The following is a 72,089-nucleotide window of genomic DNA, read 5'->3' as shown; positions in this document are numbered from 1 at the left end:
TGGCCTGAAAATGTGGTTGAAAAAACATCACATGGCAATGACGTCAACGCAGTGAAAAAGCAGTATAAATGTTAGAAGGCAGACAGGGTCGGCGGAATGACAGAGAGAAGGGGTTACAGAAAGAAGACCTAGAATTCATTCCTCAGCCTTTGGTTTTTGCAACGGGTAACTTGTTCGTCTGCAGCTTGTTGCTGTGACTTTTTAGCTTGTAAGAATTAAGATAAGATATCTTTGTTGGTCACATGTACATCAAAACACACAGTGAAATGCATCTTTTTGCATAGAGTGTTCTGGGGGCAGCCTGCAAGTGTCGCCACGCTTCCGTCGCCAACATAGCACGCCCACAACTTCCTAGCCTGTACGTCTTTGGAATGTGGGAGGAAACCGGAGCGCCCGGAGGAAACCCACGCAGACACGGGGAGAACGTACAAAATCCTTACAGACAGCGGCCGGAATTGAACCCAGGTCGCTGGCGCTGTAAAGCGTTACACTAACTGCTGCACTACCGTGCCTGCCTTGTACTTGTGTTTGGAAGTTCTTTGTAAGTTACAAATCTTTGTTAAGAATTACTTATTATAATTAAACATGTCTCACTTAAACTGGAGGAAGAGCAGCTTATATTCTGCCTTGGTAGCCTTTACATTTCCAATGGATTCTTCCATTTCAGGTGACCTGCTCCTCCTCTGACCGTTTTCACTGTCCTTCTGATCTACCTAGTTCCTCCTACATGCACCCCAGCCCCATCACCCTGTTTCTTACCTCTTCTTTCCTCTCCTCTATCCACTCCATCTGCCCATCACCCACACACCCCTCCCACTGGGTCCCCTTCCCCCTCCCACTGTTCGCCTCTGCCCTCCCCACCTCCCTTATCTGGTTCCATGCTCCACCTTCCTCTCCTATCAGATCCCATCCTCTGCGGCCCTTTGTGGCCTCCACCCGTCACCTCCCATCTTCTCTAACTATCTCCACTCTTCCCTCCTCCAACTGCCTATCACCCCCCCCCCCCCCCCCCCACCTGGATCGCTTGCCAATGCTTAAGAGCAATACAGCACAGGTACAGGCCCGTCAGCCCAACAAGTGACTATAATAAACCGATTCCAATCCAATCCCTCCTGAGATCCCCAGCATCATAGAAGCTGATCTTCAGCCAATTCAATTCACTTCATGTGATATCAAGAAATGTCTGAGAGTTTTGGGTTCAACAAAGACTGTGGGATCAGAGAACATCCTGACTATAATAATGGGCACCTGTGCTCCAGAATTAATCAAGGCTTTCCAGTTGTTACAACACTGACATCTACCTGACAACGTGAAAAATTGCCCAGGTATATCCTCTTCACTAAAACCAGATCAAAGTCGAGGGGTCGAGTTTAAGAGCCGCGAGGTAATGATGCAGCTCTATAAAACTCTGGTTAGACCATGCTTAGAGTACTGTGTCCAGTTCTGGTGTCCTCATTATAGGAAGGATGTGGAAACGTTGGAAATGGTGCAGAGGAGATCTACCAAGGTGCTGCCTGGATTGGAGAGTATGCATTATGAGGAGAGACTAAGGGAGCTGGGGCTTTACTCTTTGGAGAGAAGGAGGATGAGAGGAGACATGATAGAGGTGTACAAAATATTAAGAGGAATAGGTAGGGTGGACAGTCAGCACCTCTTTCCCAGGGCACCAATGCTCAATATAAGAGGGCATGGTTTTAAAGTCATGGGTGGGAAGTTCAAGGGAGATATCAGAAGAAGGTTTTTTTACCCAGAGAGTGGTTGGGGCATGGAATGCGCTGCCTGGGGCGGTGGAGGAGGCAGGTACATTGGTCAAATTCAAGAGATTGCTAGATAAGCATATGGAGGAAATTAAAATAGAGGGATATGTGGGAGGAAGGGGTTAGATAGTCTTAGGTGAGGTTTAAAGGTTGGCACAACATTGTGGGCCGAAGGGCCTGTATTGTGCTGTACTGTTCTATGATTCTATGTTCTATGTTCAAATCTGGTTATTTACCACCTAATCAATCTACTCTCAAGGAGCTGGCATTATCAAGCACACTTACTCACTGATAAGCTGCTTATTGATGCCCGATTTAGATTTCACCGGGACTACTTTGCTCCAGACCTCATCATAGCCTTGGTCCAAACAGCAAGCTCCCATGACTGAAAGGCTGTCCAAATGGTGGATATACGCTTCTCCCAGCTTTACAAGTTGCTCTGATAGGATCCCTTCCTTTACCAAGGCAAGTAACATGTTGCAACTATATAAAGCTTTTGTTAGTCCGCACTTGGAATACTGTGTGCAATTCTTGTCATCCCGTTACAGGAAGCATGTGGAGGCTTTGGAGAGGGTGCAGAAGAAGTTTAGTAGGATGCTACCCTCTATGAGCTATATGGAGAGGTTGGACAAACTTGGGTTGTTTTCTCTGGAGCATTGGAGGCTGAGGGGAGACCTGATAGAGGTTTATAAGATCATGAGAGGCATAGACAGAGTAGACAGTCAGAATCTTTTTCCCAGGGTAGAAATGTCAAGTACTAGAGGACATACATTTGAGATGGGGAAAGTTCAAAGGTGATGTGTAAGGCAAATTTTTTACATGGAGTGTGGTAGATGCCCGGAATGGGCTGCTAGGCGTGGTAGTGGAAGCAGATTTGTTTTAAGAGGCTGTTAGATAGACAAGTGAATATGCAGGAGATGGAGGGATATGGATCTTGTGCAGGCAGAAGAGATTTAATTTAATTCAGGATCACGTTTGGCACAGACATTGTGGGCCGAAGGGCCTGTTCTTGTGGTGAAGTTCTATGCTCTGTGTTCTTAACATGCTGGTGTCATCTGACCTGCAGAATGAGTTGGAAATCCCACTGTGATAAGACTATTGAACAGTTCCCTTATATGATAAAATGGATTCTTGACCTCACAATCTGCCTCGTTATGACCTTGCACCTTATTGTCTACCTGCACTGCATTTCCCTGTAGCTGTGACGCTCTACTCTGTAGTCTGTTATTGTTTTTACCCTGTACTACCTCAATTAATTAATCTGTAATCTGTACAAACGGTTTGCAAGACAAGTTTTTCACTGTGCCTCGGTACAAGTGACCATAATAAACCAATACTAATACCAATTTTCTTGGCTGTACTGATTCCATCCTTCAAACTGCTTCAGTGCATTGTCTACCTTAGAAGTCTAATGATAGAATGTGTAGTCTTGTCAGAAGCTGAAATAAATACTTAAGAATCTGGCTGATGCTGCAACAGATCCTGTCAGTTTACCTACAGAAGGTAACAGTGACAGGGAAGAATTCAGTGGCAGCAAAGAAACAATCTGCTGGAGGAGGTCAGCCGAGCAGGATAAAACTGCTAAAGGAACTGCTTATTTCTCCACCCCCCACCCGCCCCCCCCCACCCCCCCACACAGATGCTGCTCGACCCACTGAGATTCTCCAGTAGCTTATTTTTTTTGCTCATGATTCCAGCATCTGCAGTCTCTTTTGTCTCTGTGGAGTTTGTTAAGGGTGCCACACACTTGACTCAACAGCTTGACAAAACCTTCATTCCAAATAGTAAAATAAATCATTCACCTTAATGGAAAACATCAGTTTCTTAAATGTATTCATTTATCAGATGTAGACATCTTTGGCAAAAGCTGTGTTCTTGCTCACCCTTATTTGCCCTTGAGAAGGTGGTGGTGAGCTGCCTACTTGATCCACTGTAAATTGGTAAATTGGTTTATTATCGTCACATGTACCGAGGTACAGTGAAAAGCTTGTTTTGCATGCCATCCATAAAGATCATTTCATTACAACAGTGTATTGAGATAGTACAGGGGAAAACACTAACAGAATGCGGAATAAAGTGTTATGCTGCAGAGAAAGTGCAGTGCAGGCAGACAATAAGGAGCAAGGCCATGAGATAGATTGTGGGGTCAAGAGTCCATCTTATCATATTAGGGAACCATTCAATAGTCTTATAAGAGTGGGATAGAAGCTGTCCTTCAGCCTGGTGGTACGTGCTTTCAGGCTTTTGTATCTTCTGCCCGATGGGAGGGGGGAGAAGATAGAATATCCGGGGAGGGTGGGGTCTTTAATTATGTTGCCTACTTCCAGTGAAAGTGCTCCACAGTTCTCATGGCTTACTCTCACGATTCAGAGTCAATGAGGAAATATAATCGCTGTTCCTCCTTCATCACTGTATCTAAATCTGGGGAAAACTACAGAGGGTGTTCCCATGTGCCTGGTGTCCTTATCCTTCCTGGTGGTGGGAGATCAGGTTTGGGAGGTGCTGTTGGAGTTGGCTTGGTAACAGCAGATTTGTGGATGATACATGATATAGCCACAATGCACTAGTATTCGAGGGGGTGAATGTTTACAGCACCAATCAAGAGGGTGCGTTGTTCTGGACATCAAATGCTGCTGTAATTACCCTCCTCCAGGCAATTGGAAGGTATTCTGTCACCTTCCTAATGTACCTTGTAGATAGGTGGAACGGCTCTGGGGTGTCACGAGGTGAGTTGCTTGCCTCGGCCTCTCATACCTAACGGCTGGTCCAATTAAGTTACTGATCAAAAGGACCCTAAAGCTGATGAAGATAGAGGACTAGGCAATGGTAGTACAGTTGAATGTCAAGGGTAGGTGGTTAAATCTTTTCTTGCACTGTGTGTTTCGATGTACATGTGACTAATAAAGAAATCTTATCTTATCTTAGATGGTCATTTCTTAGCACTGGTGTGGTACATTAAGATAAAATAAGATTTCTTTATTGGCCACATGTACATTGAAGCACACAGTGAAATGCACCTTTTGCGTAGAGTGTTCTGGGGGCAGCCCGCAAGTGTCGCCACGCTTCCGGCACTAGCATAACATGCCCACAACTTCCTAGCCCGTACGTCTTTGGAATGTGGGAGGAAACCGGAGCACCCGGAGGAAACCCACACAGTCACGGGGAGAACGTACAAAGTCCTTACAGACAGCGGCCAGAATTGAACCTGGGTCGCTGGTGCTGTAATAGTGTCACACTAACCACTACACTACCGTGCCTGCTTATTGCCCGGGTATGCTTAACACAGACATTGGCTGCTTCCTTTTCTTCTATGTAGCACTTAATTGATGGCTTCTTGAGTACCCTGAGAGACCCGAGATGTACAAGAATGTGCTTCAGTAATTCAAGTCTGCCTTACCCTATAACGAGCTGGTTACTTAAAGCCAAGAACCTGGCCACGTTATTTCAAAACACAAAACTCGTGCTTCAACAATTTTCACTCCTTGCAATTCTGAAATGTAGCACAGGACGAACTATGATCAGGATCCACTCCTTGACCTCACAGATTTTTATTTGGCCTTTTTGCATGCTGCATTTTGTACATTCCTTCATTTATCTCCCTACATCTCTCCTGCACTGAACTATTAGAGAACACAGGTGAACAAGGTCTCTCCCAGCATTGATTTGTGTCTTTGCTATTGCATTTTCCATATTACAGGCACTGTCCTTCCTATATAGAGCTACCACGGTTTAATATAGGTTTTCCTATGAATAGATGCAATGTTCATTATACAGACTAGTGTTTACTATAAATTCATATAGATAGATGTACAGTACAAAAAGAGACCCTTCAGACCACCATTTCCATGCCAACCATTGTACTCATCTATACTAATCCCATGTACCCACATTTAGTCCGTAGCCTTGATACTACATTTACCACAAATATATTCCTTGTAAATATATAATTCACATACAATAAACAGACTCTATGTTAATACATGATGCTGTTATTGATGATTACACTGTACACTCAGCTACTTCCCCCAAAGTCTAAATGTTCACCCCCTGCACTGGAATGGCAGATAAAGTCAAAGCCAAGTTTATTGTCATATGCACAAGTACATGTGTGCACAGTTACAATGTAAAACTTACTTGCAGCAACATCACAGGAACGTAGCATCAGATAAGCAGCATTCACAAGAAAAAACAAAATTAAACATAAATTATTCACTATTTTTACAAGAAAGAATATAGAGCAAAAAAGAAGTCCATTGTAGTGCAAAATGATCAAAGTGGTCAGGGTGTTGCTATACTGAGGTAGTGATTACATCAAGTTCCCAAATGCCCCTCAAAGAGAGAACAGATCAGGTTTTGTTTTTTTTTCAGTTTATTTTGCAACTGAAATGATTGTCCCTTGATGCTTGACACCTTCAGCTTTTATCACCAAAGGATATTTTCCCAAAATTCTTTCCAATGAGTGAACTGCATTAAGAAGCAGATTCCTTCCACTGTGAGCATCAGGTCTCCCTCATCTCTGAGAAGTACAATAAAGCACTGTTAGCATAGAAAAATGCCCCAAAGATGCACCTCTATTATATTAAAACATGCTCCTCACCCTGTCGATTTTCTTCCACTCTATATCAGCTGGATGGACATTCTGTCTCAACAGTTCAAATCTTTCAGATACCTTCTGTTGTTTGTTCCTTTCAACCATGACTTTTAATCCAGGTTTAGTTTCACCTTGCCTGCCACATTCTGATATTTTAGTTTCAAATCATTTTTCAATCTTGCCAGTTTTATTGTGAATTTCTCAATCAAAAATGCTTGTTATCAGTGGCACGTTGATGTAGCACCGCCTGCTGTAAAGGAAATGAATTGCAGGGCATTTACAGTGCACAAATGGGGCCCCGGCAGAGATATTTGCATCTTCCTTGGACACTGGTGAGGTATCGGAAGGCTGGAGGGTGGTTAATGTTGTGCCTTTATTCAAGAAAGTCTGCAAGGACAAGCCAGGGAATTACAGGCCCGTGAGCCTAACATCAGTGGTGGGAAAGTTACTGGAGGGGATTTTAAGGGACAGGATCTATCTGTATTTGGAACGGCAGGGACTGATTAGGGATAGTCAGCATGGTTTTGTGCGTGGGAAATTGTGTCTCACGAATTTGATTGAGTTTTTTGAAGAGATGACCAAGAGGATTGAAGCAGAAAGGGAGGTTGTCGTGGTCTACATGGACTTTAGCAAGGCTTTTGACAAGCTCCTGCATAGTAGGCTGGTCTGGAAGGTTAGATCACATGGAATCCGGGGTGAGCTAGCCAATTGGGTACAGAATTAGTTTGGTGGAAGGAGTCAGAGGGTGTAGTGGAGGGTTGCTATTCAGATTGTAGACCTGTGATCAGTGGTGTGCCACAGGGATATATACTGGGTCTGTGATGGATATTCAGTTCCAGGCACAAAAAGTTTATTGCTAACCTCAGCTTTTTACCACAGCAGCAGAAACTGTCCAAGGTTCAAGGTTTTTGTTGTTCAGTAAGTTAAACTTCTAACCAGTACACTTTGCTCACCCTCTTGACTTAATCAAGAGAAACAATGGGGTCCACATTGGCCTAGTTAAACTATGACCTAATCACGATAAAGAAGAGGGTCTATGTTGGCCTAGTTAAACACTCCATCCACCTGGCCTGATGAACGAAGCTGAGAAACATCACATACCAATGATGCCAACTAGTGGAAAAACCATATAAATGTTAGGAGGCAGTCAGGAGAGGTTGGAATGACAGAGAGAAGGGGTGATGGAAAGAAGACCTAGAATTCGTTCTTCAGCCTTTGGTTTTTGCGACGGACGACTTGTTCGTCTGCAACTTGTTGGTATGACTTTTTAACCTGTAAGAATTGTACTTGTGTTTGGAAATCCTTTGTAAGTTACAAATCTTTGTTAAGAATTACTTATTAGCATTAAACGTGTCCCACTTAAAATAACATAAACTGTGTTTAAACAGCTTTGTTAGCTGGAAGTATCTCCTGCTTGGTCGGGAGGAGGGATCCACCGCTCAAAATAGTGATTATTGACTGCTAGACCTTTCCATAAGAGACTAAAGTAGTGAAGTAAACTAGTCCTTGAAGTGTAGGTTGATACAGTATAATCTCCCTATAGTGAGGGTACTCGTAGGTACTTATACCAGATAGGGCTTAAAGTCTTGCTTTAAGTTTAGAGCTCTCAGATGGTACACTCAATATCATCACAGGTCCACTGTTGATTATCATCTGTATTAACCATGTGGATGACAATGTTGTTAACAAGGTTAGTAAGTTTGTGGACTACACCAGAATTGGACAGTGACGAGGGTTTATCTAAGTTTACAAGGGGATAACATGCTCACGTGGGAAGTGGGCCAGGGAATGGCAAATGGAACTTAACTCTGATGGGAATCTTGATCAGCACGGACCAGCTGGGCCAAAAGGCCTGTTTCTGTGCTGTATGACTCCAAGTGTAAGGTGTTGCATGTTGGTAAGTTAAACCAGGGCAGGACTTGCACAGCAAATGGTAGGGTCCTGGAAAGTGTTGTAGAAAAGAGAGACCTCGGGGTACAGGTAGTGGATACACAGGGAGACAGGGTGGTGAAGAAGGCATTTGGCACACTGGCCTTCATTGGTCAGGGCACTGAACACGAGAATTGGGATGGTATGTTATAGTTGTACAAGACTGGTGAGAATGCATTTGGAGTATTGTGCGCAGTTCTAGTCAGCTGGGTACAGGAAGGAGGTCATTAAGTTGGAAAGGGTACAGAAAAGGTTCACAAGGATGCTGCCAGGACTGGAGGGCTTGAGTTATAAGGAGAGACTGGATAGGCCGGGACTGTTTCCCCTGTAGCACAGGAGGCTGAGGGGTGACCTTATAGAGCTTTACAAAATCATGAGGGGCATCGATAAGGTGAATGGTCACAGCCTGCTTCCCATGGTAGGGCAGTCTAAAACTAGCGGGCATAAGTTTAAGGTGTGAGGTGAAAGATTTAAAAGGGACCTGAGGGTCAACTTTTTCCACACAAAGGGTGGTGGGTATGTGGAACGAGCTGCCAGAGGAAGTGGCAGAGGTGGGGACAGTTACAATGTTTAAAAGGCATTTGGACAGGTACATGGATAGGAAAGGTTTATAAGGATATGGGCCAAATATGGGGAAATGGGACTAGCTCAAGTAGACAACTTGTTCGGCATGGACCAGTTGGGCTGAAGGGCCTGTTTCTGTGCTGTATAACTCTATGACTCAAAGTGATGACTGTCAGTCCCATTTTGTACCCTCACTGGGGCATTGCCCACCTTACCCAGTTCCCTATCCTACTGACCCCATCCAGGAGGCTCTCCACATTATATCTACTTGGCAGCCCAAACACGACAACACATCCCTATCACCCAACCCCACTGTATCCACGTCAGCCAGCAATCATCCTCTCCATTAGATCACTGGAGACCTCGCGTGCAGAGAAAGAAGCTCGAGGTGGTCTGGCTGTCAGATTGCAAACTGCTAAACTCGATCTGAAATTAAGTAGATTGATAAGAAATGACAAGTGCACACTGACACAGTGGGGATTGAAGACAGGCCTTGCACTAAGCTGTACACCGTCGCAACACATTTTTACAAATAATTTGACGTCTTAATTCAAATTATCTTTTCTTTGCTCCCTCTAGATTTTCACTTATTTCAAATAATTGGGTACTCCAATTCCTAGTGTGAAATGAAACCAACTCTAAATTAACAGGAGTAGATTGCATGTCAATGTGCTGCCTTTAGAGAGCAGAGTCACCAAAACTGAACCAATCAGCAAGTGCGATTTACAATCATCGGTGCTTAAACAGTTTCACTGGGTATGTGTCTCCTCAGGCAAGGGAGGTCCCCACTGCGGAGCCTGACTCCAGTGGTCCGGTGCTGATGCTGTGTCCAGGGCCTTGCGGACTAGAGCGGTTTCTCATACCATACTCTCTCCCTTTGCTCCCTTAATCCAGCGCAGTCAACCACACCGGTCTGCGTCGAAAATTAATTAAGGAGCAATTTTCCTTGGACCTTCCTCCAGACTGTTGCTCACAGAGGTGATAACCCATCCATTTAAACAGGCACCAGCAGTCACTCATTACTCTGTGGGAAAAGCTTAGAGCTGAAGTGGGCCATTTATGAGGCTCATTTACTCGGGGAAAAGCTAATTGTACAGCAAGTTTTTAAGCTCCTTCATTACAGTTCACTTTACACAGTCTGTGTCCCCTCCCCAGTGTAATTAACATCAGGAACAAGCTTTCAATTAGGTGCTCAGTACGTTTCAATGCTGTACTGGACCTGGGGTTGGCTGGACCCATGTTATAATTTGAATACTTAAATGTGTTGTCTCCCACCAGAATGCAATCAGCCACTTCCCTCATGAATGGATTGAGGCTCCATTAGAGATAAGGGTGAAACAATTCGTCAACAGCACACAGGAGTGACAGTGAAGTGCGGTGTTTAAACTGCACATCAAACCTCACTAATGGTAAAGCATCTTTCACAAGCTAATACCCCAGAGCATTTTGCAGGCCAATTAATTACTTTTGAAGCACAGTTGCAGTTGCTTTGTGTTCACTTGCAGGGTCTGGGCAACAAATATTGACAATCCCAAATCACCTTGGAAGGAGGTGGTGTGTCCCCTGGAGATGCTGCTGTCTCGCCGGTGAAGTTTCCGTTTCCACGACTGGGAGAACATCGAACGAGGGGTCACAGTAACAAGATTGGGGGGAGTGGGGCAGTCATTTAATACTGAGGTGTGTGGGAACTTCTTCCTCCCGAGGGTTGTGGAGGCTGGATCATCGGGGGTATTTAAAAGAGGAAATAGATAAGTTGTTGAAAGATGAGGGAATTGAGGGCTGTGGGGAGCTGGCACAGAAGAGGAGATGAGGCCTAGGGCAGATCAGCCATGATTGTATTGAATGGTGGGGTAGGCTTGAGGGGCCGAGTGGCCTTCTGTATTCTTGTGCTGTGATGTCAGTGCTGTTGAGGAGGGGGTTTGTGGATCGATGTAATGCCAGACACACAGCACTTGGTTTGCCTGCTCCCACAAGCAGCAGTGTAGTAATAAGCAGACCATCTGCTTCCCACGACATTAGTTGAGGACTCGCTCACAGCTGGACTGAGGTACTTTGGGCGGCCCACTGATGGGGCTGGTACAGCTGCTGCCTCATCCAGTGACCCGGGTTCAATCCTGACTTCCGGCGCTGTCTGTGTGGAGTTTGCACGCTCTTCCTGTGACCACACAAGTTTCCCAGGGTGCTCCGGTTTCCTCCCACATCTCAAAGACATGAGGACTGGTAGGTTACTTGGCCACTGCAGATCGCCCCTGGTGTGAAGACAAGAGGTAGAACCTAGGGGGAGTTGATGAGAATGTGGGAGAATTAAAAAATTGGATTAATGTAGGACTGGTGCGGATGGATGCCTGAACGTCGGTGGGGACTCAGTGAGTCAAATAGCCTGTGCTGTCTCACTCCGTGGCTTACCGGCACTGGATCTTCTCTCCCCACCTGGGAGAGCAGCAAGACCTTGTCGGTGACATTCAGCAGTGAAGCACACCCACAGCACTGCACTGGAGTTCTGACAGCAGGTCTCCGACCTGAAACGTTTACTCACTCTCCACGGATGCTGCCTGACCTGCTGAGTGTTTCCAGCATTTTCTGGTTTTAGTTTGGATTTCCAGCGTCTGCAGTTTTTTTTAAGTTTGCATTAACTGGAGTCGCAGAAAATTTGCAGTGTCTGGAGTCAGACTTGAATCCACAGCCTATGGACCGAACGCGTGTACTGACCACAGTGCTGCATGTGTGAAGTACGTGTTGAACCCAGTACATCCTCCACACATTCAACCTGCCCGCAGTGAATTATATTTCCCAAAAGTCTCACCATTTTACCTAAAAGCTCACAAACAGCTGCAGAATAATAAAAACTAATTTTTGTTAGAAAAGATTTTCCATCCTGTGGTAAAAGGATGAGGATAACTTTCACCATAGCCGTGAGCAGTGTGTTGGGAAGTCACTCCAACCAGTGGTGCTCACACAGAGAGACGGCGCCCAAGCTGTGGATTCTGGGTCTGGGTTCCCGAAATGTTGGAACAAACCCAGAAAATGGCAGAAACACTCAGCAGGTCAGGCAGCATCTGCGGAGAGAGAAACAGAGTTAACGTTACAGGTCAACGATCTATTGTTAGAACAGGGAACAGCCCATCTGTTGTACGTCCTTCTCAATTCCAGCCTTGCCAAAGTTAACCAAATCTTCACACCAGCACCAAATCTCCAAGTTCCCCCCTCCCACCCCCAATCTTCACCCTTTCACTTCCCAAGGTGCTTCTCAGAAGGTCCTAGGATATAGGAGGCCACTTGGCCCATTGAGTCCATGCAAGCTCTCAGAGTAACTCCATCAGTCCCACTGCCCCACTTCCTTCCCTGTAACCTATTCTCTCTCACATGTCCATGAACTGCCCTCTGTTTTCCTGCCACCCATCTACATCAGAGACAACTTATAACGACCAATGAATCGCCCAGCCCGCATGTCCTTGGGTCGTGGGAGGAAACCGGAGCACCCAGGGGGCACAGGCTCGATCACAGCAAGAACATGCAAGCTCCATGCAGACAGCAGCAGAGGTCAGGTTCGAACATGGGTTGCTGGGACTGTGAGACAGCTGCATTATCTGGTCAGTAGCTGACCTCTCGCTGACACCGAGCCCGACGTCACCTTCCTCAACACCTCTCGCTGACACCGAGCCCGACGTCACCTTCCTCAACACCTCTCGCTGGCACCGAGCCCGACGTCACCTTCCTCAACACCTCTTGCTGGCACCGAGCCCGACGTCACCTTCCTCAACACCTCTCACTGACACCGAGCCCGATGTCACCTTCCTCAACACCTCTCGCTGACACTGAGCCTGACATCACCTTCCTCAACACCTCACCTTCAATCTGGGCCAGTCGCAACCTTCCAGACTCAATATCGAGTTATCCAACTTTAGGTAACTCATTCTGCCTGTCTGTCTGCGTTAGAACCGGCCATTCCTGCCTTTGTCCGTCTGTGACATTGGTTCAGTTTTTCTCTCTCCAGTGGTACAGTCTGACCTGCTGGACATGCCCCATGGTCCTGCTGTTAGTGACACACACCACAGACAACAAAGCCATATCCGATTCTACCTGTCACATTAACGCCTTTGGTCTCACCCTGTCAGAGTTAATTCCTTTTGTTCTACTCATCCTTTCCCCGCCATCTCTGCTATTGAAAATTGCCTTAGGAAAGCAGCCAACACAAAGAACCCCCTGCCACCCCGGACACTCTTTCTCCTCCCACCCCCCCACCCATCAGGCAGAAGATACAAAAGCCTGAAAACACATACCACCAGGCTCAAGGACAGCTTCTATCCCGCTGTTATAAGACTATTGAACGGTCCCCTTGTACTATAAAATGGACTCTTGACCTCACAATTCACCTTGTTATGGCCTTGCACCTTATTATCTGCCTGCACTGCACTTACTCTGTAACTTCATTCTGCATTCTGTTATTATTTTCCCTTGTACTACCTCAGTGCACTGATGTATTAAAATGATCTGTGTGGATGACAGGCAAAACAGTTTTCACTGTACCTCGGTACATGTGACAGTAACAAACCAACTTACCAATTAAACTTGCCTTCACTTTCCCAGTTCTAACGAAGTGTCGCAGCCCCAAAACATTGTCTCTCTCTCCACAGCTGCTGCCTGACCCTCTGAGTACTTCCAGCATTTTCTGGTTTGATTTCAGATTTCCAGCAGCTGCAGTTTTTTCTTTGATTTTCGTCTGTCTCCTGTCTCTGGGGGGGGGGGGGGGGGTAATGGGACGGGGACCAGAGCCTGAGGTCTCCCGCTCCTGTGCCTTTCAGTCAGCCCATTGGGTTATGGTCCTGGGGGAGGGGGGGCTCAGAGGTCACTGGTCCACCCACTTCCCTGACCCCACCTCAGGACAGAGGAGACTATCCTTTGACAGCACCATCTCACCTCAAGGGTCGTCGCTTTGTTACGGCCGGTCGCCGGGTTACCACAGGGTCCCGCCCCTGACAACTGTCCGTAACCCGAACTGTCCGTAAGTCGGAAGCCGACAGCGGCAGTGTGTGCGGGGGTGGGGGGGTGGTCACGGGCACGGCAGTGACAGGGAAGCGAGCAGGCATGGGGGGAGAGCAGCCGCCAGCCAGGCCTCACTGACTCAGTGACTCTGCTCAGCGGTCCTGGCTCTGCTCAGCTCTACCCTGCCCCCCGAGTGTTGCGGCTCGGGGGGGGGGCGCAGAAGGCAGGTGGGAATGTCCCGTTCCCACCCAGCAGAAGATACCTGCAGCTGGCAGCGGCTGGCAAATCCGTCCCCATCCATCCCGCCAGTCTCCTGAACCCTCGATCGTACGTACGGGGTGTCCGTAAGTCGGGTGGTCGTAACCCGGGGAGGACCTGGTGCCTGTACGGTGGAGACATAGCGAAGCCTCTGAGGTCTGCTTTCTTTATTGCTGCCTGTGGTTTTCAACCCTTGTGCCCTCAGCCTGATGTGAGGGGATGTTCTTTACCAGTGTCCCGGGACATTGGAGTGGGAGGGGGCAGGAGGTGTGAGTGAGGGTGAAGGTGGGAACATGACCCGTGGTGAGGGAGAGGAGTCGGGACAGAGGAGGAGCTCAAAGGGTGGAGGGAAGGGGAGGGAGGATTGGCAGGGGGAAGGGAAGGGGGTTTGGCTGATGAGGAAGAGGGGCACTCAGGGTGTGGGGAGAAGATCAGAGGCAGGGGTGGAGGGGGTTGTGCCAGAGGACAGGATTGCAGCTGACACCTTCTGCACAAGTCCTGAAACACACAACCACCCGGGACATTCTCTCTTCTCTCCTCTTCCATCAGGCAGAAGATACAGGAGCCTGAGGGCACGTACCACTGGACTTAAGGACAGCTTCTATCCCACGGTGATAAGACTATTGAACGGTTCCCTTATATGATGAGGTGGACTATGACCTCACGATCTACCTTGTTGTGACCTTGCACCTTATTGCACTGCACTTTCTCTGTCGCTGTGACACTGTACTGTTATTATTTTTTACTTGTACTACCTCAATGCACTCTGTACTAACCCAATGTAACTGCACTGTGTAATGAATTGACCTGTACGATTGGTATGCAAGACAAGTTTTTCACTGTACCTCGGTACAAGTGACAATAATAAACCAATACCAATACCAATACCAGTATCTGCTGTCTGTGCACAACCCTTGTTGTCAGTGCACAGTCCTTCACGGTGGTGTCAGGCAGTACTGCAAGCGGTCTGACTGTGGTTCAATGGTGCAAAGTCTCCTCCGTCAATTGTCTGCAGATCGGTTCTGCATTTGCGGTGCAATTGCGCACCTGGTGAAACACAGCAGCCTTTGTTTCCTCTGCAGGGTCTTTTGCTGAGTGCCCGTTCGGTGCGTCCGCGGATATGGTGTCAGAAACCTGGTCAGCCTGCTAACTTCTGGGTCAAGATCGGGCGTCTCTCCCCAGATCATGGGCTGCAGTTTGTTCCTGCCCACCAGGTGGTGCTCATTCCCAGCTCTACATGTCACAAACACATCACCTGTGAGCTGACTGTTGTTGGATCTTGCTGTGCACACTGTATTTTATGACTAATTCACAGCACATGTATGGTAGGGAAGGAGGCCATTTGGCCCATCATGTCTGTGCTGGTCGTAAAATAGCTCCCCAGCTGAGTCCCACCTTCCAGCTTTAAGTCTGCAGTCCTGCAGATCACAGCTCTTCAAGCACGGTTTAAATGTGATCAGGGCTTCTGCCTCCACCACTCCTTCAGGCAGTGAGTTCCAGGTGTTCTGGGGATAGAGCAACATATCTGGGGCCAACCAGAGAGCAGGCAACACTGGATCTGGTCTTGTGCAATGAGATAAGATTAATTAATGACCTCAGTGTGAAGGTATCCCCGGGGTAGACGTGATCATGACGTGGCTGAAGTCTGCATTCAGTCTGAGGGATAGAAGAATGGATCCAAGGTTAGTATTTGAACTGCAAATCAAAACAAAACTGCAGATGCTGGAAAGCTGAAATAAAAACAGAAAAAGCCCTGAAATACTCAGCAGGTCAGGCAGCATCTGTGAGAAGGTGCAGTTCTGACAAATAGTCTCTGACCTGGAACGTCAACACTGTTTCTCCTTCCACTAGTATTTTAAACTTAAATAAGAGCATCTGTCAGGGAATGAAAGCAAGAGAGATTAAGTGAACCGGCAGGTAGGTTTAAGGGATCTGTCACTCAAGATGCAGTGACAGACGTGTGAGGGAATCTGTCAGAATACTCAGAATAGATGTATTACAATGAGAATGAAAGATTCTAGGGGCAGGACCTGTCAACTGTTTAATAGATTACTAATAAGGAAGGTAGAATACTCAGAATAGATGTATTATAATGAGGACCCACCAACTATTTAATAGGTTAGTATTTAAATTTGGAATTGGTTTATTATTGTCACTTGTACTGAGGTACAGTGAAAAACTTGTCTTGGATACCGTTTGTACGGATCAATTTATTACACAGTGCATTGAGGTAGTACAAGGTAAAACAATGCAGAATATAGAGAAAAGTGTCACAGTTACGGGGAGGGGTGAACTGTGGGAGGGGTAGAGGGTTGCAAGTCTGCCTGCTGTGGGTGGTGGGGGGGGGATGTTGGGAGAGGGACAACTTGCAAAACTCCCTTCACTGCAAAGAGTTACAGTTCTGGGTGCTTTGCAGAAGAGAAAATATAATCTGATTGCATGTGCACTTCCTGAGCACAGTGGGTTAAAGGGTGTGTGGGGTTTGTCTCTGGGTCCTGCAGACTGAAGTAAGTGTGTGTGTGGGGGGGGGGGGGGGTGTGGTTCTGGTGTTGCTTTGCAAAGCTGCCTTCTACTCCATGCTTTCTCTCCCGGCTGTGCAGTCAAGTGTTTGTACAGAAGCGGAGAGAAAAGATGGGCTCCCGGAGCAGTTGTGGTGCATCGCAAGTCAAGTGGAGTTTATTGGAGACACAAGAGACGACAGACGCTGGAATCTGGAGCAATAAAAATCTGCTGAAGGAACTCAGCGGGTCGAGCAGCATCTGTTGGGGGGGAAGGAATCGTCGACACTTCCAGTCGACAGGATTGACAGGACTGAGAGCGGAGAGGGGAGGTGGCCATTGTAAAGAGGGGAAGGGGAGTGGTGAGACTGGAGCCCGAGGTGATTGGTGGACTGAGGAGGGGTGTGAGGTGACAGGCAGGGAAGGGAGGGGAGCCGGGGTGGAGTTGGGAGACAGTGGCAGGTGAATGAGGGATGGAGGCAGACAGAGAGAGAGTGGAAATGGGGGGAGGGGGTGGAACAGTTGGACAAGGTGGGGGTAAGGGAGGGTGAGGGTCAGAGACGGCTACTGGAGGGAGTTAAGCAGGAACCCAAAATGCTCCCAGTGCTGGACTCTGATAAGTAAAGGGGCTGAGAATGGGAACCATTAGGGGAGAGATGTATGGCAGGTGGAACTAGATTTGGGGGTGGGGGGGGTTAGAATCCTGTGTGTGAAGTGAGTGAATGGAACCAGGAGAGGAAGATGGGTGAAGGGGGGCTGGGTGGGTGGGAGAGGGGACAAAAATGGGAGGACTGGAGGCAGATCAGAAGGGGAGGGAAGAGGGGGCTCGGGGAAAAAGAAGTCACGTTTATTGTCGTGAGGTACATGTTCAATGAAAAATTTGCTTGCAGCAGCTTTGCAAGCACGTAAGTACAGACAACACGCAGAATATAAATTATACCTAAATTATACATCAAATTATACCATCCAGTGAAAAAAAGTGCAAAAGCAAGACCTTAGTGCAAAAATAAACAAATACACAATGGAAGACAAATTCATTGCGGCGCAAGAGGTGGTCCATAGTGTTCCATTGCTGAGGTAGGGTTAGGGTTGTGCAGGTTAGTTCAAGAACCTGATGGTTGTTCCTGAACCTGGTGGTGATGTGGTGGAGAGTTCGGTGACTGAACTGTAGCCATACTTTGTGTTGTTGTCTCTCTCTCTTTTCTTTCTCTCGCTCTCTCTCTCTTGCTTTCTCTCGTGCTCTCTCTCACTCTCTCTCTGTCCCTTGACTTTGTTCTGGGAGCTGTTTCGGGAGCGGGTGGGTTTGGAATCGACCCAGCCTGCCCTCTTGTGTTAAGGGATCCACAGCCCGCCCTCTTGGAGAGCCTGATATACGTTGGTTAGAGTGATTAGTTCATGCTCTGGCCATTTCACTGCAGTGAGGATTTACAAGTACATGGATCCCTGAAAATGGTATCACAGGGTGGTGAAGGCGGCTTTTGGCACACTGGCCTTCATCAGTCAAGGCATTGGGTAAGGAAGTTGGGATGTTATGTTGCAGTTGTACAAGATACTGGTGAGGCTGCATTTGGAATATTGTGTTTAGTTTTGGTCACCCTGATATAGGAAATCAATGCCCCTCATGATTTTATACATCTCTATAAAATAACTCTTCATTCTTCTACATGCCAATGAATAAAGTCCTAGCTTGCTCAATCTGTCTCTGTAAATCAGTCCCTCAAGCCCTGGCAACATCCTTGTAAATTTTTTCTGCAGTCTTTGCAGCTTAATGGCATCCTTCCCATAGCAGGGTGACCAGAACTAAACACAATATTCCAAATGCGGCCTCACCAGCCTCTCGTACAACCGTAACATAACGTCCCAACTCCTGACTGATGACACCAGCGTGCCAAAAGTCTTCTTCACCACCCTGTCCTTCCCTGGAATCCACATCCTTCCTCTTGCATGTCTATTGAGCTTGAATAGATCTATCTTTTTGCTCAATTACTCATTGTTGGAGCATGTTCCACATTCCAGGAGACCTTTGGGTAAGTAAGATCTTCCAGTATTCCCTGTTGTAGTTACTGCTCCCTTGTATTTATGGCCTATTCTTTGGGTCCTCCAGGTGCTCCGGTTTCCTCCCACATTCCAAAGATGTACAGGTTAGGAAGTTGTGGGCATGCTGTGTTTCAATGTACACGTGACTAATAAAAGTATCTTCCCCCACAGGTGGGAACCTCTCCATCAATACTATCAAACTTTCATGATCTTGGACCTGCCAAGCTATCCTCTGTTTTAACAAGCCTGTTCACTCTTTCCTGATAATTATATTCTCAATATTAAGATCCATATATCCACAATTCCATTCATTTAACCCCTTCATTACCTGAGAGGTTCAGATATCTGGCATCACTGATCTTCTGAGGGACTGCACTGCTGCATGATGCAGTTTTTTTATATTGCGACTGATGTCATAATGCTCGACCAATGATTGGGCACGCCACTTGTGACCTCATTATGTGTTGCCTAGCAACAAACCGACCCCCAACACAACCTGGCCAGTTGACTGCACTCATTAAATGTGCACATCGTCTAACAGGACAAATGCCATGTTGACTCTTCTTGGGTTTTCTTCACATAAAACCGAACTTTGCCTCCAGCTTTCAGCAGAATTTGTTCCTCTGTGAATGAAGTCAACCTGAGGTGATCTTGGCTCAACGTTGTAATTGGTGAATCGTGGCTGAAGTTCGTGATGTCTCTGAGCTGGTGAATGAAGTAATTGCCTTGCCTGTATGGTCACACTGGAAGAAGACAAGTCTGCACAGATGGGTAAATGAAACTTGTTATCCTGCACATCCTGGCCTCGGCGAGCGCTCCCATTCAGCTGACTCGTGGTGAAAGGAAATATTGGATGGGTGAGGAAGGGTGGAAAGTGAGTGGTGCTCTTGTGCTGTGTCTGCTACGGCTGAAGTAGTTGTGGGGACATCCTTCATATCGTCCTGACTCGTTAGTCCATGTTCTAAGTGGAAAAGGGTGGATACTAGTCTACCATGTGGATGGTCAGAAACAATCCAAGACTGTAAAGCAGGATAAGAAGTGTAATGTAGATGGAAAAGCATCAGATGTCAATCACTGGCAAGTGTCTCCATTTCTCCTGTGCTTATGGTTCTGAGTGCCTGCCAATTCTATGCCAGTGTTTTGCTTCACTTTGAACCCTGGGTTCTACCAGGTATCGGCCTTGACTCAGACGTAGTGCACTCACCACTGCGTCAGAAGATTGAGTTCAAGTTCATTTCCAGAGGTTCTGGCACAAAATCGAGACTGACAATGAGAGTGTGCACCATCTGATGTCCCAAACGTGGACCAAGGAGCTGAACTCTAGGTGAGAGTGACTGCCCGACATCACGGCAGCGTTTTTACTGAGTGTGGTATTGAGGTGCCCTGGTCACATTGAAATTGGTGGACATCAAAGGGAAAACATTCAATGACTGGGCTCAAACCCCGCACAAAAGAAGGTGGTTTAGGTTATTGGAGGTCAATCCTCCCAGTTCCAAGACACACTGCAGGGGTTTTTCAGGGTAGTGTCCAAGGTCCAACCTTCAGCTACTTCAGCAGTGACCTTCCTTCCGTTGCAAGGTCAAAAGTGGGGATATGTACTGATGATGATACAATGTTAATTCAGCTCACATCTCGGCCAATAACGCAGCCTGTGTCTGAATGAAGTGAGACCCAAGAATTGGCTGATAAATGACAAGTAACACATGCCACAAAAGTGCCAGGCAATGTCCATCACCAATAAGAAGGAGTCCAAGCACCCAACTCTGACATTCTATGGCATTACCATCACTGAGTCACCCACCATTCATACCTTGAGGGTCACCATGGGCTGGAGCCTCAGCTGGACCAGCCACATCAACACCATGGCTACAAGAGCAGGTCTGAAGCTGGGATCCTGCAGTGAGTGACTCATGTCTTGATGCCCCAATGCCTTTCCACCGTCCACAGGGTGTGAATCAGGAGTGTGATGGAATGGTCTCTGCTTACGTGGATGAGTGCAGTGCCAACAACTCTCGCCCTAAGCGCAGAGCAGCCCCTGGATTGGTGCCCACCGACCCCTTAACACCCATTCCGCCATCGGCACACAGCGGCTGCAGTGCGTGCCGCCTCCGAAGTTCACCGCAGCTCCTTGCCCAGACTACTCCGGCAGCACCTCCCAGACCCACGACCTCTACTGACGAGAAGGACAAAGGCAGCAGACGTGTGGGAGAACCAGCTCCGGCATGTTCCCCGCCAGGTCGCACACAATCCTGACTTGGAAATGTATATCGCTGGGTGTAAATCCCGGCACTCACCACCCAACAGTCTGTGAACGTCCCGTCACTGGAAGGACAGCAGTAGTTCAAGGAGGCCGCTCATCGACACCTTCTCAAGAACGGTAAGAGATGAGTAATGAATGCTGGCACTGCGGGCAGAGCCCAGATCCCGACAGTGAATGTGTTTATATAAAAAAAACAACTTTCTGGCTAGTCATTGAACCCAGGACCTGCTCTCTTCAGTGGACCAATGATCCACAGCACGTGAGGAGATCAGGGAGGCTTCACCAGACTGATCCCTGTGTTGGCAGGGCTGATGTTGGGGGAGAATTTGGGCAGGTTGGGCAAATACTCACTGGAGTACAGGAAGATGAGGGGATCTCAGAGCAACCTGGAAAATTCTAACAGGAGCAGACGGACCAGATACGGGGAGGATGTTCCTGACGGCTGGGGAGACCGGAACTAGGAGAGGGGGGGTTTGCTATTCAGAAGTGAGGTCAGGAGAAATTTCTTCACCCAGAGCGAGGTGAACCCATGGAGTTCTCTACCACAGGAGGCAGTGGAGGCCGTGTCACACAGGATATTGAAGAAGGAGGTGGATATATTTCTCCATGACACAGGGATCAAAGGACATGGGGGGAAGAGGGAAGAGGCTGCTCTAGTGGTTGATCAGCCATGATCACGTCTAATGATAGGGCAGGTCTGAAGGGCCGAATGGTCTCCTGCTGTGTCTACGTGACCCTGGTGTCCTGGCCAATATCTATTCCTCACCCAACATCTCTTCGATTTGAGAAACAATGTTATCTGGACGTTAATGCAATTTGTGGAAGTTGCCAGCTGTGGTACAAGTGCAGGTTTATCTATGTTTTGACAACATGAGTTCTGGAGATTGTGACGTGAGTTCCATGGGTGGGGATAGGGAGCTCTGGGGACGGGTGGGAGAAACTGTGTAATGGCTGACAGCAAGGGTTCAAATCCGGCTGCTGTCTGTAAGGAGTTTGTACGTTCTCCCCGTGTCTGCGTGGGTTTCCTCCGGGTGCTCCGGTTTCCTCCCACATTCCAAAGACGTACGGGTTAGGAAGTTGTGGGCATGCTATGTTGGCGCCGGAAGCGTGGCGACACTTGCGGGCTGCCCCAGAACACTCTATGCAAAAGATGCATTTCACTGTGTGTTTCGATGTACATGTGACTAATAAAGATATCTTATGGATATTTACTGAGGGAGGAGAGTGTGAATATCGAGAGAAGATTGAGTGAGATAGTTGGAGAGATCTTGGCAGGAGATGCACAGATAGGTGATCCTTCACTTTGTGTTGGATAAGTTAGCTACTTCTTTATTGATTAATAAGCAGATAGAATTGGTTATGTTTTACGAATTAGTTATTGGCAGGTTTCAAAGTTTAGGTGAAATAGTTTGCTGGTGGGTGTTTGGGAATTTCTGCTCTTCACATATTAAACATTACACTTTTGTGCCCACAGTAAACAGATCTCTGACTAGATGGCCCCACATCACCACAAACATCAATGCTGCTTCTGCATTTAATTTGCACCAATTCAATAGCAAAGTCACTGAGTCCGAATGTGCAGCGTTGGAAGTTGGGAGATGCATTATGATTGAACGTGTGTTGAATCTTTATGACTTTCTCTTTTGGGTGTATAATGGGAATATCCATTTATTCTTCCTGTGTTCTTATTGATTCCACAAACCGTTTTAGTATTCCGGTCCAGTCAACGGCTGTTTGTGAGATGAGAAGTGAAGCCACATCTCCCGATAATTCAGCATGACCAACGTCAGTGATACCTGGTGGTCTTTTGAATTTGACCCACTTATTCCTTCTGAACTGCCACAATTGTCTTATTTTATCATTCTATTGATGTGATGCATATTGCACTGTTTTTCTGATCCTTTATATGATAAAGAATGGGGAGATTTTGTAGATAAGATATCTTTATTAGTCACATATACATCGAAACACACAGTGAAATGCACCTTTTGCGTAGAGTGTTCTGGGGGGCAGCCCGCAAGTGTCGCCACCCTTCCAGAGCCTAACTCATACATCTTTGGAATGTGGGAGGAAACCGGAGCACCCGGAGGAAACCCAAGCAGTCATGGGGAGAACGTACAAACTCCTTACAGACAGTGGCTGGAATTGAACCTGGGTTGCAGGTGCTTTAATAGTGTTACGCTAACCGCTACACTACTGTGCCTGGGGAGTTTTTGGGGAGAATAGGGAGTTTTTGTACTGTCTTGATTAGTGTTCCTCGTTCAGTCCATACCAGCAACAACAGATCACCTGGCCATTTATCTCATTGGTACTGGTAGGAACTTACTGTATGTAAAATACTACAGTCAAAATAAATTACAGAGAGAAATAACGAGTAATGTGATAGGGCACCAAGCTTCCATTATTCCATTTTATTGCACTCAGTATTATGTGAAAACTACTGTTTTAAATGTTTTTCTTTGTTATAAGCATGTGATTGCTTTGATCCGGGTGTTCTGAATCAAAATCTTTTGGTTGTATCCAATAGTAAGAACTGAAAAGATTACTGTAACATTGAGGTTTTATGTAAAGTTGTTCAGAATCTCCTACTTGGAGGAGTGTGAGTATTCTAAAGAGTAAACCTGTTTTGTTTTGTTTTGTTTAAAAGGAGTTAAAAAATTAAAATGATGGTGTAGCGACTCATCGCACCGGCATTCGAACCGGCTCCCAACATCGCGACGTCGTTGGAGGCCCCGATCCAAGATGGCGTGGGGCCCTCCTTCTTCCCCAGCGTTGGGCTGGGAAAGCCCGCGCGCGGGAAGGTCAGGTGACCCGAGCGTGACGTCAGCGCGGGAACTGTAGCGCGGGAAGTTTTCAGCTATTAAAGGCGCACTGCGCCCCGGGTCTGCATTCGACCTCTGATTTTGAAACCAGCGACTCTGTGTCTTCATTTCATAGTGTGTAGCTAGCCGCTACAATGGGAACAATACCCCCTTCCCAACCCCCCATTGAATAGGTTTCACCTCTTTAAATACGCCTGGTAGTAAACCGATTTTGGGCAATAACTACTAGCTATTTATATACAAGCAGTCCCTGAGTTACAAATGCCCAACTTTTGGACACCCATACATGTGAAGCAGCTTCCATAATATTATTAAATTCAGATATCCAACATACATTCATTCTTATGAACGGCAGAACTAGTTTCCTCTCTCTATCTCTCTACTTTTAGTAATTGTTCTTTCTTATCAGTCTTGTGTACTTTTGATGCCATTCATTACAATACTGTGGAGATGTGGTTACCCTATCAAGTGATTATTGTGTATTTTGGTAAATTGGTTTATTATTGTCACGTGTACTGAGGTACAGTGAAAACTTGTCTTGCATACTGTCCATACAGATCAATCCATGACAACAGTGCATTGAGGCAGTACAAGGATAAAACAAATAAAGTGTTACAGTTACAGAGAAAGTGCAGTGCAGGTAGACAGTAAGATGCAAGGTTACAACAAAGTAGATTATGAGGTGGAGAGTCCATCTTATCGTACTAGGGAACCATTCAATAATCTTATTTTCCAACTTATGGACAAAATCGACATATGGACATCTGTAAAAACAGAACACATTTGTTAACTGGGGTCTCCCTGTAGAACCTTTTAATGTCAGAAAATGTCCAAAGGTGTTTCACAGGAGTGTAATTAGTCAAACCCTAATATTGAGTTCAAGAAAGGGACATTAAGAAGAGACCTGATCTGAAAGCTGGGTTTTAAGGAATGTGTTAAAGGAAAAACAGATACTTTTGATTGTGATACTTCAAACTGATCCACACTCACTTTTTGAAACTGGGTTTCTTTTATTGTTACCTGTAGTACTGGTGTAGATTTGCAAGGCTTCTGCTGTTGCTGCACTAAAGTTGGTCACGAGGGGGCATGAGTGATCCAGAATGCAGTAGTGCTCCACTTTTTACCCTAGGGAGGGCCAGAACAAGGATCTGAATCACTTCTGAGTTTCACTCATGTGAAACATATTGTATTTTTAATCATATCCATGAAGTCAATGCTAAAGTATATTAATGTTTATGTTCTGATTGCAACCAAACATTAAGCCAATAGTGGTTTCCTTTCCAAAAATGAAGTGACTAATGTTTGATGGAACATAGAACATTACAGCACAGTACAGGCCCTTCGGCCCACCATGTTGTGCTGACATTTTATCCTGCCCTAAGATCTATCTAACCCTTCCCTCCCACATAGCCCTCCATTTCTCTATCATGGTCCGGTACGGCAATTCGAATGCGAAGGAACGTAAGAAGCTGCAGACGGTAGTGGACTCTGCCCAATACATAACGGGCACATCCATCCCCACCATCGGTGGTATCTACAGGAGGCGCTGCCTCAAGAAGGCAACATCCATCATCAAAGATCCCCGCCATCCAAGCCATGCCAACCTCACAGCTCCCTTCGGGCAGGAGGTACAGAAGCCTGAAGTCCCACACCACCAGGTTCAAGAACAGCTACTTCTCTTCTACCATTCGGTTTTTGAACCAACCAGCACAACCCTAATCACTACAGTTTAGCAGCACTATGACCACTTTGATCACTTTGCACTGAAATAGACTTTGTTTCTTTTGTTCTAATTGTGTTCTATCTTGTAAAAATTGTTTAATTTAGTTTATGTTTTTCTTGTGAATGCTGCTTATCTGATGCTCTGTGCCTGTGATGCTGCTGCAAGAAGGTTTTTCATTGCCCCTGTGCATACATGTACTTGTGCATCTAACAATAAACTTGACTTTGACTTTGATGTCCCACAGCAAGACCAGAACCCATAAGAGTTGCAGCTCCAGCAGAGGGTGGGGCAAGGTTGTACCAAAGTCCTGCCTGTTCTCCAGGTGGCCGTATCAATGCTGATACCAGCTGAGGATGTAGGGTTGGCATCGGGGTGCCCAACTTCATCCCAGAACATGGGTTCAAAGGTCACCTCCATCCAAAGCCATTTTTCCACAGTGGTTGTTGTGGAGGGTAAATAGAATGAGATGATCAAAAAATTGTTGGGGAATCAAACATAATCGAGGTGTCTAAAGCTAAAGGACATGGGTTTAGGGGAAGGAAAAGAAGGTTCAGAGGGGATCTGAGGAAAGAGGGTGGTTGGAACCTGGAACGCACTGCCTGAGGGGGTGGTGAAGGTGAGTGATCTCACGATGGTGGCAGATGCAATTTAATCCAAACAAGGGCAGGGCGAAGCTCTTTGGGAGTTCAAATCCTGTTACAGAGTAAATGGCAGGGACTTCAGGAGCATCGATGTACAGAGAGACCTGAGGGTACAAGTCTATAGCTCGCTGAAAGTGGCGACACAGGTGGGTAGGGTAGTGAAGGAGCCATTTGGTACACTTGCCTTCATAGGCCAAGGCACTGAGTATAAGAGTTGGGACGTCATATTGCAGTCGTTCAGAACATTGGTTAGACCGCACTGTATTGTGGACGGTCCTGATCACCACACTGTAGGAAGGATGTGGTGGCGAAAGAGAGAGTGCAGAAGAGATTGACCAGGACGTTGCCTGGATTGGAGGACTGGAGTTATGAGGAGAGATTGGACATGCTGGGGTTATTCTCACTGGGATGTGGGACGCTGAGGGGCAACCTTACAGAGGTTTACAAATTATGAGGGGCACAAAGAGGAGAGATAGTCAGTGTCTTTTACCCAGGGCAGGGGAGTCTAGAACTAGAGGGCACAGGTTTAAGGCGAGAGGGGAGAAATTTAAAAAAGGTCTGAAGGGTGAGATTTTCACCCAGAGGGTGTTGGTTATCTGGAATGAGCTGTCAGAGGAGGTAATGGAGGCAGGTACAATGCAACGTTTAAAGGGCATTTGGACGGGTTCTTGGACAGGAAAGGAGGAGAGGGAAATGGGCCGAATGCAGGCAAATGAGATCAGTGTAGACAGACATCGTGTTCGGGATGGTGGGTCACAGGAGCCCGTTTCTGGGCTGCACATTTCTACGACTCTATGAACATTTAAGAAACATTTAGACAAGCACTTGAATTGCTGAGGCACAGAAAGCGACTGGTAAATGGGAATGGTGTAGATGGGTAATTGATGGCTGGCATGGAGCTGGTGGGCCAAAGGGCCTGATTCTGGGCCTGACTCTACAACAATGAAATAAGAAGCATTCTCAACCAATGTCAAAATGAACCCCTTGGTTGTGAAGCACATCGAACAATCTGTCATCATCTGCAAGTATTTCACTTTCACAGCAGGAAGAAGAGCCGGTGATATTCTAGGCAAACATGAATGATATAAAGATGAGCCCCCAGGGCGTGTTAATTAAACAACACGCAGAATAAGTGAATCTGTAAAAGTTCTCAATGAACTGAAGCTTCATTGTGCCTTGTGCGTTCCAATGATGGTCTCCTGCGCGGAACGCTGTAACGAGGAGAAGGACCTGTGTACAATGATAACACTGATTACAGAGAGAATTACACAATAAATGAATCCTCTGCAGTGTGCAAAAAAAGTCGGGATTCATACTTAAAGTTAATATCGACCCCAATGGGATAAAATTAATCCCCAGCTAATTACTAACGTCAAACCCTTTTTGGTTTAATCCCTTATTAAAGTTCTATTGTTCAGTGTTGTGAAAGCCGTGTGTGTGTGTGTGTGTGTGTGTGTGTGTGTGTGTTTGTGTGTGTGTGAGAGAGAGAGTGTGTGTGTGTGTGTGAGGGGATGTGAGTGTGTGTGTGTGAGAGGGGATGTGTGTGAGGGGTGCGTGTGTGAGGGGGTGTGTGTGTGTGAGAGGGGGTGTGAGAGGGGATGTGTTGTGTGTGTGAGGGCGTGTTTGTGTGTGGGGGGATGTGTGTGTGTGAGGGTGTGTGTGAGGGTGTGTGTGTTTGAGGGTGCGTGTGTGTGTGAGGGTGTGTGTGTGGGGATGTGTGTGTGGGGGGGATGTGTCTGTGAGGGTGTGTGTGTGTGAGGGGATGTGTGTGTGGGGGGATGTGTGTGTGTGTGGGGATGTGTGTGTGTGAGAGTGTGTGTGGGTGTGTGTGTGTGAGGATGTGTGTGAGGGGATGTATGTGTGTGTGTGAGGGTGTGTGTGGGTGTGTGTGTGTGAGGGGATGTGTGTGAGGGTGTGTGTGTGTGTGTGTGTGTGTGGGGGGGGATGTGTCTGTGAGGATGTGTGTGTGTGTGTGTGTGTGTGCGTGTGAAGGGATGTGCACAATATCCACGTTCATTTGCCTCCTCCTTCGTCCTGTGCTTTCCTTTTTACCCCGAGGCACCCCCTGGTGCTGACAGGCGGACCCATGATGGCAGACGGCTGTCTAACACCTTCCACTTGGTGACTGCTCTTCATCTTCCGCTGCAGACGGCACGTCTTTACCTTTCCACCGCTGCAACCATCTTCTAGAGGAACTCACTGGAGACTAGGAAACCCGACTGAACTCCCCCCTTTCGAGCCTGGAGTGGGGTGGAGGGACGATGGGGAACGTGGCAGTGTCCAGTTGTAACACCCCAACCACAAACTCGTCACAGAGCCCACGTTGAAGCCCGGACACTTCCCGTTCCATGTGGCTCGGCTCAGCGTAAGGGTTAACCACTGAGCTACCACAAAGGCCTCTCCCTCGTGGTTCCATTGGTCTGGTGGTGTTGGTCTGGCCTTCAGCTGCCTGGTTTGTAACCCTCCATCAGTGAATTGAAATGAAGAGGGAGTTGCTTTTATATAGCGCTTTTCACGTCCCATGAACTTGCTGGCAAAGAGCAGCAGCAACTTCTGCACCACATGGTCCCACAGACAGGGACGTGAAAACGATCCGCTGAGAGACCATATTCCGAGAGCCCTCGGAACGGGGTCCCGGGAGCCTGTATCTGAGGGAGCCGATGAAGGCTCTGCTTTAGTGCCCCAGTGTAACAGTGACACCTGGGAGAGGACAGCGCTCCCTCGGGACTGAACCACAGGATCTGCTGCTGTGCTCAAGTGGGACCTGAACCTGGGGCTCCCTTCTTCAGGGGTACTGGTGGTCTGAGCTGGTCCACAGTGACAGAGGGAGAGGGAAGCTCCAGGCTGCCCCACGGTGACGGAGGGAGAGGTGAGCTCCAGGCTGCCCCACGGTGATGGAGGGAGTGGGCTGCTCCAGGCTGCTCCACGGTGACGAAGAGGGAGAAATGTAAACTTTAGGATACACCTTCAATACTTTGAATTTAGCAATGTATTTCATTAGTGAACCCACCCAGATAACTGTACTTAGTTTTAAATTATGGATGCACTGGGTTTATTTTTAAGTACATTAGCTAAACCATTTCTGTCGAAGAACTTTTAAGTTGTTGAGCCAAGCCTAAAGGGTCCTGAATTCCGAAAGAAAAATCCAGAGGAACAACATAAGAAGATGCCTGGAACACTGTAGGGCATTGGTACAAGATGGTCACGAAACCTTCCAGTGGGGAAATGGAGACGTTCCTGAATGTGGTGGCTTGAATGTAGAGCTCAAGTCAAGTTGAGTTTATTGTCATGTGCACAAGTACGGTGAGGTCCAGGGACGACGATAAACTTGGTACCGTGGGAAGTGGAGCGAAGGCAAGATGCTGAAAGGCTGAGATGAGGAGATGGAGAGAGAGCAGAAACACCAGCACAGACCATTGAACCGAACGCCTTGTGCCGTCTACCTTATGTAGTTCTGTGCAGCAGAGTGTGTGCATAGTTACAGCAAATGCTGGAAACACTCAGCAGGTCAGGCAGCATCTGTGGAAAGAGAAACATCACTGCTACACTTTATTCTGCATTCTGTATTGTTTTACCTTGTACTACCTCGATGCACTGTGTAATGAACTGTTCTGTGTGGATGGTATGCAAGACAAGTTTTCACTGTACCTCGGTACATGTGACAATAATAAACCAATACCAATTCCAGTGTTTCAGACTGAAAACCCTACTTCAGTGTCCATAATATGGATACCCTGTTTCCCAGTTGTGCTTCCTGGTACACACATCAAATGCCGACCTAATTCCTTCAAACTCCCAAAAGTATGTCAACAATGTTTATAACCATCCATCTCTCATTTAATTCTTAACTGTTAAATCCTGATAAAAAAAGGGCCACTTGATTGTAAATTGCCTTCTCTGTTTTGCACGCTTTTTCATTCTAATCTCCAATTTTGTTCAAAGCAAGTGCATCTTGTACTTGTGTGATGATAAATCTGGCAGGAGGATGGGTTACAGGTAGAAACAGAGTTTTAAAATAATCAGTTTTAATTTTAAAGTGATTAGGAACCTGACTTGGAATTTTTTTTAATGCTTTATGGTGTTATATATTGGAATGCATTGCATGAAAGGGTATTAAAAGCAGAGTCAATGTATAAGAGATTGAGTACTTCTTAGAAGGCAACAAGAAAGAACAAAAGAGTAATTCTGATTGGGTAGGTCTTTCAAGGGTCAGCACAGACATAATGGGTCAAATGGCCTCCTTTGATTTCATAGCCCCTTGGGACAGAATTGGGTAATGACATCTTTGCTTTATAAGATTACTTACAAGTATTTTGAGCAAAGGGTATTCCGGTAGAAATAGATGCTTAACTATTATGGTACAATGAGTTCAGTCATGGCAACCTTCTAAATCTAATTATCTTATATCTAAGGCTAAGTAAAATTGAATCACATTCCTCACACTCTCAGTATTTCCCTTATCTAACTGGCAATGTTCACAGTGATACAAGTAACAGCAAACATCTGGCCTGTTCGAAGTCTTGCATTTAAAATAAGATATCTTTATTAGTCACATGTACATCAAAACACACGGTGAAATGCATCTTTTTTTGTGTAGAGTGTTCTGGGGGGCAGCCCACAAGTGTCGCCACACTTCCGGCGCCAACATAGCATGCCCACAACTTCCTAACCCGTACGTCTTTGGAATGTGGAAGGAAACCAGAGCACCCGGAGGAAACCCATGCAGACACAGGGAGAACGTACAAACTCCTTACAGACAGTGGCCGGAATTGAACCCGTAACATGTAAGTCTCATGGAAAAGACTGCACCATTGCTGCATGTGTTATTTTACACGTCAACTAACAAAACAGGAACCTTCAGATATTTAGTGATGATTTCTTCTGAACTTTATAACTCAACCTTTGGTGCAAGCTTTGGATTCATAAGTAGCTGCCATTTACAAACAAGAGTACTCTAGTTCCTACCAGGGTAATGCTGTTAAGCACTATGGTCTTTATGAGATTGGTATTGGTGTTGGTATTGGTTTACTATTGTCCCTTTTACTGAGGTACAGTGAAAAGCTTGTCTTACAAACCGAACGTACAGGTCAATTCATTACACAGTGCAGTTACATTGAGTCAGTACAGAGTTCATCGATGTAGTCCAGGTAAAAACAATAACAGTACAGAGTAAAGTGTCACAGCTACAGAGAAAGTGCAGTGCAATAAGGTGCAAGGTCACAACAAGGTAGGTCGTGAGGTCATAGTCCATCTCATTGTATAAGGGAACTGTTCAATAGTCTTATCACAGTGGGGTAGAAGCTGTCCTTAAGCCTGGTGGTACGTACCCTCAGGCTCCTGTATCTTCTACCCAATGGAAGAGGAGAGAAGAGAGAAGAGAGAATGTCCCGGGTGGGTGGGGTCTTTGATTATGCTGGCTGCTTCGCCAAGACAACGAGAGGTAAAGACAGAGTCCAAGGAGGGGAGGCTGGTGTCCGTGATGCACTGGGCTGTGTCCACAACTCTCTGCAGTTTCTTGCGGTCCTGGGCAGAGCAGTTGCCGTACCAAGCCGTGATACATCCAGATAGGATGCTTTCTATGGTGCATCTGTAAAAGTTGGTGAGAGTCAAAGGGGACAAACCGAATCAGAAGTAGAGGCGCTGGTGAGCTTTCTTGGTCGTGGCTTCCACGTGATTTGACCAGGACAAGCTGTTGGTGATGTTCACCATGTTCTATACAGTTCCACCTCAGCCAACCACCAGTTGAACCACCAACATTTATTCCATGGACTTCTGTCCTCTCTGATTACTGCCACTCATTATGTGTTTGACTTAATTTATTTCAGTTATAAATACCTGTGACCACGTTAGTAGCTGCCCATTTACTTTGGTCAAGCTGTAATAGCATGGATCCACCAGTGGTGGTGATGGACTACCTCGTTCAACTTCCTTGGGCCATTCTCCTCCAGCCACACTGCTCCCTCAATGGCTCCAGTTGGCTTTAACATCATATAACCTTAAGTGTGCAACACCAAAGCAGAGTTGTGGGAATGAGGCGCTCACCACATTGTAGAATGATGAAGGCAATGAGCACTGAAGTTCTTCAGGGGAAGATGGATTAAAAGGAAGGAGCAAAGACTATGTTGATCGTGGTGGTTTGTGTGGAGCAGATCACACAGATGGAGACCGGCTTTACTGAATTGTCTATCTCTGTGTTATAAATTCTATGTAAATTATGTCAGCACTCACCAGCGCAATTATCTCCCACCCAGCTTTATTTAAGATGCACACTGCCTGTGTACAGATCAGCAGGATATCAGCTCAATCTCACTCAACACCGAGGGATTAAGATGTATTGTATAATGTTTTAATTACCACATTTTGATTAAAATCTTGATGCAGCTTCTAACATGCACAATCATGCACCACGAATAGCATCTCCATTTCACCTCTGCTATTTCTGCTGCTCAAAGCTCCACTGGACCCATCTCCTGCTCCGATACGTTGCTTATTATCACCTCAGACTGCAATGTGCCACCGATACTTCCTTCATTTAATCCTTCTCGTCCTTCTCCCTGGCACACACCTTCTCCCTCTCGTTCAAGATCATAACTCCAGATGCTGGTAAACTGTAAGTAAGAAAAGAAAATACTGGACATACTCAGCAGGTTGAGCAGCGTCTGTGTCGACTGAAATGGTGTCAACATCCCAGGTCAATGACCTTTCATCAGAACTCCCTCTGGGTTCCTTTTCTGTCCCTCCCTCCCACCCCATCACCATTTTCCTGGCTCTGGATTCTTTTAAACCTGATCCCCAACATCTCCTGGTTCTGAAGCAACCTGAAATATTAACTGTTTCTCTCAGGTGTTGCCTGACTGCTGAGTGGATCCAGTTGTTCACTCAGATGGAAGATACATCGCTATTGATGCTGGAACTTATCGAGATCTGATGATTGTAGTGCATCTCCAATCGGCCAATCAAAAGCATTTCTCCTTGTCATATTTGGCTGCCGTTTCAGACCGGCACATTTCGAACACCTACCAGAACATTTGACTCCAGTAACTCAACAGATTTAAACTGTTTCAGTGGTGCAAGGTTCATTCCAAATGCTAGATTTCTCATCTCGCTTCATTTTTGGTAAGCCGATCATATTAAAAAGCTATTGAGTGTTTTGGTAAGGTTTACAGATGTCCCTTTACCATCTACATTTTTTGAGAGATGAATTTCAATGAAGCAGATCAGAATATTTTCAAGTGCCTGCAATAAATCACGTCGACTTGGTCCATGCCTCCCTATGGTCCCTACCCCTGAGGCTTCTGCTCACTGCCTAATGTTAGCTGCCACAGGGCACCAGTGCTCCTGTCCAAATGTGAAGTACTACAGAGCCTGGAAATACTCAACAGAGGAGTAGAAATGGTCAACATTTCACCACTGATTAGCACAAACTCTGCCCTCCTCCTCTGTCTCTTCGCAGATTCCATTCCTGGTTCCACATCGACCTTTCTGGGCAGTCCCTCAGCATCAAGAACGACTTCCTTCCACCCTTGTTCTGTGGGTATTGAGCTGGCAGATGATGCCAGACTCTGACGGGGGGGTGCCAGGCAGGAGGCTGGGTGGGTATTATGGGATGTGGAGTGCCCCTTCTGCCTTTTTTAGCTGAGCGTACTCCTGACACACGAAGGTTCACGGTTCCAGGCCGGGTGCTCTTCCTCCACTGGGATCGGGCACAGGTCCAGGGATTCCAACACGTCAGTGAGAATGTCCTTCCAAGCGTATCCTCGGCGGTCCGGGTGGAATTTGGAGTAGAGAGCCTCTTATAAGAACCTGGTTTCAAGCCTTCAAGTGATGTAGTCTATCACCCCAGGGCTGGCCAGATGTACTTAGGGCCTTGATACTGGAGCAGGAGGTTGGCATCGGTTTGATTATCATCGCCACAGGGTTGGAGGATTTTGCTGGGAATCTGTTGGTGGCATCTCTCCAAATGTCTGCTCTGGGTGGTCCGTGTCTCTGAAGTGTGCGGGAGGACAGGGATCAGTGCTGCCTGGTAGACCATGAGCTCAGTAGCTGGGCTTGAGGACTTGATCTTCCAACACTCTTTTGCACAGATGGCCAAAGACTGTGCTGGTGCACCGGAGGTGGTGGTGACTTTTGTTATTGATGCTCCCAAAATGCAACGTGGATTCTATCCATCAGGAGGTACAATTAACATGATCGTCACTGTGTAACATCTCCAAACAACCACCAACCACGGTCTTTTATTCACTTTACAAAGACCTTTCACCCTGTCAATTGAACTGGAGTTCTTCTCAAACCTTGGCTTGCCTCAAAAATTTCCTTCCTTTCTACAGCCACTGCACAGTAACATGCAGGTCGTGATTTTAACCAATGAGTTCACTGCAGTCCCAGCCCACTGCAGACCAGTGTCAAGCAAGGCAGCGTCATCAGCCCAACACTTTGGTCAATTGTATTACCGCACCTCAACTTCCAGGGAATCTGATCCACAAGACAAATAGGAGATTCTTTGAGCTGACATCCCAGAGACAAGGTCACTCCAACGTCAGTCATCGTTGCCACTTCCGTGTGGGCACAGTTGTCAGATGAAGCATGTGATAGGATGGGATTTATGCCAAACATCAGTAAAACAAAGGTCCTGTACCGACCTGCTGTCTGATAGTGAAGATCCACAACAAAACCCTGAACTACGTGGACCACCTCCCAGACCACAGGAACCACCCCTCAGAGAAGGCAACATTGACCACACGGGTCAGTACTTTTACCTCAGGGTGAGGTACCGCAGGCTGGCACTGACACAGAGGATTCTCAGTGCTTTGTGCTCAGGTCCCCCCCACCCTCCTCTTCTCCTCCCCGCCCCAGTCCCCTCACCACCCTCTCCCGTTGTCTCTCTCTCTCTCCCTTCAGTCTCCCCTCTTTCTTTCTCCTCACGCTGTGCCGTGTGTAACTCAATTGTACCCATTCCAACCTCAGGCAGAAGGTGTGGGCTCAGCTTCTGCTCCAGGTGTTTGAGCATTCATATTTGTGCTGCTGCTCCAGTGCAGCACTGAGGGAGGACTGCTCCAGTGCAGCGCCAAGGGAGGGCTGCATGGTTGGTTTCATTGGTTTCAGACGGGCTTCACACCAGGGCTCCTTCTGCTCAACACAGGGCGCGTCAGAGATCCTGGTCCCATGTACAGTAGGGCATTTGTACCCCAACCAATACCCGAATATTTGTACCCCAACCAGTACCCCAACATTCATACACCAAACAGTACCCCAACATTCATACCCCAACATTTGTACCCCAACCAGTACCCCAACATTCATACACCAAACAGTACCCCAACATTCATACCCCAACATTCATACCCCAACATTTGTACCCCAACCAGTACCCCAACATTCATACCCCAACATTCATACCCCAACCAATACCCCAACATTTGTACCCCATACAGTACCCCAACATTTCTACCCCAACCAATACCCCAATGTTTGTACCCCAAAATTTGTACCCCAATGTTCTTACCTCAACATTTATACCCCAACCAGTACCCCAACATTTGTACCCCAACCAATACCCCGACAAGAGATTATCAGCCAACATCATATTGCTCCTTATGAGTGCACAAAATGGCTGCTGCATTTCCTGATCTGCATCAGTGTCGACACTTTCAAAGTACTTACTTTGTTACAAAGTACTTTGGGACATCCTGAAAGAAATTTGAAGGTACCATTTGAATACATTTTTCTCCCTCCTCTCGGTTACATCCGTGTTCAGAGACACGATAGCAATAGTGTGGACCCTGAAAGCTGGGTATGGAAAGAGCCAAACTGCCAGAAGTACGTGCAGTATCTGCTTGACAAACCACAGCAAGGTCCAAATGTTAGAAGGAGCGACAGGGTTGAAAATGAGTTTGTTCCCTTGGATCGAATGCACATCAATGACCTTTACTTGCCCACCTAGATCTGTGATCTCATTCCATGTCCATGAGGGAACTTCACCTTTCACGTCGGGACGTGTCCCAGCGCATTTGGCCTGACAGCAAGTAGAAAAACATCAACACCAAGCCAAAGGAAGTGACATCATGACAGGTGAATGTTTCAAGGTGCCTCAAGAAGATCGAAGGTAGATTGTGAGGTAACTTGTGTAGCTGTGTTCAAAACAGTGCAAGTTAAAACCATTGTCCATTGAGCTGAAACTGTCAACAAGACTATGCCCTGAAGAATATATGTTGTGGGATTAGTTTCAATAACGAATTAGAAACTTTGTGTGGAGTTTGCACGTTCTCCCTGAGACCCCATGCTGGCGGGTTAATTGACCCCTGTAAATTACCCCTTAGTGCAGATAAATAGCAAAAGAATCAAAGGGGAGTTGATGGGTGTGTGAGAGAGGAGGAGGGAACGAATAAATGGGGAATGGGACCGATGGGATTGCTGTGTTGTGGGTTGGCATGGACCCAATGGGTCAAATTGCCTCCTCCTGTGTCACAATAAGTTATTTCAGAATCAAACACACTGCGGAGGCTGGAAGTTTGAAATAAAACCAGAAAATGCTGGAAACAGCATTTCAGGAGACATCTGTGGAAAGAAAAGGGTAACGTTTGAGGTCCGAGATCCTTCGTCACAAGGATCTTCAGCAAAGGGTCTCAGACCTTGATACTGTTATGTTGTTTCCCCTTCCACAGATGCTGCCTGACCCCCTGGGTGTTTCCAGCATTTTTCTGTTATTGTCAGTCAGTCATTTCGCTTCATTCTGCACTGTGTGGAGTCACCAGCAGGTGGTGCCAGACTGCTCTTTCCCCCCAAAGTGGATGGAATGGATCCAGACTTCAAGCTTATTGTTGTCATAGGTACAGATACACAGGGTATAAATGCCATGAAAATTAGCTTTTTGCAGCAGCATTGCAAGGCGAGGACAAACATGTTTACATCAACATAAATTAACATAAATTATACATAACATAAATACATTTTAGTAGGTGGCAATGTGTGCTGAGTGGTGACCCAGCCAATGCCTCCAAATTATTTCACTGTTATAGCTCACGTGAAGAGCTTTATAGAGAAAGTACAGCATTTTGATGAAAGATCCCGGTGATTACTAATAGTACCGAAGGTGCCCAGAGCAACGACAACAGGGGAGGATCAGAGAGAGGACGTGTGTGAAGGGAGCCCTGAGATGGTTTATAAATGCACCCGACTTGGTAGCACACTTGGCAAAGCTGTTTCAATTTCACCCGACATTGTAAGTTGGATGTGAAAAGACCGAAGTGTTATCTAAAAGTAGATCGACTCTGTTAAACACGGGTAGTTCTACAAGTGCTAATTCAATACAGAATATTCCCTTCCTTGTGAACTAATTTATCAACTATGGTCAAGGTCAGGAAGTGGTGAAGGTTTGGGAAGGATTCAGCTAAAGTATTCAAAATTCTGGAGGGTTGTAATAGAGAGTAAACAGATGTGGAGAAGGTGTTGCCACTGAGCAGAGGGACAGCAGCTGGGGTGCCGTGTGACCGGTTGAAGGTCCCTCTTCTGAGCTCTGTCCATGATTTAAGATGAAAGCAGAAAATCCCGGAAATGCTCAGCAGGTCAGACAGCATCTGTGGAGAGAGAGTAACCCGAGTTAACATTTCATCAGACGACAATTGTAGGACCAGAGTGGCGGTGCAAAGAAATGTTTCAGATGTGGCCTGGCACACAGAACATCGAGGTGGTAGGTCAGACCAGGACGTTCAGACCGGATACTCAGCAGGTCAGGCAGCGTCTGTGGAGAGAGGAACAGTTAATGTCTCGGCCCCATGACCTTTCACAGGACGGCCCGGTTCTGATAGAAGGTCATCTGCCCAAAACGTTAACTCTGTTCCTGTCTCCACAGACCTGCTGAATCCATAGAGTCAGACAGCCCAGAAACAGGCCCTTCAGCCCCCAGGTCCGTGCTGACCCCATCTATACTGATCCCATTTACCAGCACTTGGTCTGCAACTTTCCCTACCCTGTCAATTCAAGTGCTCCTGAAACATTGTGAAAGTACCTGCCTCCATCACTCTCAGACAGTGCGTTCCAGATTCCAAACACCCTCTGAGTGGGGAAAAATCCTCAGATCCCCTCAAACCCTCTTACACCTCTCCTTAAACCTCTGCCCTCTGTGCTTCCAGATTTTATTTCAGATTTCCAGCCTCTGCAGTCTTTTGCTTTTCCATTACTTTCCAGAGGGAATTGGATGCACATTTCCAAATGGAAGGGGCTGAAGGAGTAAAGGACACTCATCGGGGCTTCCACAGTGCTGGCACAGGCACGATGAGCTGAACAGCCTCAGGCAGTCTGGGTTGTGTGTTTCAACAGCTAATGAACCGAATGTTCTACCCAGTGTATGCGCTGTGACCCTTCAATGTAAGCACCGCCTTGTTGATGTCACCTATAACGTGGAGAGGTGTAGTAAACGCCTCCTTTCGCGTCTCTGCTGTATCGATCACCAACCGGAATCGGGCACCAATCTTCGCTCTGTCCTCTGCTTTTATTATCTCCCAGCTGTGAAGCAATTCACTGAGGTCGTAGTAACAAGAGTCCAGCAACTCCAGCATTTAAAACAGGCTTAAAGCTTCCGGCAACGAGGAGAGCTAAAAACGAGGTAAGAAATTGCAGAGGGGCCGGAGTTTGTGTGTCCAAAAGGAAAGTTTATTTCCCTGGACATTTGCTTAAATGGTCACAGTTCCTTGGGAGGCAGTGGGTTCAGAACCACAGTGCTTCCTGCCTTTTCTCGTAACGTTCCTTATATTTAAAAAATCTGACCTGTGGCGAGTCTCCGCGGGAAATTAAACCATCAGTAGGTAAGTGGAGATACTTAATAGACCAAGCAACCAATAATCTGCTGGAGGAACTCAGCAGGTTGAGCAGCATCTGAGGGAGGAAGGGGATTGTCGACATTTCGGGTCGAAAACCTGTCCCAGGACCTGATCCTGGTCGTGGACCTTGGTCCTGATTCAGGATTTTGACCCAAACGTTCCCCCCACAGATGCTGCTCGACCCACCGAGTTCCTCCAGCGATTATTGGTTCCTCTCCAGCACCTGCAGTCTCTTTCATTTCCATTTTAACAGACCGAGTGTGTGTGTGAGTTGGGGAGAATGCAGAGCACATAGCAACTGTGGTGCGGTTATAGCAACAAATAACTTCTGCATCATGCCACAGTTTGCAGTAACTCCAAGCTGCGTTTCTCCAGACCGAATACTGACACACATGTAACCTTGTGCAGATGAAGTAGATATTCCTGTCTGTACACGCTCCAGGTGCACGTTGAGATGGTGTCCCTGCTGCCTCGGCTTAAGGGGGGAGCTTGATTTTCTCCAGGCAGTGAGGTGCTGAGGTTTGGAGACTCATCACTCTCTCTGTCTATCTCTGAGCTCGCTGGACACCTGCGCGTCCACCCTCGCTGTTCCAGTATCTACATCTATTACAAGATGTCCAAACGGCAGCAAGATGGAGAAGGAAGCTCCCACCTTGTGATCCGACCCTTTGCAATTTTGGAGCAACTATAATTCCCCATTAGTGGCTGATTTCTTGCAACGAATCAAACTTAGCTTTTCCTGTCTTCTGTTATACAGCCAATAGAATTTACTTTGCTATTTTAAGGCTACCATAGGTTGAAGAACATCTACTTCCCTTCAAACATTTGGTTCCTGGACACTATGACCATTCTGATCACTTTGCACTAAAATGGACTTTTTTTTGTTCTAATTGTGTTCTTCCTTGCAAAAATTGTGTATAATTTATGGTTGATTTATGTTTTTCTTGTGAATGCTGCTTACCTGATGCTACGTGCCTGTGATGCTGCTGCAAGTAAGTTTTTCATTGCACCTGTGCATACATGTGCATGTGACAATAAACTCAACTTGGACTTTGAAAACCTTCAGTTGAGAGGTTCATGAAGCAGCATTGCTGGGTATGCCCTGTGCAAAGCCATGCTGAAACTCGACTTTGACTTTGACTTTGAGTAGGTCATTCCTCCCTATGTGACTACTCTGTCATTCAATACAACCTCTTACCTGAGCACCATTTTCCTGCACTATCCCCATATCCCTTGATTGCCTTCATGTCCAAAACTATCAATCTCTATCTTGAATTTTATCAAACTTGGGGAGAGAATTCAAAAGCTTCACTATTCCTTTTCACTAATATAATTCCAAAATTTCATGGAGATGGGACATCTCTTCTCATCTCAGTTCTAAATGGCTGACCCCATACAGGCAATCCATCCCCTTCCCATCTCCAGTTACGGAGGGGTTGCGTTCCCAGAAAAAGATCCGTATTGCAATCTTCCATGATGCAAAGCCACTTCATCTGTGCATGCGTCAAGAAAATGCGAGTCAAAAAATAATTGACACATTAATTCTGTATCTCAGATTGATTTGTGAATTCTGTAAGGGCGAATTTCTGTTACCTGAACTGCTGTAACACACAAGCCACCTATATTTTAAGAGAGTGGACCCTGGCTCTCCACAGCCATGAGAACCACACATCTCGCTGCCTCGGTAAAGCAGCCAACATAATCAAAGACCCCACCCACCCTGGACATTCTCTCTTCTCGCCCCTCCCAATGGGCAGAAGTTACAAAAGCCTGAAAGCACGTACCACCAGGCTCAAGAACAGCTTCTATCCTGCTCTTACAAGACTATCAAACAGTGCTCTAGTACAGTAAGATGGAGTCTTGACTTCACAATCTACCTTGCACCTTATTGTCTGCCTGCACTGCACTTTCTCTGTAACTGTAATACTTTATTCTGCATTCTGTTATTGTTTTCCCTTGTTCTACCTCAACGTACTGATGTAATGAAATGATTGGCATGCAAGATAAGTTTTTCACTGTACCTCGATACATGTAACAACAATAAACAGATTTACCAATTTATCCTTATGTGTAACCTGATCAAGCCCCTTTTTAAAAAAAATGGTCTGATTCCATGGGATCACCGCTCATCCGTCTTAACTCAAAAGAACGTAGTCCCAAAGTGCTTAATTTGTCCTCAAAAAACAATCTTTGAATCAGAGGAACTAATCTGATGAAGTCAAATTTTTCTGCTCAGCTCCATGAGATGTTGGACTCAAAAGCTTAAATTGACATTCCCAGCTTAATCCGAAAGTTTGGATGAGATTTCAAACCAAACTCTTGTCTTGATGCCCCATTCGGGTGGATGTTTGGGAATCTCGTGTTGTTATGTTGTTGCCCACATGACCTGGTGATCACTCTTCCCTCAGTTACTATCCCCCAGGGCAGACGGACTGGTTGCTCCTCTTGTGTGTAGCGAAGAGATGGATGCTGCATTTGTCTGTCAGCGCAGCAGTCCCTGAGGTCTGGAAACAACTCAGTGTGTGAATTGGGAGGGAAGGAATTATCAACCAATGGGGTCCTGATGCAGGATCTCAACCGGAAACGTTGACAATTCCTTCCCCCCCCACAGATGCTGCTCGACCCACTGAGTTCCTTCAGCAGATTGTTTGTTGCTCTGTGAACTTGGAGCATTGGAGGAGAGGTGTAACATCATGTGACATGCATTGTTGTACCATTTGGTGCTCCTGATTGATGCTTTGACACGTGCAGTGATCAATCCGCTTTTCTTTTGATGTGCTTACTCCTCATTTACACAGAGGTTATGAAAATTATTCTGAAAGCATGACTGTTTGATGCATGAGGAAGAGTAGACGGCTTGTCTCTTCGCCTTGTCTCACGGTACCCGACTTCAACAGTATTACACAGGTCACAATGCCCAAAGTGAGTGAGAGTGGAGCGAATCTCTTCATGGCTTTAATACTTGGAGTTTCCTTGTGCCCGGTGGCGCACATCATGGGTTTTGACAGTATCCCCAGACGGACAACACGGATACAAGGTAAAGTGCCGCCTTTCTTTGTACTGAGTTCCCAAGTTTACATGACTGGAATTATACAGTGGTTACATCTCAAGGGTGCTGTGCAGGGCTTGCACGTGGCAGACACCATACAGCAGGTGTCCAGGGGTTAAATTGCGATGGTTTTCAGTGGTTAAGTGATGGGTGTTCTACATAGGTGTTACATAATGGGCATTCTCTTGTACACGGGTCCTCCCCAGGTTACGGCAGGATCCGTCCCTGTGAACTTGTTCATAACCCAACCCGTGGTGGTTATATAATGGGCACTGTCTTGTATATGGGTGACCTCAAGGGACCATACAATGGGTGTTCTGTGGGGTCTATATAGAAGTTGTACAGTGGGTACTACCTTGGGTCTGTATAACTGGTGTTTGGGAGTTGATAACTGACCTCAAGTGATTTGTTGAAGGATTTTGCATTATGTAATAGAGAGAGAGAATAAATACCAGTTGAGGCCTCATTTATTGTCAGTAATCTTCTTATTCTTTCTGTCCCTGTCTATTGACATCAGATGAAAATGTTTTTTAAACACCACGGCTGCTGCTTTTGATGTTGCAGGTCAGAAACTGTGCTGCAGGATTTTCACCACAGCTCAATACTGGTGATTGTTCTCCTGTGTTGAGGTGGTTGACCAGGGTCACTGGTGGGTGTGAGTACTGGGTGGGGGACGTCGGGTGTTACTTGGCTTCAGGACACAGGATTACAAGGGGAGGGACTGCTGCCTGCTGACCCAAGCTGGAAGATGTGCTGGAGACATCAGTTGCAGTGTTTCTCCCGTTGAGAAGCAGCTGAACGGGGAGCGAGTTCCACACTCCAACCCTTCTCCAGGTAAAGAAATTAAAGCTGTTTGGCCAATGCTGTAATTCCCAGTGCTCCTTGTGGTTTGATGCCGCTGAGCCTACAATAACCTCGCACACTCTGTGGGTCAGTTTCTGCACAGCCCCATTCACTTTTCCCACACTGTGACCTCCTCCCTTCCCGAGAGACCTATAGCCACGTATGGCAGGTTCCAAGCGGTTGTATAACACTACAATGGGCTTCATCGCTTGTGCACTCACCCAGCCAAGTGCCGTCAATTCCAAGGAACTGTGACCTCCGCTGTCTTTGACCAGCGCTGTGGGATACGAAATTGGAGCAGTCCTTCCGTAGGACATTGGCGGTTGCAGGAACATCATGGCATGTTAGTGACGCACAGCATGATTGACATGCAAACTGGCCAGAGGTTTTAGATGTACCCTGTGCTTGGCAAACCTCCAGCACCTGCTGATTGATTCACATTGTGGTCTCTCGGCCTTGGCCCCCTGTCCCGTCCTCCTTAGTTTAAAGAATTTGCTGCATTTCCACATTAACTTCCATTAAAGTTTTCCAGAGAAGGCTAGGGCAGAACTTCATTACACAATTACTAACATTGTGATAAGTTTTAATGCAATGTCAGTCAACTTCTCCAGCCGAAGAAAGTGGCAATTTAAATTGGTTCAACACACAAACTGGTGGAGGAACTCAGCTGGTCAGGCAGCATCCATGGAGGGAAATAAACAGTCAACGTTTCAGGTCGAGGGCAAGTTTGTGCTGCTAGGGGAGAGATCGTAAGGCTCGTGGTCTTGGTGGGTGAAGATGAAGGGGGGTGGTTGGAGATATGGGGGAGGTTCTGATCTTGGGTAGGGGTGGAGTCAGTGATGTTGTTGGTCTGAATGCGGGGTTGTGTCTTGGTGGATTCAGCCAGATTAGTTTGTTGGCAGAAGGGTTGGCGGTCAGTCATGGATGGGGGTTGGTGGGGCTTCTCCTGTTCCTCAATTCAACTCAATGCCCCCAAACCTGCAAACATTACCAGATTTATACAGGTGTCTCCAGATCATCTATCCTGGTGCACCTCTCACCTGTCAGGGCACAAGATGTCTGGGGTAGGGAAGAGGGAGTATAAACAGAATTGTTTAATGAGCAGGTCTGGAAAAGAACAGTGCCGAGACAATCCTGATCAAGAGCCAACTCGGGCATACAGTTAATGTATGTTTTGGTGTTACTGTGTTTCTGTTCCGGGAACAGCCACGATAATATTTTACAATGTAGGCACAAGTAAACAGGGAGGCTCTCGATGATGGGGGCAGGACTGTCTGTGTGGGACATTGTGTGTAAATATGACAAGTGCCTTTCAGAAGGATTAAGCAAGAAAATATTCTGCTGATGGATAACAGCAAGGAGATGGTTCCTGAGCCATTATTACACAGCATCACACGACCATCCAACAATAAAGGTCCTCAGCCAAACCCTTGATAATGTGGACCACTTCCCACATCTCAGGAGCCTCCTCACACAGGAGGCAGACATTGGTGATGAAATCCGACATTGCCTTCAATGCACCAGCCAACGTTCCTCACTGCATTTCTGCAGCACCTTTTGCATTAGCAGAGAAAGTGGGTGAGGGATGGGTAGAATAAGGGGGATATCTGTGATAGGGTGAGACCAACAGAGTTAATGGGGGCAGTTACAAGCACATGATGCAGTGTAATATGTTGTTAATGTTGGGGTTGTTGGATGCACCAGACCAGAGAACAGAAGAGGAAGCACTGAGCCAAAATGACAACAGGCAGCTGAGACCAGGTATGTATGATTATGAAGGGGGTCGATAGGGTATATAGTAATAATCTTTTTCTCATGGTGAGGTGTCTAAGACAAGAAGGCATAGGTTTAAGGTGAGAGGTAGGTGGTTTAGATGAGATGTGAGTGAGAGCTTTTTCACGGCAAGTGTGGTTGGCTGAAGAGGTGATGGAGGTAGATACTCTCACGACATTTAAGAAGCATCTCTACATGTACCTGAATTGTTCAACATGGAGTCCTGCGTGCCTAATGTGGGTAAGTGGGACTGGTGTAGATGGGCACAATGGGCAGCATGGACATGTCGGGCCGAAGGGCCTGTTTCTATGCTGTGCGTCTCTATGACTCTTTCAGTGGTGGCAGAAGAAATGTGTTGAGCCTGGTGTGAGACAGCAGAGGAAAGCACCTAAAACCAGTGGTTGATTAAACAGTTAATTAAACAACTCTGAGTTCATTCTGAACTACATCCGGGCACACCAAGGATTTGGGAATGTTTGATCACCTCTTACATCCGGGAAGATGTTAGAATCTCTTTACCAAATGTACGGATGGGAGTCAATATTCCTCCTCCTTTGGCAGTCCCTCAGGATCGAGGACGACTTGCTTCCACCCCCATTTTGGCCTTTGTATTTACCGAAGAATATACTTGGAGGTGGTGCAGAGAAGGTTTACGTGGTTGCCTCCCAGGATGGAGGGTTGACATACGAAGCACAGCTGAGCAGGTTGTCTCTATAGTCATCGGAGTTCAGAAAAGTGGGAAGCGATTTTATTGAAAGATGAGGGTGTAAATTGGGATGACATTTTTGAAGGGAAATGTACTATAGAGATGTGGTCGATGTTCAGGGATCTCTTGCAGGATGTTAGGGATAAATTTGTCCTGGTGAGGCAGAGGAGGAACCATGGGTGACAAGAGAGGTGGAAAAACTAGTTAGGGAGAAGAAGGAGCATACATAAGGTGTAAGCAGCAAGGATCAGACAGGGCTCGTGAGGAATATAGAGTAGCAAGGAGGGAACTTAAGAAGGTGCTGAGGAGAGCGAGAAGGGGACATGAAAAGGCTTTGGCGAGTAGGGTTAAGGAGAATCCCAAGGCTTTTTACTCGTACGTGAAGAGCAGAAGGATGGCTAGAGTAAAGGTAGGTCCGATTAAAGACAAAGGTGGGAAGCTGTGCCTGGAAGCTGTGGAAGTGGGTGAGGTTCTCACTGAATACTTTTCTTCAGTATTCACCAAGGAGAGGGGTCTTGATGACGCTGAGGACAGTGTTGGTAAGGGTAATGTTCTAGAGTATGTAGATATCAAGAGAGAGGATGTGTTGGAGCTGTTAGAAAATATTAGGACAGATAAGTCCCCAGGGCCTGACGGAATATTCCCCAGGCTTTGTGAGGCTAGGGAGGAGATTGCTGAACTGTTGGCTAGGATCTTTGAGTCCTTGTTGTCCACAGGAATGGTACCGGAGGATTAGAGGGTGGTGAATGTTGTCCCCTTATTCAAAAAAGGTAGTACGGATAGTCCAGAGAATTACAGACCAGTGAGCCTTACATCTGTGGTGGGTAAGCTGCTAGAAAGGATTTTAAGAGATAGGATCTATGACCATTTAGAGAATCATGGACTGATTAGGGACAGCCAGCATGGATTTGTGAAGGGAAGATCTTGCCTCACTAGCCTGATAGGGTTCTTTGAGGAGGTGACCAGGAAGATTGATGAAGGTAGTGCAGTAAATGTGGTCTATGTGGATTTTAGTAAGACGTTTGACAAGGTTCCACATGGTAGGCTTCTTCAGAAGGTCAGAGGCCAAGGGATCCAGGGAGGCTTGGCTGCATGGATTCAGAATTGGCTTGCCCATAGAAAGCAGAGGGTTGTGGTGGAGGGAGTGCATTCAGATTGGAGGGCTGTGACTAGTGGTGTCCCACAGGGATCGGTTCTGGAACCTCTACTTTTTGTGATATTTATTAATGACTTAGATGAGGGGGTGGAAGGGTGGGTTAGCAAGTTTGCAGATGACACAAAGATCGGGGATGTTGTGGATAGTATGGAGGGCTGTCGAAGCTTACAGAGGGATATTGATAGGATGCAGAGCTGGGCTGACAAGTGGCAGATGGAGTTCAATCCGGAGAAGTGTGAAGTGGTACACTTTGGAAGGACAAACTCCAAGGCGGAATACAAGGTAAATGGCAGGATTCTGGGCAGTGTAGAGGAGCAGAGTGATCTGGGGGTTCATAGCCACAGATCACTGAAAGTTGCCACACAGGTGGATAGGGTAGTTAAGAAAGCTTATGGGATGTTAGCTTTCATAAGTCATGGGATCGAGTTTAAGAGCCGTGAAGTAATGATGCAGCTTTACAAAACTCTGGTTAGACCACATAGAGTACTGTGTCCAGTTCTGGTCGCCTCATTATAGGGAGACGTTGGAAAGGGTGCAGAGGAGATTTACCAGGATGCTGCCTGGATTAGAGTGTATGCATTATGAGGAGAGACTAAAGGAGCTAGGGTTCTACTCATTGGAGAGAAGGAGGATGAGGGGAGACATGATAGAGGTGTACAAAATATTAAAAGGAATGGATAGAGTGGACAGCCAGCGCCTCTTTCCCAGGGCACCAATGCTCAATACAAGAGGACATGGCTTTAAGGTAATGGGTGGGAAGTTCAAGGGAGATATCAGAGGGAGGTTTTTCACCCAGAGAGTAGTTGGTGCATGGAATGCGCTGCCTGGGGTGGTGATGGAGGCTGATACGTTGGGCAAGTTCAAGAGATTGTTAGATAAGCATATGGAGGAATTTAAGATAGAGGGATATGTGGGAGGAATGGGTTAGATAGTCTTCCGAGTGGTTTGAAGGTCGGAACAACATGAAGGGCCTGTATTGTGCTGTATTGTTCTATGGTTCTATGTGGTTTCGAGAGGGATTGACAGGGTGGATACTGTTTTCCTTAGTGAGGGGGCCTAGAATTAGGGGGCATAACTTTAGGATAAGGGGCTCTCCTATTTATGATGGAAATGGGGACAAATTTCCTCTCTGGGGATCATCAACCTTTGAAATTCTTCACCCCAAAGAGCCAGTGGAGCCGGAGTCATTAAATGTATTCAAAGCGAAGATCAACAAACATTGGAACTACAAGGAAGTTAAAGGGTATGGGGAGAGAATGGGAAAGTTGTATTGAAAGGTGGAACAGGCTTGAGGGGCCAATTAGCCGACTGCTGCTGTTTCTTACGCAAGGCCTGTGACAGGGTAAAACACGGGAAGGTCACATGTAAAAATGGGCAACAGTACAAGGTGAAAGGGGGAGGCAACGGGCCAAAGGATGGGTCCAGAGGAGGACAAATGGGAGAAGCATCAGTGTCTCCTGAAACATCTGTACATCTGTAGCGGGTCTGGTGGAAGGACAAGGTGCTGCTTATTGAAGTTATGTTGAGCTTCATTGAAATAGTGCAGGAGGCTGAGGACAGAGAGTGAGAGTCGGGTGAAAGCTGAGGTGAAAGGCACACAGACTTTGGAGGCCACACCTGCGGAACGAAGAGAGCCATTCTGTACACACACTGTGTCTGTTCTGCACAGTGCAAAGGTGGCTTCATGAGCGGCAAACGTGGCTCACCAAGGTGCCAGTGAACCACTGCGTCGTGTGCCTGTCTCCACCTTCAGTTCTCAAAACCAACTTTGCCTTGTTTATGATTTCACCAGTTAAACACCCTTTGCATTTCTGCACGGCAGGCAGGAGAATGTGCGGGCAACAGAGAGAGAACACGAGAGACTTGTGTTACTAAACAATAACTGGTTGCCCAACATTGTTTTGCCAAGTGCAAGATCAACATCATGGGTAAGGCCATAATCTCAGACACAAGAACAGGTTCCTTAGGCCTGTTGTAGCTGGTCTGTCACATCTTAGCATCTTGCTTTGCTAACCATTAGTAATCTTGCCGAATAGAAATAAAGAACAAAGATTATGCAGCCTGTGGAAGTGACCTTCCAAAGCAACATGGAGAGGTTCCGAGGTCCTCCCCTTGAATGATTGATCAAGTTTGCAGGTTCAAATCACACCGAGGTTACAAAATGTCACTGTCTGCCATCACTTGCCTCAGTCTGACCCCTGAAGAGGGAAGCTCAGGATAACCACTGGCAGACAGACCGAGCTTATCTGGGGAATCTGAAGCTTATTATCACTGAAGTTTGGTTTTATATAATGTGTGTGGCTGCCGGTGTATCAGAGGAAGAAATTGAAAGCTAAGTGCTGGGAGATGCCGGTACAGTGGTTCAGTTCGAGGAGCAAATACCAAGAGACCTACAATAATCAACCTGATGTTTGCGTGTTCAAGTCCCACAAACTCATCTGGAGAATTTAAATTTAATTAATTTAATTAAATCTGGAATTACAGAAGCTGGACTGTTGTAAAAATGTGGCTTTTAACTGCCCTCTGAAGTTAACCTTTTGATTTAAGGGAAGTTAAGGAAAGGCAATAAATGCTGGCCTTGTAACAAAAATACCGTGACAGGAAGTGAGTGCGACAGTGACGGGAACAGAATGTTTCATGGAAGGACTGTAGTAGATGTTTATGGGGCATACTTTCTTCATACTCAATAAAAATGAACCTGCTGACTGTTGTCAGGGCAGCATCTTGCTGCTGTAACTCTGGATATCATGCAGGATTTAACTGGGTAGCACAATGGGGCAGCCAGTAAAGTCACTGCCTCACAGCCCCAGAGACCTGGGTTCAATCCTGACCACAGGTGCTGTCTGTGTGGAGTTTGCACGTCCTCCCTGTGAGTGCATGGGTTTCCTCCAGGTAATCTGGTTTCCTCCCACATACCTGGTAGATTTTTGTTAGGCACAAGTGCTGGGGTTATGGAATTAATGTGGGTAAGTGGGATGGAATGGTGGAATAAGACTGAGGGAATATATGGCCTTGCCTTGTCTTGGTAGTTTCTGACTGCTAACCACTAAATAACCTCTAGATCCATTGTTGAGTATTCTCCTGCTATGCTGAATGAAAATTAATCTTCCAGATACATTTTTTGTCCCTTATAGGCTCACTTGATTACAAACAATTCAGTCACAAAGTGTACAACTACACCACATTCTGGCTTGAGGAGGAACAGGGGATCCTTTATGTTGGAGCAAGAGAGGCCATTTTTGCTCTAAATATGAGAGACATCAGTGACAGCTCCATGAAAATGGTAAGGATCACATATCACAGGGTGATAAAGTGTAGGAGAAGGCTGTTTGGACGGCGCCAGCTCTGTTGGAAGAGCTCACCAATCAGTCCCACTCCACTGTTCTTGCCCCACGGCACCTTTTCAATGGCCAATGTTCTTTTGAGAGTTATCATTGAGTCAGGGCATCATTAACAACACCAGTGTTTCTTGCCCACGTCTCACTGCCCTCAGCAGTGGTGTGCCAGCTTTTTGTACACCAAGATGGTTTCCTCTTTGAGAATTGATTTAATGCACTTTCTGAAAGTTGCCAGTAAATCGGTTTCCACTGGGCAGACCATTTGTAAAGAACAACATCTGTTACAGAAATGTGAGTTATAAGTGATGTCGGTAGCAATGAAGGCAAGAAAGCAAATCAACATATGAGGTGGGCTACAGGTCGGGGGTAATCGGATCAGAGGACCTAGACATAAATCAGTCTCTGCTTTAAAGTCTGTCTTTACACTTTCCATTAAAATGTCCTAATTTTCCATTGATAAAACCTTAAACTGCAGACCAAGTGCTGGTGATTAGGATTAGTGTAGATAGGTACTTCACGGTCAACATAGACATGGTGGGCTGAAGGGCCTGTTTCTGCGCTGTATGACTCTGTGGCTGTGTGGCTCAGGTGTCAGACATACCACAACATCAAAGCAAACAGCTGGCAAATTTACACAGGGCAAACTGGAAGAGAGTCTCAGTAAGACCATCAAAGCCCCGGTTACTTCAAATGGAGCATGATATTTCAGTTAATTTTATTTCCCTCTACATTATATTATTCAAGAAAGACATTCAAAACAGATTGTGGATATTCCCAGGTAATTAGATAGCCACATGAACGATAGAGAAATGGGGGGCTATGTGGGAGGGAAGGGTTAGATAGATCTTAGAGCAGGATAAAATGTTGGCACAACATTGTGGGCCAAAGGGCCTGTACTGTGCTGTAACGTTCTATGTTCTGTGTTCTATCTTCACGCTAGCTTTAGGCTTCTTAGCGGAAAATGTATCTGAGGACTCATTAAAAATCCATTCGATTTGCTCAATGTATTCATAAAACAATAACGAAAGCTAATAATGTGCTCCATCCCTGCTGGGCATGGGGACTGGAGGAGCTCTGATCAAACTGACCAGTGATTGGAGGATAATGAGTTAGTCACCAAGCTGGCATTGGTCAGCAGATCACATGCTGCCTGCCCTGTTGTTTTGGGGCAGCCCAAGCTCTCTCAGTCCCAGCACATTCCCTTCAACCTGCTGAGCAAAAGGAAATAGAGTCATAGAGCACAGAAACAGGCCCTTCAGCCCACCATGTCTATGCTGACCATCCAGTATCTATCTACACTAATCCTATTTACCAGCACTTGGTCTGCAACATAATTAAGTGTCAGCGCTCTTGGGTGGATTACCCAGCCATACACCTGGCCTGGACTCTGCTAGTGGGTGGAGTATAGGTTATTGACGTGCTTGTGTGGGGCAGGGATTCTATATCCTAATGGAGGTCAGTACAGCTCCATTCACATGGCAACTTGGCCTCTTAAGGAAAGTTCCAACTCATTTCCAGTCTGTGAACCTGAACACCCCGACCATGTTTGGTTACCCCCCCCCCTCCCCATTGCTTATGTTGAAGAGGGGTGGTTGTCAGTTCTAGAACCAGGAAACACTTGGAGCAGTGGTTTCTCCGAGTGACCTCCAGTTCAGCTGCCACTGACCAGGGAAAGGGCAGAGCAGGACTTGAGCTTGTGCTCGTCGTCACTCTGAGAATGTAAGTGCAAACTGCTGTCCCTCATTGAATTCTGCATGGGAATCTTAACTTGATGCTCTAATGTATTTCCATGTTATTTTGTTAACAGTTGCAGTGGGAAACAAAACCCAGAAAACGATTGGATTGTCTAAATAAGCGGGGAAACAATGAGGTATGGGAAATGGATTAGACCATGTGAACTTACCTTAAACACTTCTCCCCGTGACCTGTTCACCCGTCACCCCCTGTTGCTTGCTACCCTACACTGGCTCTGGTCCAGGCACCACCTCAGATCTGAGGTTCTTGTCTGTGTTTTCATAACTGTACCTTTCCATCACTTGGTAAGCTGCTGAAACCTTCCAACCTTCCAAGATTTCCAGACTTCTCCAACTCTGACCTCTTGTGCAGCCCCAATTTTAATTTCTCTACCACAGCCAGCTTTGACAACAGCTGTGGAGATTTTCAGCAGGAGGCAATGCAGCCCCTTGGAATTATTTCCCAAACCTTTCTCACTCCTTAGGATGCTCTTTGAAGCCTAACTCCTTGACCAGGTTCAAGAACAGCTACTTCCCTTCAACCATTCAGTTTTTGAACCAACCAGCACAACCCTAATCACTACAGTTTAACAACACTTGGACTGCTTTGGTCTAATAGTTTTTTTGTTATAATTGTGTTCTTTCTTGAAAAAACTATAATTTATGTTTAATTTATGTTTTTCTTGTGAATGCAGCTTATCTGATGCTATGTGCCTGTGTTGCTGCTGCAAGTAAGTTTTTCATTGCACCTGTGCACACATGTACTTGTGCATCTGACAATAAACTTGACTATGAAGGTTCTGTTGACCCATCTTAATATCTCCCTAGATAATTGTTATCAGATTTTGCTTTAAAATGCCCCTCTAAAGCACAGTGGGACATTCTGCCACGTCAAAGGCACTATGTAAATGAAAATTGTTATCGATAGATGCTGGCATTTTGAAATAAAATTCCGGAGAGTTAAGTACTGACCTGCTCTTAAAGTGTCCTGTGCTCTTTACAGATGGACTGTTATAACTATATCCGTTTTCTGCAAAGATTCAATGGAACCCATTTATTCACCTGTGGCACATATGCATTTCATCCTCAATGCGCCTACATTGTAAGTATTTCTTCCAGCATTCTCTCTCACCGAGCATCATCTCCTGTCGTACTGATTATTTTGATTTTATTATTTCCCCACCCTCATCCATAAAGGAGATTAAGAAGTTAACTCTATCAGCTGTCCTTCAGGGAAAAGAGATTTGCCCTTATGACCCTACATTTGGATACACGGGTGTCATCGTTGGTAAGTATTAAACCTTGGGCGCATCCTGAGCTGTGTATTTGTATTTCAGTTTTAAGTGTGAACTAACTGGTATCAATTTTTCATTGGTATTGGTATTGGTTTATTATTGTCACGTACTGAGATACAGTGAAAAACTTGTCTTGCATACCGATCGTACAGGTCAATTCATTACACAGTGCAGTTACATTGCGTTAGTACAGAGTGCATTGAGGTAGTACAGGTAAAAACAATAACAGGACAGAGTAAAGTGTCACAGTACAGAGTACAGGAAGCAGGTAGTGTCTGACCTTAACAAAGGGCTGTCGAATCGCGTTTAACTTGCACTTGAGATTCAGACAGGTGCTCTGAGTGGGCTGTGCTCCTAGTTGGGAAATTACTCCCATTATGCCTGTTAAGAGGATACATACTAGAAATAACTTTGGTGTTGGGTGGTGGATTCCCTCTCCCCATGCTGTCTGCCTCTGCAGCACCTCTTTTGATATTGGTATTGGTATTGGTTTATTATTGTCACTTGTACCGAGGTACAGTGAAAAGCTTGTCTCACAAACCGATCGTACAGGTCAATTGCAGATACATTGAGTTAGTACAGAGTCCATTGATGTAGTACAGGTAAAAACAATAACAGTAGAGTAAAATGTCACAGCTACAGAGAAAGTGCAGTGCAATAAGGTGCAAGGTCACAACAAGATAGGTCGTGAGGTCATAGTCCATCTCATTGTCTCAGGGAACTGTTCAATAGTCTTATCACAGTGGGGTAGAAGCTGTCCTTGAGTCTGGTGGTACGTGCCCTCAGGATCCTGTATTTTCTGTTCTGTTTTATCATTTCTAATTATTGCATTGCTGCTTTAAGCTTCTTATTTTGCTCTTTCTAAGCAGTTAAAGCACATGTTCCCGTAGCTCTAGGGTCAGCCCACCAGGCCTTGCCTCAACCTCTGTGGCTCTGAGGACAATTGAGGACATAACTAAATGAGCATCCCCTCCATTGACTCTGTCTACACTTCCCGCTGCCTTGGGAAAGCAGCCAATGTAATCAAAGACCCCTCCGACCCCAGCCATTTTCTCTTCCCCCCCCCCCCCCATCAGGAAGAAGATACAAAAGCTTGAAAACACGCACCACCAGGCTCAAGGACAGCTTCTATCCTGCTGTTCTAAGACTATTGCATGGACTTCTCTTATGATAAAGATGAACTCTTGATCTTTCAGTCTACCTTGTCATGGACCTTGTACCCTATTGTCTGCCTGCACTGCACTTTCTCTGTAACTCTAACACCATATTCTGCATTCTGTTAGTGCTTTTCGCTTTGTACTACTTCAATGTACTTATGTTTCAAAATGATCTGTATGGATGGCATGCAAAACAAAGTTTTTCACTGTATGCGTGACAATAATAAACCAATTACCAATTCCTATCTATGGGCCCATATTTTTTTATTTATCCATTTTTAAGGTGGGTTTGTCATTGGCAAGACCAGCATGTATTGCCCATCCCTAATTGCCATTGGGAAGGTGATGGTGATGAGCTGCCTTCAGTGCTCTTGGGCAGGAAGTTCCAGGATTCAGCCAATGACAATGAAGAGTGGGCGACCTAGGCTGCAGAGACGGACAGCACGGGAAGAGGGAATCCGCCATCAAACACCATATACTTATTTCTATTTCCAACCTAGGAAGGTGTGAGACTTGGAGGGGAATCTGCAGGTGGTGTTCACATGCACCTACTGCCCTTCTCCTTGGTGACAGAGGTCATGGGTTTGGGAGGTGTTGTCAGATTAGACTAGTTGTCAGAGCTGCTGCCTCATAGCTCCAGCGACCCGGGTTCAATCCTGACCTCCGGTGCTGTCGATGTGGAGTTTGCATGTTCTCCGTCACCTATGTGGTCTCCCCAGGGGCTCCAGTTTCTTCCCACATCCCAACAGCATGGGGGTTGGGAGGTTAAACGGTCACTGTAAAAACCACCCCTTGTGTGTAGGTGAGTGGTAGAATCTGGGAGAAGTTGATGGGAATGTGGGAATGGGAATAGGTGACTGGGAACATTAATGGGGGGATGCTCGGTTTGTGAGTTGATAGTAGGTGCTCAAGATCCTAGTTGGAGTGAAAATCAAAAAAAAACTGCAGATGCTGGAAATCTGAATAAAAACAGAAAAGCTGGAAAATCTCAGCAGAGTCGGCAGTAACTGTTTCAGGTCTGGGGCCATCGTCAGAACTGAGAAAGAGAGACAAGTTAGTTGAGGTAGCAGAGAAGGTGGGAGAGCACAATGAGTGGAACAAAGGGAATTACCCTGATAGGATGAAATAATGTGGCAGCTCAGCGGCAGTTAAAGGTTGAAGTTGCCCTTTCCCCATGAACCCCCAATTCCCAGAATTATTTCTTGTAGCTCTCAAGTGCAATCCCGTGCCTCTAAAGTTGTTTTCAAGTTTGCAGTAGAACTTTAAATGGGACTATAATTGTTAACGACTCAAATTTGCACAATCTGCTTTCTCACAGACAATAAAATCTACACTGCCACACTCTACGGGTTCCACGGTCAAAGGGCAAATATAAAAAGGAACCCTGAACAGCGGTCATTCAGGATGGATGATTCATTCACCAATTCCTTGAATGGTAAGAAGAACAATTCAAGCATTCAGTATCACTGTCATCTTCCCGGGATAACTATTCTAGACAGAAACAAAAATAGAAAATGTCGGAAACACTCAGCAGGCCAGGTAGCATCTGTGGAGAGAGAAACAGAGTCAATGCTTCAGATAATGACCCTGCAGGCAGAGTGGATTCTCTCTCCAAGGATGCTCATAAGGGTCCAACAGCTTGGAAACAGGCCCTTTGGCCCACTGAGTCTGTGCTGACCATCGAGCACCCACTTTACACCAATACTACATTAATCCCATTTTATTCTCCCCATTCTCTAATCAACTCCCCAGATTCTACCTCTCACCCCACACAGTGGCCAGTTAGCCAATCAACGAGAACCTCTTTGGGATGTGGGAGGAAGCCAGAGCAACCTGGAGGATGGACATGGTCACAGGGAGAACGTGCAAACTCCACACAGACAGCACCAGAGGTCAGGGTCAACCTTGGGTCCCTGGAGCTGTGAGGCAGCAGCATTTACTGTGACCATGAAGCCACAGGACTTTTACCCTTGAATATCTGAGCTATATTTAACTCCAGAACCAGCACAAAATGGTTGATGTTTAATTTCCTTCCAAAATATCCAGCAAGCCAGTCAGCCCAGGAGTAACTGGGAATGGGTTATAAGAGTGGGCCTTGGTCAGGGATGTATAAATCCTTTGAATGAATATCAAAAACAAGTCCTTGTTAGGAAAATTTTTTTTCATCTGCTCCTAATTTGATGGCTTTTTCAATTCTTCTTTTGTGTTATATGTGCTTTGCAATTCATGTGCAGGCAGAAGAGACTTAGGTTAAGTCAGCACTGTGTTTGGCACAGACATTGTGGGCCGAAGGGCCTGTCCCTGTGCTGTACTGTTCTATGTTCTATGAGTTGAGGGGAATGCAGGGAGAATAATCGGTGTTTGACGGTGTTGAATCCACCAGCCAAAGAGCCTGTTCCTGTGCTGTACAACTTCTGTGACATTCATCTCTTTCTTTTTCAATCTTTTTATTAGTTTTCAAATTAATACAGATTAATATATAACATCGATGTTTGTACATGTAATACAAAGAGATCAGGATAGCAATCATGGCATACATAATCATACAGAACAATAAAAATATAAAGAATTCTGCAGATCCAACGATCTCTGAGTAAATGAATATAATATAAGGGAAAGGAATGAAAAAGATTTATTATGTATATAAAAGAAAGAAAAAATAAAATCCCCAAATCAATAAGAAAAGTTATAACAATATATCAAACCAAACTAAACAGAAAAATTTCAAAAAGAACAAAAAAAAGAAAAAAAAAGGACTGGACTGAAATCTCTCAGTACGTTCATCCTCACTGAGTGGCAGAACTTTCTACACTTCTGAAGGTGGAAGCTCTACCTAAAAATCACGTCTGGTGCTACTGACTCAGGATGAACTTACAGGCAACAATTAATTGCTCTTAGCAAAGCGATAGTCGATATTTCGGGAGACCCTGCAATAAGGACATTGCTTCCACAGGTGCTGCCTGATTCGCTGAGATCCTCCAGCAGTTTGTTTTTTGCTCCAGATTACAGCATCTCCACTCTCTTGTGTCTCCAATTCATTGTTCTTATTCAGAGTCCCAAGTTTAAAGTCAAAGTCAAAAGTCCAGTTTATTGTCATATGCACAAGTACATGTGTGCACAGGTGCAATGAAAAGCTCACTTGCAGCAACCATCACAGGCACATTGCATCAGATAAGCAGCATTCACAAGAAGAACATAAACATAAATTAAACACCATTTTTACAAGAAAGAAGACAAGTAGAACAAAATAAAACTAAAGTCCATTTTAGTGCAAAGTGATCAAAGTGGTCATAGTTTTGCTATACTGAGATAGTGATTAGATATCTTTATCTATATTAGTCACGTGTACGTCAAAACACACAGTGAAATGCATCTTTTGCGTAGAGTGTTGTGGGGGCAGCCAGTTGGTTCATGACCCGAATGGTTGAAGGGAAGTAGCTGTTCCTGAACCTAGTGGTGTGGGACTTCAGGCTTCTGTACCTCCTGCCCGATGGTAGCTGCAAGATGGTGGGGGATCGTTGATGATGGACGTTGCCTTCTTGAGGCAGCGCCTCCTGTAGATACCACCGATGGTGGGGAGGGATGTGCCACTTGAATCTGTCTCACTGAAATGGGAACAGAAAGCTGAAAGTGGGTAGGACAGGTTCTTGAATGAGGAAGGAGGTGTCAACACTGGTCCAGACCCCACCCGTTGCACCATCCACACTTTACGTTGCTGTGTGTTGTGCCTTTATCTCAGTCACCAACTCAAGAATACACTCGCCGCTCTTTCTCTGTTTCAGACATAAACTTTGTTGACTCAGTGTTAGTGAGGGAGCGTGTCCATAGCTCCGTGGGTGATGACGACAAGATTTACTTCTTCTTCACAGAGAAGCTGAAGAGAGAGTATAAGTTTAACGGAAAGCCGCTGGTCACCTGGGTGGCCCGTCTCTGCAAGGTAAGAGGATGTCTGAGTGTGATGATTGAGCAGCGTGCGGAGGACACAATGTAAGAGGTTATGAAATGTTCAGGCAGTCCCCAGGTTACGTAGGGACTCCATTCCTGAGAACTGTTCATAAGTCAGAAATGAACAACGACAGTGTGTGTGTGTGGGGGGGTGGTGGTGTTGGGGGGGGTCACGGGCATGGCGGTGATGGGGGAGCGAGCAGGCACAGGGGAGAGTGGCTGCCAGCCAGGCCTCACTGAGTCAGTGAGTCTGCTCAGTGCTCCTGGCTCTGCTTGGCTCCACCCTGCCCCCCGAGTGTTGTGGCTCATATGTATGTACGGGGTATCCATCAGTCAGGCATTCATAACCCGGGGAGGACCTGTGTGGATATATAAATGTGTTCAAGTGGTGTGTCAACCTTCACTACCACTTTTCAGTACAACTTTTCAGTTAGGGTTACAAATAGTTCTCAGGAATGGAGCCCTTTTGTATCCTGGGGACCCTGTTAACAATCAAGATATCTTTATTAATCACATGTACGTTGAAACACACAGTGAAATACGGTTTTTGTGTAGAGTGTTCTGGGGGCAGCCCGCAAGTGTTGCCACGCTTCCTGCGCAAACATAGCATGCCCACAACTTCCTAACCCGTACGTCTTTGGAATGTGGGAGGAAACCGGAGCACCCGGAGGAAATCCACGCAGACACGGGGAGAACGTACAAACTCCTCACAGACAGCCAAGAGGAAGTGGGTTCTAGACCCACTCCAGAGACATGAGCACAAAACCTGGCTGACTCCAGTCTACCACCAGTGTTGTCTTTTGCCTGAACCTTTAAACCATACATAACACAGAGACTCTTGAAATTATTCAGCAGGTTCAATAGCATCAGTGGGTAGAGAAGCAGAGTTAACAATTTGGTTGATGACCAACCTCCCCTTCATTGACTCCGTCCACACTTCTCGCTGCCTCGGGAAAGTAACCAACATAATCTAGGACCCCTCCCACTCCAGTCATTCTCCCTGCTCCCCTCTCCTGTCAGGCAGAAGATACAAAAGCCTAAGAACGCAGACCACCAGACTCAAGGACTGCTTCTATCCCACTGTTATCAGACTCGTGAATGGATCTCTTGTACACTAAAGGATGAACTCTTGATCTCCCAGTCTACTTCGTTGAGGCCCTTGCACCTTACTTGTTTACCTGCACTGCACATTCTCTGCAACTGTTACAGTATATTCTGCATCTTGTTTTCTTTTTACTACCTCGGTGTAATTATGTATGGCATGATCTGTCTGGATGGTACACAAAACAAAAGATTTTCCACTCTGTCTTGTTACATATAACAATAATAAACCAATACCAAAACTAATTGGGCTGAAGTGGTAAATTTCCACCTTCTGCCAGTGCTTTCATTTGGATTTCCAGGGTCTGCAGTATTTTATTTCTTTCCCTCTCTCCTCTCCCAATGGATGTTAAAGATCCTTATAGCATACCTTTGAGGAAGGTCACAGGAATTCTGGAGTCCAAGCCAATATCTATCTTTCAATCAACATTGCTGAAAAATATATTGTCTAATCATTATCATTTGAATGTCAACCACCAGGCCAGGTTGGCAGATTTCTTTCCCTGAGTTTGTAATAATGACCTTTATTGTTTTGTGGCCACTAGAATCTTTCAGTTTTATTACTTGAATTGAAATTCCTCAACTGCTGTGTTGGGATTGCGACTCAAGTCTCTGGATCAATGGTCTAACCTTTCAGGTAATGGTCTTATAACTTAATCAAGCTGTCATACCTTGGACAGTTCCTCCTAAATCCATGACCTCCCACACCAAAGGCGAGGACAAAAGGTGCTAAAAGACACTCCCCACCTGCAAGTCCCTCTCCAAGTCAAAGTACTTCTTGGATCTCTTGAAACTACAGGTGAATCCAAACAAATGCCCCATTATGCTGGGGCAACACCTGATCTTTTACTTCCTTGATCTTTGACTTAAAGAATGAAAATGTTAATTTGTTTTCAAGTCACGTAGAATTGGGAGCAAAGCTAGAGGCCAAGTAGGTTGATGGTAGTTAAGTAGCAGCATGAAATGTGCACAGATTTATTCTCAATATTTGATTTCTTTGTGCCGCAGAGCGATGAAGGTGGAATGAAAATTCTGCAGAGGAAGTGGACGTCTTTTTTAAAGACCCGGCTTGTGTGTTCCATCCCAGAATACGACTTCCATTTTAACATCTTGCAGAGCATCTACGTGTTGAACCAAGAGCACTGGCAGGACACCATATTTTATGGAGTGTTTGTGTCACAGTGGTAAGTACAAATGCTGTGTTCTGATTTTATCATTGTAAATAGCGACAGCATCTTAATGAATGGTGCATGGTGGTGCTGGTGCCCTGGTAAAGAATTTTTGATTCTGTTTTCCATTTTTGATTTCCCTTCTGCATTCACAATTAAGTCTTGATTTGAGTTTCCATTGGTGTAAAGGATGGCCACATCTCCCTTGTGCAGTTTGGGAAGACTTCAGGCTGTTCAACTCCATGACTCTGTGAGATATAATCTCCCTAGACGGTTCCTTGACCCAGGATATAATCTCCCTGACCCAAGGTTTAATCTCCCTGGATGAGCTCTCTAAACAGGGAACTAACTCTCTGGTTCTCTAACCACAGTTCAGATCACTGGTTGAGTGAATCTCGCTGGAGGTTTTATCACAAGACCTCCTGCTGTGAGCCACCCCACACTCCTGCCCTCGATCTGTGCCCCACCTACAGCTGTATGAATGGGAGCGGGTGCTTTGTCACCCATTTGATTAATCTTGTCAGTAAAACAGATTTTTGTCTCATCTGCTATTTGTTTTATAACTAAAGCCTTCAAGGTAAATCAAATAGAAGGAACTATTTTGTTAATGTCCCTGTGATCTGTCTCTGAGTTTGCATTCAACTGAAGATTTATCTTTAACCCCGAAGATTTATCTTCAATCCTGGACACTCCTGGAGACTGGTGACTCTAGGGTTGACCCGTGATCTCTGCTGAGATTGTTTGCAGACATTTGGGGAAAGTGCACTGTTTAATAGCAAGACATCTAAATCCCGTGGATTGACACGAGTGAACTTCTTCACCGCAGTGTTGTAACGAGAAGTTTCAGGCATCAGCTGAAGCACTGAGGCAGCTGCTACCAATCTCACTGTGTGAGGCCATCGTCTTTCTAGTTTCACTAACATTTGACTGGTTCTTCTCAATAACAAAGGCAAAACATACGAACATCCGCTGTCTGTCAGTACACCATCACCGACATCCGAAAGGCGTTTGATGGGCCGTACAAGGAAGATCAGGAATCTCCGCGACGGTGGTCAAGATACATGGACCCGGTTCCAGAGCCTCGCCCCGGATCGGTAAGACCCTTCGATGGGTAAATGTGACAATTTTGGGTCTGTGATTTGTTGTGTGGCTCAGACGAAGCAGTGGTTGCAGTGCATACCATCTACAAAACACAAAGCAATGACTTGCCAAGGCTTTTCCAACAGGAACCATTAACTAACATAGATTCGTGGTGTTAGAAGGAGAGAGGGAGGGAGGGAGGAGGAGAGGTGGCAGACAGTTCTCAGCCCTCTGCTGACTTGTGGTCACCTGCTGTGTGTGACAGTGCATTACAGATGAATTCAGGAGAGCAGGCTTCATGACATCACGTGATCTGCCGGACAATGTCCTGGACTTTGTGAAGAAGCATCCACTGATGGATGAAGACGTCAGACCTGTGGGAGGCCGCCCACTTTTTACAAAGAAGCACGTGAACTACACAAAGATTGTAGTGGACACAGTCACAGCACTGGATGATAAACAATACAATGTGATGTTCATTGGAACAGGTAGGTGTAGCAAGAGCCACGCTCCCTTCCTAAATCTGTGGTACTTTGAAGCAGACCATAGTGGGATCAGCCTACTCCAGACCCTTCTTACCCATTTAGGACCACAACAGGTGTTTGGAGTGACACTTGGATGTTGTACTCAGTGCGTGGCCTGAGGTGACACTAAGATGTTAAGCCTCTCTGGAAAGTTAAACAAATCCCCCAAACTAGCTGAGGTAAAGCAGACAATTCTACTGAAACCCAACTGTCTGCCTGCACCCAACTCCGGCAAAGTAAAACCAATCAAGTGGTTGGTCATCTAGTTTGTGGGACCTTCCTTTCAGTGGGAAAATTTGGATTTGACCTAAGTGAATCTGGAATAAAAGGGAGTGGTGACCATGAAAAATCGGGATTGTTGTAAAAACCCATTTGATTCACAAATATGAAGGAAATGTCCCACCATGACCCTTTCTGGCCGATATGTGACTCCTGACCCACCAATGCTCCCTCAGTTCAGGGATGGACAATAAACATTGACCTTGTCAGTGATATCCACGTCCTGTGAACAGATTCCTAAACAAAAGGCGCTCCACCAAACCTCATTCAAGGCCCTGATATAAATATTAATTTATCTCACTGACAATTGGAAGGGAATAACTCAGTGTCCCTGCCATATTATTCAGGATCAGGATGCAGTGAATGGATTGTTATTCTGCCGGCTTTGCTATGTATTTGTTCCGAAGTATTACTGAGCTGGAAGAGAATTGCCAGCACGTGTCTCCAATATGACTAAGGTCTCTTGTTTCACAGATGATGGTTGGATACACAAAGTAGTGAGCTCGGGAGGCAGCACACACATCATTGAGGAGATCCAGCTCTACGAGGAGCCACAGCCTGTGGAAAGTCTGGTATTAGCCAGAGCCCAGGTACGGCCTCACCTTATTAACCATGCACAACTGTAAGTGGATACAGGCAGGCTCCATTTTCAGAATCTACAGTCAAATGTGACAGGGTGAAGATGGGAAGGAACATCAGTGGAGCTCTGTAACAGCAGGACAACCAATTTTGTCACTCCAGTACCCAAGCAGTAAATGGGTCGATAACCACCCCCCTTCACAGCCCTGTTGCTCCAAGCAAACTGTAGCTCATTTGGTAGTATTTTGGCTTTTGAGTCAGAAGGCTGTGGGTTCAAGTCTCACTCCAGCTACTTGAACACAAAAATCTAGGCCAACACTCCAAAGGGTTGCAGCATTGTCAGAGGTGGCATCTTTCAAATAAGACATGAACTAAAGTCTCAGGTAGATTTAAAAGCTCGTGTGACCCGTTTCATCAAAGAGCTGGAGTGGTTATCCCCAAAACCAATGCCTCTCTAATCTGGCCGTTATCACATTACTCCTAGTGGGACCTTGCTGTGCACAAATTGGCTCCTATGTGGAGATGGTGATTGGACTTCAAGTTGCTTTATTGGCTGTAAAGCTTTGGGGAGTCCTGAGGTGGTGAAAGGATCTATATAAATGCACTTCTTTCTTTCAACATTTTCCTGACTGGAGGTTAATGTTTCTGAGGTTTGAGCCCTATGGCCTGACTGAAGTGAAGCTTTGACAAAGACAATGGTTGTGATGGTAACTGCTTACTGCGAGCTCGATAAGTTGAGAAGCTTGTTATGCTTCCAGGGAGCAGTAGACAGCAGCTTGCTTGTGACATGCCTTCTAATGCGGGTCCGGATAGTGAGTGACATCTGTCTGTTTGGTCATGGCAGCCTCAGCAGGGCCTGAACCCGTCCAATGTTTCGCCCACACCTCCTCCCGTCAGGGTGGGTGGTGAGCAGGAGTTACTGGGCCACAGATCTCACCTCCTGGGCACAACTACAAGGTCCCAGATGGTTGCTGAAGTCGGCAAACCCAGAGCAGCGACTGAACCTGACACCTCCTGCGTCCCGTGGCTGAGGAAGCAGCAGCTGCTCCCTCTGAACCTTCAGACCAAGCCCGCTGCTCTTGAGCAGAACCTCAGCCACAGAGCCAAAACAAGGCACGTCACAGTCGTACAGTGCAAAAACAGGCCCTTAGGCCCATTCTGTCTATGCCGACCATCAAGTACCTACCTCTACTCTTCCCATTTACCAACATGTGATCTGTAACCTATGCCTGAGTGATCAAGTGCTCTTCTAGATCCTGTATAAATGTTGTGAGGGTCCCTGCCTCTACCGCCCCCTGCGTCAGCAATTTCCAGATTTGAACCCCTCCCTGGGTGAAAAAAGTATTTCCTCAGATCTCCTCTCAGACCCCCACCCCTCACCCTGAACCTACACTCTCTAGTTTTAGACACTTCGGCTCTGGGGAAAAGGTTCCAACTACCTCCCCATCTATGTCCCTTATAATTTTATCCTGTTATGTGAAATGGTTCTTTTCGGTCTTAAGGATCAAGGACTCTGGACACGAGCTTTGGATATCAAAACTAGTTTAATCACAAAGGCAAACATGGGGACAGAATGGATGGGAACAGACACACACTCACATACACGAAGGAGACCGCGAACATGCGAGGGGTGGGGCATTGCAACTAGGATAAGATACACTCACACACACACACTGATACACACAAGCACAATAACAATGTACAAATTCAGGATATAATACTTCAATGCTTGACCCACACTAGTATTGGCTGTAACACTACCCGGAGTCTGAGTGAAATGCTCCCAAACCACGTGGTGATGCACTCTTACCAGTGATCTCTGCAGTGTTGTCTCACTACTCCGGGGGTCATCAAAAGAGGAAGGGCTAGGGGATTGCAGCCCTTTTTATGGTGCTAGAAGGCTGGGTGGAGCCTCACTGTTGTGATTTAAATGAGCCAATGGTGTGGGGGTCAAAGACAAAGGCACCTGCCACAGCCAATGATCAGGCAAGTTCAGAGTGGTCAGGTAAATTCAGACACAAAAGGTACTCTCACACCTGAGGGATGGGTGGAGCCGCACCTTGATTGACAGTAGTATCACTTCCGATCAGAGGAGCAATGCTGTCCTCCGGTCAGCGGGGGTCAGTGTCATTATTGTCACGTGACAGCCATGTGCTGTCTCACTACATATCCACCTCTATCAGGTCCCCCCTCAGCCTCCTCTGTGCCAATGAAAACAAGCCGGGCACATCCAGTCTCTCGTCACTGCTAAGGCAACACCCTGGTGAACCTCCTCTGCACCCTCTTCAGTGCAATCACGTCCTTCCTATAGTGGGGCAACCAGAACTGCACACAGTACTGTAACTGTGGCCTAACCTGTGTCTTATAAAGTTGTCCCATAACCTCACTGCTCTCATATTCTATGTCTGGCTACTGAAGGCAAGTTACCTGTGTGCTTTCCTCACCACCTTATCCATCTGTGCTGCTCCTTTGTTGTTAAAACCCAGTCAAATGCCAGGAGCAGGTCAACCGCCCAGCCTGGTGTGTTTACTGCACCAACAACAAACTGCTGGAAGAACTCAGTGGGTCAAGCAGCATCTGTGGAGACAAAGGTATGGTCGATGTTGCAGGTCGAGACCCTGCATCAGGACTGAGAGTCTAACTCGGCTTCTCTCTCTTGGTCCTGACGCAGGGTCTCGACCTGAAACATCGACCAGACCTTTGTCTCCACAGATGCTGCTTTAATTTGCTAAGTTCTTCCAGCAGTTTGTTTCTGCTACAGATTCCAGCATCTGCAGTCTCTTGTGTCTCCGTGTTTATAAGATTTCTTTATTAGTCACATGTACATCGAAACACACAGTGAGATGCATCTTTTGCGTAGAGTGTTCTGGGGGCAGCCCGCAAGTGTCGCCACGCTTCCGGCGCCAACATAGCATGCCCACAACTTCCTAACCCGTACGTCTTTGGAATGTGGGAGGAAACTGGAGCACCCGGAGGAAACCCATGCAGACATGGGGAGAACGTACAAACTCCTTACAGACAGCAGCCAGAATTGAACCTGGGACGCTGGCGCTGTAAAGCATTAAGCTAACCACTACACACTGTTATGATGACTATTTGGAAATTAAAATAGTATTGGGCCACGGTGCGCTCTGCACAAAACAATGATTTACCCTCGAGGTGTGCCTGCTTTAATTACAGGGGATGCTGTTCATTGGATTCGCAGAGCAAGGGTGATTCAGCTCCCCGTGTCGAATTGTCGCAGTTACCCCAGCTGTTGGGATTGCGTTCTGGCTCAAGATCCTTACTGCGGTTGGGATGGTCGGGTTTGCCAGGATGTCCGGATGCAAAAGGACAGGTACTGTCGACCGCCTTGTGTTACAATGAAAGGATGTCTCTCTCAATCACATGGATGGTCAGTGGTGGGGTTTAGGTGCAGGGGTCCACGTACCTCCTTGTAAGGGGAGATAAGGAGAAATTATAAAGTGACCTTTCTGGAACCAGATCCAGTTAAAACATAGAACAGTACAGCACAGGAAAAGGCCCTTCGGCCCACAATATCTGTGCTGAACACGATGCCAAATTAAATTAAGTCTCCCCTGCCTGCACATGACCCATATCCCTCCATTCCCTGTATATTCATGTGTCTATCTAAATCCTCTTAAACACCACTGCTTTCACCACCACCCCGGCAGCCCATTCTAGGCAGTTACCACTCTCTGTGTAAAGACAACTTGCCCCACATATCTCCCTTAAACTTTCCCCCTCTCACCTTAAATGCATGTCCTCTAGTATTTGACTTTTCTACCCTAGGAAAAAGATTCTCAGTGTCTGCCCTAACTATGCCTCTCATAATTTTATAAACTTCTATCAGTTCCTGGTGAGCTGGCAGAAACGGATCCTGTAGTGGCTTTCAAAAGGGAATTGGATGAGTTCTTGAAGGGGGAGGAGTTGCAGGGATACAGGGAAAGAGTTGGATGGCAGTCTCAGAGAGAGGCCACTGTTTCACCTGATCACCATCCCCCTGAGATCTGGTGTAACTTGAAAACAAGATCAGCTGCAAAAATGGGAAAGATTTTAATAACCGGCAGGTTCCCCATCTGTTCAGGAATAAAAACCAGCAAGTGCTGGAAATACTTTGCCAGTCAGGCAGAAGTCCATTTTAGTACAAAGTAATCAAAGTGGTCATAGTGTTGCTAAACTGCAGTGATTAGGGTTGTGCCGGTTGGTTCAAGAACCGAATGGTTGAAGGGAAGTAGCTGTTCTTGAATCTGGTGGTGTGGGACTTCAGGCTTCTGTACCTCCTGTCCGATGGTAGCAGCGAGAAGAGGGCATGACCCGAATGCTGGGGGTCTTTGATGATAGATGTTGCCTTCTTGAGGCAGCACCTCCTGTAGATACTACCGATGGTGTGCCCATGAAGTATTGGGCAGAGTCCACTACTCTCTACAGTTCCTGTGTATTTGAATTGCCATCGTTATTGGACTCCCACAAACAGTGAAAGAGTGACCCACGACACTGCTGCAACACTGGTGAAGGATAGTAACCCAATTTCTAGCTGCGAGTATTCTGTTTGGTACAACAGCCCGCTCAAAGAACCTGTTGTGGGATAGTGACTATGCAGGTGGGGTTTGAGAATGAGAGAGGTGGGGGTGAGAGGGAGCGACTGGAGGACAGAGAGAAAGAGGGGCAGGGATAAATAGAGAGAAATAGGAGAGAAAGTAATGAGGGAGAGAAAGAAGGGAGAGTATGGAGGCTCCAGTGCACAGGGTCACAAGAGGCTGCAGAGGGTTGTAGACTCAGCCAGCTCCATCACGGGAACAACCCTACCCACCATCGACATCTCGGTGCCTCAAGAAGGCAGCATACATCATTGAGGACCCTCACCACCCGGGACATGCCTTCTTCTTGTTACTACCATCGGGGAGGAGGTACAGGAGCCTGAAGACCCACAATCAATGATTCAGGAACAGCTTCTTCCCCTCCGCCATCAGATTTCTGAACGGTCCATGAACACATGAACACTACCTCGTTATTTCCTTGTTTTTGCATTAGTTATTTAGTTTTGTAATTTATAGATTTTATGTCTTTGCACTGTACTGCTGCCGCAAAACAACAAATTTCATGTCATATGTCAGTGATAATAAACCTGATTCTGATTCCATCCAGTTTCTACTAAATGTGAGCATATTGTTAAGATACTTCTTTCTCTCCTCTTCCTTTACCCACATCAGGTGTGAGCCCTGTTTTAACCAGTGTCTGGTGTACCAATGAACTCTGTGGTTCTGGGAGATACCTAAATGGTATCATTTGCTCTCCTGACTCTGGGCTGGAGTGGAGTGGAGCACACTACCTGTGAATTGTGGTTGTCATAGCAAACTCAATGCAGGAGGCAGACAGACATACCGCATGGAAACAGGCCCTTCAGCCCACCAAGTCTATACTGACCATCGTACCCATATACACCAATCCCATTTCATTCTCCCCACGTTCCCATCAACTCCACCCCCCCCCCCCAGATTCTCCCACTCACTAACACACTAAGGACAACTTACAGTGGCCAATAAACCTACCAACCCGCACGTCCTTGGCATGTGGGAGGAAACCGGAGCATCCAGGAGAAATCCATGCAGTCACAGGGAGATTGGGAAAACTCCACACAGATAGCGCCAGGGGTCAGGGTAGAACCTGGGTCGCTGGAGCTCTGAGACAGAAGCTCTGCCAGCTGCACCACTATGCTGCCTCACCAAGGCATAGAAGGTGACAGACTATGTACTGGTAAATGGGATTAGTATTGGTGGGTACTTGAAGGTTGGCATGGACGGAGATGTCACAGTAGGACTCTGTGACATCAGAGCCACAACATTTGCTCAACGTGTCCGAGCCCTGGGACAGGACCTTCACACTACACAGGGATCTGTGGTTATTTTAGGGAAAGGGGAGACCTCTATTTCTCTGAACCCAAGAGTAAAGTCCTAAACATTTTGAATAACAATTGGGAATTGGAAAAGGGGAGAAACAATTGAAAATGAAATCAGTAGGAATAAGTTGGTGGAAATCACTCAAAGGGCGATAAACTCAGGGTAGTAATCAGGTTCAGTCACTCTCAGCGACAGTGGGCATCAGTGTGAGCCCTGTTTACTGGAGTGCCCCCTCACTGGGGTTTGGGAATGAGGGGGTTGGCCGGGTGAGAGGGGCAGGTTTGTCTCTCGTGGCTGCCGCTCCACTCTCCACGTAGCCGCAGTGTAAGTTCTCCCCTCGGGTTCTCCGCTGTCTGTGGGCTTCCGGTTCCGGCACTTCCTTCAAAATTTGTTTTCTCTGTTGCAGAGCTGGGCTGATTCAAGACATTACAAACAGGAACAAAGGGTGTTTGGACAGCAACACACGTAGTATGTATCTGTTTGCTTTCATGTGGGCACATAATCCGTACTGTTGACTGTAATGGCCCGTGGTACGTGGGAACTGCTGTCACAGATCTACTGGTCTGGGCTTGGAGTGAGAGTGTGTTGGCAAAACCCTGAGCATGGGACAGGCCTGGGAGAGGAAGGGATCCAGTTTAACACAGGGAAAAAATATAGGCCAGGAGAACAATGGTGTTGCTGACTGACAGATATGTAAAGGAATGGGTTATGTTTTTGCACTGGTAATCCAGCAGAAAGGACTAATACACCAGAGAATGTGAGTTCAAGTCCCATTAGACATTGAAATCAGTTTAGAAGCAAGAAGATAAAAAGATGATATTAGTAAAAGAGTCTGTGAAGATTCCAGGTTATTGTTTAAAAACCCAACTGAGTTAACAGTGTCCTTTAGGGCAGTAATCCAGTTGCCCTCACCCTGTCTGGCTGGTTTGTGACTCCTGTATAGTTGGCTCTGAACTGCCCTTTGATGTAGTTTGGACCATCCAGTGGTGCCTGGAGTGACTCGGGTTGGACTATTATTTAGCAGCAACAATTGTGCGGTCCAACCGGGAACAGAACGAGTGTCTGTAAAGCTGTTCGGAGTGGGACTGGATGGATGGATGCATAGAACTGGCATGGATTCAACACCCCAATATCCTACCCTGCTGCTTCTGCAATGCTCACTTCCTGACCACCACCAGGGAGGCTGGTTGTTGTATTATGGAACTGCACAGACTACAAGCCACAGCCTCCATTTCCAATCTGCACTGAGCCACCTGTTCTGAGTCCGGTCAGAGATTCTGGTCTTAGAGAGGAACAAAGGCATCAGGAAGCACTGGGGTGTGATTCACCTCAGTGCAGCTGACGTCTCTTACACTGCCAGCCGGAATCAGAAGCTTCGGGGACAGCCTGCAAACCCCACCACTCACACACAGAGAAACCAGGAGCACATTGTGCAAGGGTCATAAACAAGGTGGAGATTAACAGGTCAACACTGTTCTATCGATGTCTCGTGCACAGAGTCTGCCTGCCTTGGTCTTCAGTGGCCTGGATTATGCGAGGTGATTAAGTCGAGATCCCTTCACCAGTCCGAGCCTCCTTGTTGAAATCATTTCTCAACTACAAGCTGCAATCACTGTTCCCCTGATCAGGCACCACCCTGCAGTGCCAGGAGGGACACCGCTGGCATGGGACTCCGTCAGATGGAGGTGCGCAGATGTGTTGGAGAGTGCTCTGTCCACCATGGTGAAGGGTTCTTTCAGAGCTGACTCACCCAGTCCAGCAAGGACATGGCAGCACTGAGCTCTGTAGGTCCTAAGCACAGTTCTTCAAGCACACGATTCCAAGCAATAGACACAGTTGCTCCAATGGATCTTTGCCCCATTTCACGCATTTCTCAGCAGATTTACATGAATTTAAGTGATGTACACAGCACACATTTGGTAGACCAAAAGAGGGTGGAATCCAATTTCTATTGATGAAATTATCTGTATGGATGGCATACAAAGTTTCTCGCTGTGTCTTGGTACATGTGACAATAATAAATCAATTACCAACTACCACAGGTGCATAGCATCAAATAAGCAGCATTCACAAGAAAAACATAAACATAAATTGTACACAAATTTTACAAGAAAGAACACAATTGGAACAAAAAGAACAAAATCCATTGTAGTGCAAAGTGATCAAAGTGGTCATAGTGTTGCTGTGCTGAGGTAGTGATTAGGGCTGTGCAGGTTGGTTCAAGAACCAAATGGTTGAAGGGAAGTAGCTGTTCCTGAACCAGATGGTGTGGGACTTCGGGCTTCTGTACCTCCTGCCCGATGGTAGCTGTGAGAAGGTGGCATGGCCCGGATGGTGGGGATCTTTGATGATAGATGTTGCCTGTGCAACATAGTCGCTCCATAGTGATGATCGGATAGGAATATCTTCCTAGCTGTAAGAATGTTCCTTTTAAGAGGCTCCTATATTCCTAGCATATTGCTGCAAATAAAATTGTGTTCTTTTCCCACCCACAGTTATAAGCAGAAGAGTCCCGGAGGGATCGGACATTTTTTTGAAGTGCCAGCTCAGGTCGAACACAGCCATCGTACAATGGTACTTCAGTGGGACGGAAATCCCCAGCAGTGGTGGGACACACTACTGGCGAGAAGGCACTTTGTTGGTGGTGAAGATGGCATTCAAATCTGACAGTGGAATATACACCTGTTATGCCCTGGAAAATGGGATAAGCTATGCTGTGGTCTCCTACAAAATCAGTGTGACTGGCGGCAGAACAACTTATTAGCTTTCAAGAAGAATTGTTGAAGAAAATTCTAAAAAAAATTGTCCACTCTCTATGTTAAAAGAGAATTCCAAAGCTAACCCTTGCAAATACATAGGAATAGGTTTGAATCGATAACTTAACATCCAATTTGTTTAGTTGAAGTAGATGAGATGTCTTGGTAGGCCAAGGCAGACTGCTTCAGTGATAGACGCTGAAGTTTAAGTTGAGGTGAGGTAGGGGGACAGGGGGTTACTGAGTGCAGGAAAATAGTGGGTGTGGTTGTGGGCTGGATGACCAGGAGCATGGCGTAGGATTTGTTCTTGTGATAGAGTTTACTCTGGCTGTGGGGTATTTATCGCTTGTCTTATGGTGGGGGAACATTAGTGTGAGGTCTGGGGTCACATTAGCTTACAGCAGGTGGGGGAGGCAAGAGTGCAGGGCTCCCTTACCTCAAGGCCAACAGTCAACCAACTGGGTTTAAGAACAGCTCAACACGAACTGTATTGAATCAATTCTTTGCCTCGCTGGCCGTTTGTGACTCCAGCGCAGAGACAGAGGGGACCACAGAGAAAAGGTAAATCAAGCAAGATGATCGGTTCACCTGGGGAGAGAAGGGCGGGGTAGGGAAGAATAGGTGAAGGTGTTATGAGAGCTGGGGAGGCCATCACATGTCTCGCCGTTACCTGCAGCGCCAGGTTAGTACGGGCAACGTCTCCACTGTGAGAAGTGCAGTAAGTACCCAGCAGACCCATGCACCAACCACGCAGTCATTTCAAAATGTTGGTGATTCCAGTGGTTTAAAGTGAGGACAGGAAGGGCGAGGAGGGGAAAGGACAGAGGG

The 72,089-nt window shown here is 46.4% G+C and overlaps 1 protein-coding gene across 1 annotated transcript; it reads left to right on the top strand.

Moving 5' to 3' along the window:
- Positions 1 to 41,791: 41,791 nt before the first annotated feature.
- Positions 41,792 to 71,269, top strand: LOC127576877 (semaphorin-4G-like). The gene is made up of 15 exons (XM_052027685.1): positions 41,792 to 41,915; positions 44,475 to 44,531; positions 49,540 to 49,688; positions 51,551 to 51,613; positions 52,480 to 52,578; positions 52,674 to 52,764; positions 55,247 to 55,363; positions 57,711 to 57,865; positions 59,983 to 60,158; positions 61,093 to 61,237; positions 61,489 to 61,711; positions 62,501 to 62,648; positions 65,817 to 65,942; positions 68,912 to 68,973; positions 71,001 to 71,269. Exons 1-15 carry the CDS (start codon positions 41,792 to 41,794, stop codon positions 71,267 to 71,269), a joined length of 2,004 nt encoding a protein of 667 aa, XP_051883645.1.
- The last annotated feature ends 820 nt before the right edge of the window (positions 71,270 to 72,089 follow it).

Source organism: Pristis pectinata, chromosome 12 (genome assembly GCF_009764475.1).
Source record: "Pristis pectinata isolate sPriPec2 chromosome 12, sPriPec2.1.pri, whole genome shotgun sequence".
NCBI classification, from domain to species: Eukaryota; Metazoa; Chordata; class Chondrichthyes; order Rhinopristiformes; family Pristidae; genus Pristis; species Pristis pectinata.
This window is presented reverse-complemented; position numbering and strand designations above follow the sequence as displayed.

Excerpts from the sequence above, each read along its gene's own strand:
- LOC127576877 (XM_052027685.1), top strand. The coding sequence starts at position 41,792 with ATGCCCAAAGTGAGTGAGAGTGGAGCGAATCTCTTCATGGCTTTAATA. Across the intron at positions 41,916-44,474 it reads ACGGACAACACGGATACAAG|ACCAGAGAACAGAAGAGGAA; the intron begins GTAAAGTGCCGC and ends TGGATGCACCAG. Across the intron at positions 60,159-61,092 it reads GGAGTGTTTGTGTCACAGTG|GCAAAACATACGAACATCCG; the intron begins GTAAGTACAAAT and ends TCAATAACAAAG.